Below are 72,089 nucleotides of genomic sequence, written 5' to 3'. Positions count from 1 at the left end.
GAATACGAAGACCGGACTTTCTTCTTTGATCGTCCTGACGGAGTCAGTGACTGGCTGGATACCCTTCCCAAACAGACTGACTCAACCGGGCATCCGGGTGGAGCCGAGGGCGGCGTATCGGAACAAGAGTGACATTCTGATTCCTGATTTCTGAACATTCACGTGTTATTCGGCTGGGTTCGATACTTCTTCTATTACTGTGTTCTATTGCTATATACCCGAGGGTGGCGGGGGGAGTGGGTCTCTTTCCTCCTCAGGGGTTTCTTTTTGTAGACTAGTTTAATGATAGGGAGACAGGCACACTGCAAGTTGGGGTGGCTTTTGAGTCTAACGCAGGGGTGCAGGGTGGGGGGTGTTGTAACGGGTTCTACTTGGGGGGTGGAGGGGGTTCTTGGGTGTTTGTGAGTTTCTTTCAAGGCAACGTATCGTATTTCTTTTCGATCAGGTCATTGTGTTCGTTATGGGGTGGATTCAGCACTTCTTTCTGGGATGGGGGTTAGTGGGTAGAAACTAATGTGTTGGAATGTCAATGGGTTGGGGGATAGGATAAAACGGGGTGTGGTGTTAGTTATTGCGGCGCCTCTCCCCCGATATTGTGTTGTTGCAGGAAACGCATCTGGTTGGGAACACGTGCCATGCCATGAATCGGCGAGGGTATCGTCTTGTGGCGCACTCTGGCTTCACCTCTGGTTCAAGGGGTGTGGGTATCCTCGTCAGGTCCTCCCTCCCTTTGGCAATCGATGATGTGATTCTTGATGACAGGGGGCGCTATGCTGCTCTCACTGGTAGACGGGAGGGGAGGACCATCTCATTTGTTACTGTCTCTATCCCGCCGGGTCTACAGACCTCGACTTTTGCGGATCTTGGGCGTGTAGTACTGGGGCTCCCTGAGGGCATCTTGGTGATGGGCGGAGACTTCAATTCGGTTGTCTCCGGTAACGTAGATCGCTACCCCCCCAGGGATCTTCCCAAGTCGCATTCCTGGTTGAGTGGGTTCTTGGAGACACTGGGTCTGGTAGACTGTTGGAGGTTGCTGCACCCGGATCAGGAGTAATACACCTTCCACTCTGGCGCCCATGGCAGTCTGTCCAGACTCGACTACGTTCTGGTGCCGGCGGTGCTGTCCTCCTCCATCGTGGAGGTGAGACACCTCGCCCGGGGCATATCCGACCACTCCCCAGTATGGCTTGGCATAGATACTACTATGAGTAATGAGGGACGGGTCGCCCCTATAAACCCCTGGTTTCTTCGCAATCCCAAGACCCGTGCTGAGTTGCTGAAATCCCTCGATTATTATTTTGTTGAAAATGTGGGGTCTGTGTCATCTGCTGTATCGTTGTGGGAAGCTTTTAAGACTGTGATACGTGGGCAGGCTTTATCTCTAATCGCTAATGCCAAGAAAAGTAAGCATGAAGAGGTGGTCCATTTGGAGGCGGAGATAGCCGAGCTGGAGAGTGACTTGGAGCGCGGAGTGTCCCGTGCCAAGCTTCATTCCCTCAGCCTCAAAGAATTAGATTATAGGACCCTGGTTACTGATACTGCAAAGGTCATGAGTAGGGAACAGCAGGGCAGACTGTATGATGGGGATAATGCGGGTAAATTGACTGCATGGCTGGACAAGAAAGAAAGGGCGAGTCGTGTAGTTCCTGTGATTGAGAACCTTGACAGAGTGTGCGTGACTGACCCGGCTGCAATTGTTGAATGCTTTGCGGAGCACTTCCGAACTGTGTATGCTCCGGTCTCTGACAGGCCAAAGGACGACTCTCATTCGTTGCTCCGCGATATCACTTTGCCCTGCCTGTCTGAGGCTGATAGAGACCTGATGGATGCTGTGCTTTCGGCTGATGAGGTGGCTGCCGCCATTCGTTCAGTGCGCTCTGGCAAGGCCATGGGCCCTAATGGTCTGCCCATTGAACTGTATAAATTGTGACCGGACAAAATGGCTCCGTATCTTCGTGATATGTATCTAGAGTCCCGCGACTCTGGCTCCCTTCCACGTGACTAGCGTCCTGCTAATATCGTAGTGATTCACAAGGAGGGGAAGCCACGGGATCGCTGTTCATCTTATAAACCAATCTCGCTGCTAAACGCTGAACCGAAAATTCTGGCTAAGTTATTAGCTAACCGCCTGACGAACGTTATCAGCGACCTGGTCCACCCGGATCAGTCCGGTTTTATCCCGCACCGTAACACGGCGCTCAACCTGCGGCGCTTGCATGGTGTTCTCACAAGGGCGGCGTCTTTTCGTGAGCCGGCCATCTTGGCTTCCTTGGATGCTATGATGGCCTTCGATACTCTAGAGTGGCCTTATCTCTGGGCCGCTCTTGTGAAATTCGGATTCGGCCCCGGGTTCATCGGCTGGGTGAAACTTTTGTATGCGGAGCCACTGGCGCAGGTGGTTGTGAATGGTCGAGTCTCTGTGCCTTTTGTCCTCGGGAGGGGCAAGCGGCAGGGCTGCCCGTTGTCACCACTGCTTTTCACGCGTGCCCTGGAGTCGCTGGCCGCCTGGTTGCGCTGGGAGCCCTCGCTTAAGGGGATCCAGTTGTCCCCGGACTTTGAGGATCGCGTCTCGCTCTATGCGGATGATATCCTGTTGTACCTTACGTCCCCTCGAAAATCTCGGAATGTTTTGTTCGATGTGTTTACTTCGTTTGGGAAGAATTCGGGCCTTGTAATCAACTGGGCTAAATCCTGTGTATACGTGCTCTCAGGCGGTCCCCCTCCCTTGCCTCGCAGCTGCCCCATTCGGGTCTCTCCGACAGGCTTTAAGTACTTGGGGATTTTTATATCTTTGGACCCTGTGGCTCGCTATGAACATAATCTGCTCCCTCCCCTTCAGAGATTGAGACTTGATGTTGTGCGCTGGCGCGGGTTGCCTCTTTCACCGCTCGGGCGCGCAGCCCTTTTTAAAATGATGGCCCTGCCGCGGTTCTTTTACGCGCTTCAGAATACGTTCGATATTATTCCGGCAAGCTACTTTCGAGAGCTTGAGAGCCTGCAGAGACGGTTAATCTGGGATGGACGTTCGCGTATTGCCCTCGCTAAACTCACTCTTCCCTGGTATGACGGGGGTATAGCGCTGCCGGATATTAGGCGTTACTATTGGGCCTCGCAGCTGAGTGCGATAAATCATGCGACATACGCTCCTGTTCCTAACCCGGCGTTCGAGATGGATAAGTATTTGCTTCCGGTAGGGGATTACAGAAGGGCGCTCTATTCCAAGGCGGCGGGCAAGGATTTATCTGGACCTACCAATATTGCTGTACGCGTGTGGCATGCTGCGAATGCGTCTGTGGGATGGAGAGATCGATTGACTCGTGCGACCCCGTTATATGCTTCTGAAAGGTTGGGATGTCTCTGGAAAACGAAAGGGTTTGAAAAATGGGATGTGATTGGTATTAGCTGCGTGGGCGATCTTTGGGTCAAGGGCAAAATCAAGACCTTTGCGGCATTAAAGACAGAATATGAATTGAGTGACAGGGATTCTTCCGGTATGCACAGATTCACCATGCTTTAAGTTCGGTTCTCCCTGCGGGTACCGTCATCCCCGAGTCCTCCCCCCTTGAACATAGGGTCCTTGACGGCCACGTCCCCGACAGTACCATTTCCCTGATATATAAGAAGTTGATCAATACCCGGGTGGATCTGCTGGTGCGTCTTAGGGAGGTTTGGACCGGTGATGGTTTGGAGCTGGACGACGAGGATTGGCAAGCTGCATTATCCTCGCCTAAAGAAGTTGCGATTCCTGCCCGTCTCCGTCTCGTTCAGCTCAAAATCTTACATTGTGTATATATCACTGGTCCGAACTTGATTCGTATGGGTTATTCCTCGGACGGGTTATGTAAGCGTGGTTGTGGGATGCTTGGGACTTTCCTCCATATACTTTGGGAGTGCCCAGAGGTGGTGACGTTCTGGAATAATGTGCATGCGTGATGGGTAGGGTCACGGGAGGGGCTTTGCTGCCCGAGGCCAGACGCTGCCTGTTAAATGTGTGGGAGCCGAATGATTATAGTGTGGCCCAGACGCAGTGGGCGACCCTTGGGAATATGATCGCTAAAAGAGATGTTGCGCAGTTGTGGGGTTCCCAGCGGCCGCCCATGGTATCGGTATGGAAGGAGAATATGGATTGGTGTATGTTCAGAGAGAAGACTGTATGTGGCGCGGGGCAAACCTAGGAAATGGAATAGCATCTGGAGCCAATGGAACGCATACCGTGGAAATATATGTACGCCTCCATTCGTGGAAACCCCGTGTCCCCCTGACCCGACATTCCATATATTGTGTGCTTTATGTTATTCTTGCTTTGTTTCCCCGCTGGCCCCCTCCCCACACCATCTGCCATTGATCTATTGTAAAAATCGTGCCTAGGTGTCCTCCTCTGTGAACACATGTCCATGTACACTGTTTTCGTTTTGCCTTGTATGTTGTTTTTTCTTCTTTTAATAAAAATGTATTAAAAAAAAAACAATGAGGCGTAGCTTTCGTGTAACTGTGTACCACAAAAACAGGACAAAAACATTATAGGTGGTTGCTGCAAAGGCTCTGGAAGAACTGTCGAACTCTAAACTATGTGTATTAGTGGCGCCCAGTTCGACAATCTTTGTTGGTGCCCCTTCCATAACCTTCTTTATGTGTTCCCTGACTACCACCCACCATGGTGCCCTTCATCTCTTCTTAACCCCTCTCTCACATGTATTTAATTTATAGCTAGTCATATATATATTTATATACACTATACAATGAATGGCCAACAGAAGGTCGAGCTGCGCTTAGGCTCCAGGGCTTGGGATCTCTTTTTAGTATATTTCCCTGCTTTAGCAGGTCTTCGGAAGCACTACTATGGTGGTTGTGTTGCTACTACCCCACCGCATACATAGAGAAGTCTGCTGTGCAACTGGCACCCATAACTTTTCCCCAGGACTCCTTATGGCTCTCCACCTCGACTTTCACTGTTCAAGAACGAGGTAACATCTGAGACGGATCTCGGCGTGTACTGAAGGTGGCCAGCGGCCTGTGCCTGCTTGCAACTTTAGGAATCCTTCAGTCCATTGTGACCGATTAAGGGGTTGTGTTATTGCCCGCAAGTTACTGAACTCAACCTGCCTGCTCAATTTCTGCGTTCATTGATTTCCGGAGAAGAAGCTCTCCATTTTAGATTGAGGGTGAGGGGTATGTCCATCCCATGGCCTATCCTAGAACTTGCTTTAGGAACTACAACAACGGTGAAATTCTTGATGGGCCTCTTCCGTATGCAACTCTGCAGATAAAGACTCAGCTCATAATTAATATGAAAAGTTGGGCGAGTGAATGAGGGAAGGGATGGGTGGATGGATTAGTGAAAGGGTGAATGGATGAATGAAAGGGTGAATCGATGGATAATGAGAGAAAGGATGGATGGATGAGTGAAAGGGTGGATGATGGGCGAGTGAATGGGTGGATAGATGAGTTAAAGAATGGATGAATGATAGGGTCAATGGATGGATTCATGAGTGGATGAGTAGAAGGATGGGTGGATGGATGGAAGGAAGGATGGCTAAGTGAATGGGTCAATGGAGAGAGAAAGGGAGGATGGATGGATGACTGAAAAGGTGAATGGGTGGAAGGATGAGTGACTGGGTGGATGGATGAGTAAGTGACACGAAGGCTGGATGGTTTGAAAGGGTTAATGGATGAGTGTACGAATAGTTAGGGTGAATGGATGAGTGAAAGTGTAGATGGAGGGTTGGATGGGAGGAAGGATAGATGATGGATAGGTTTGCAAATGGATGAATATGTTTGGATACAGATGGGATTACTTATATCCTATTGCGCGACTCCCTTTGATGTGTCTGTTAAATGTACCTTTTGTCCCGACGTTTTGTCCTGAATTTTGACCTCCTGTCCTGAATTTTTGTCCTGAATTTTGACCCTGAGTCCTGAATTTTTACACTCACTGTCCTGAATTTGCACCCATGCCAGTTGGTCACCCTAACCGTTGTAATGCTTTGGAACTCGTGTATCCGCATTTCTGAAACTCGAAATGGATGTAATGGCTTCCACTTGTGGAGAGTAGTACAAATGCACAGGACAGGCGTTGTTGTTTCCCTGCAGTTGCACGAGGTCTGAGTAACTGAATTTGTTTCTTGGAATCAGTTTATGCCACTGCAGCTTGAGACCTCGATTTTTCCTTTGCACCCCTCCATGTTTGCCAACTCTTGCCTTTTTTCGCTTCCTTTTTTTCTAACCAGTTTCCTTGCAAGAGCTATCTCAAATAACGCTGTATGACCATGAAAAGAATTTCCTCCCGGCAGAGACCTTATGCGCCTAGCGTTGGCCTGCAGTAGATAGGCTGCCCTCCTGTACGACTAGGCTCACTCCTTTCGGAATGCCAAATCAAGTTTGCTATAGCTTACTTAAAATGGCTTTGCTTGCCAACTTTTGCTTACGAGAGACTCGCAAAGGTGGTTGTCTCTCGGAGTCTAGACACGCAAGATCCTACATAAATATTTACGCTAGTACCAAGTTTAAATAGCGATTGTGTACCCATTTTCTGTTTATTAAAAAAAATGAGCTGTTTTAAAACCGTGCTTCCGTTTTCGATGTATTAAACTCGGCTGTTTATATACTCTATTACTTATATACTCTATTGCTGACAATGACATGCATGCATAGGTTTAAAATTAATTACGTAGTCTGACTACCGACTAAGGGGGAGGGGGTATGATACAACAATCGACTACATTATAGGTTCAAATGCTCTGGCTGATAGAGTTACGAGCTTTGACCTATTGGTTAATACATTAAGCGACCATTGCGCCCTTAGTTTAGAACTCCAGTTAACTTGTTCCCAGTTTTCTTCACAGACCATAGTCAGCACGTTGAGCCAGAATACTTTGCAGTTAGCTAAGCTCAATGGGTATTCCCTAAGGTGGGAGAAGGTTGTCCCAGGGGAAATAACGGAAAACGTGATAAGGGCCGTATACTATTCTATTGATAAATGCCTAGACCCGGTAACATCAGAGGAGGAAGTCCTAAGTAATTTTGTGCTAATTCTGGCACAAGTAAATGAATTACTAACAGTAAAGACCAAAAGTGACCGACCTAGGAAAACAGGGTGGTTCAATCATAGATGCACGGAAGCCCACAGAATCCTGATAGCTGCTCTAAATAAAGGTAATAGAGACCCACTGGAAATAAGCAACCTAAGGAAAGACTATAATCTTGCACGTAAGGAGAGAAAGGGCGAATTAAAACAAGAATTATGGGATCAACTGCAGAAAAGTTCCATAGATAAAAATAGCGAGGCATTCTGGAGAGTGGTAAAATCTCCCTTCCTAGCAGACCAGAAAAATCTTCCACATATAGAAGTGCCTATTGAGGAATCGGTCTGGGTGGCACATTTCTCGAAAGTATTCCAGAAAGACCCAGTATCAACAGGGACTGATGTAGTTTCCCCCAGTAGCTCGGCTGCTGTGTCATATCCCATTCCGCTAGAATTTGCCTTTGATGAGGTTCTTCAAGCATTAAATGCAAGTAAAAATGGGAAAGGCTGGGCCCAGATGGGGTCCCGGTAGATCTATTTAAGTATAATATGGACCTTTGGGCCCCAATATTGACCAGGGTGTTTAGGGCAGTAATGGTGAAGGGTTTATTGGACTCCTGGACCAAATCTATTATGGTCCCTATATTTAAAAAAGGAGACCGGCAGGAGGTATCCTGCTATCGCCCGATCTCACTGCCGGATTCACTGGGCAAGGTGGTAGGGAGAGTAGTGCTTGGGCGTCTCCAGCAGTGGGCGGACGATGGCGGGGTCCTCTCTGACCTTCAATTTGGGTTCTGGGAGGGCTTTGGCACGAATGAGCAAGCCCTGAATCTATCACTGTTGCTGGGCAAATATGTTTGCGCAAAGCCGGGCAAGTTATACATGGTTTCCGTTGACTTGACCGCTGCGTTTGATTGCGTTTCCCATGCCAAGCTTTGGTCTGTTTTGTCATTAATGGGGGTTGATCCCCCTTTGGTAAACTTTTTTGAGGGAATTATACTCGAATGCTCTGCGAGGGTACGGTTTGGCGTTAAGGGCGAGCTGTCTGCATCGTTTGGAGTAGAGCGCGGTGTTCGGCAAGGGTGCGTCCTGTCCCCCTTTCTGTTCTCCCTCTATACAAATGGATTGGAGGTGGCAATGCTATGGGGGGGGCCAGGACCTACCGCAAGTAAGAACTCATCCGATCCCCGCACTGCTCTATGCGGACGACGCCGTGATATTGGCTCACACCCCACGCGAACTACAGAAGGCCCTGGATAGGTATGCTGACTTCATGGGGAGTCTAGATCTACGCATAAATATAAAAAAGACCTATGTAATGGTAGCTGGAACAGGGAAAAAAGGGTTAAAAAATATTCCTTAATAAAGAAAAACTAGAAACTACTGGACAATACCCCTATTTAGGCATCATAATTGACGACAAACTGAATTGGAAAGCCGCGATTGAGGCTAGGAAACATCATCTTATGAGAGCGATTGCTGCACTCATAAACGTTTCCCAAAAACTGGGCAAAAGGCTGCCTGTAGAGATCTACAGAGCTAAATGTCAGGCAATAGCCCTTTATGGGGCAGGAGTGTGGGGGCATGACAACATTAGCGCCCTACAAGTGGCAGAGAACACTTTTTTAAGATTTTTGCTAGCTGTACCAAAATGTGTGTCTACGTTTGCTTGCCATACAGAATTGGGGATTCCGTATTTGGTGGATCTAGCAAGAATCCAACCACTTTTACTTTGGCGTCGAATCTGGACATCCCAAAAAAACCTATTCACCAAGCAAATATTGGCAGATTGCATGTCTCTTGACAGCTCACTTAAAATTAGATGGCTAACATATGTAAAACGTTTTTTGACTGATCTTGGACTAGGGGATTTTTACTCTACCCCAGACCTGATTTGTGGCATATCTAGGAAGGAACTGAAAGTAAGGGCTTTAGCCCACTTAGAAGAACTGCGAATTGCCAAGGAAGCAATGAAACCCTCTGTTCAACATTCAATGGCAGTCCAGATTACTTTTTCAACTCAGCCATATTTAGCTTACGATGTTACGCTATTTGAGCGATTCCTTCTGACGAGTTTCAGGTTAAATATATTCCATCGATTGGTGGTTTTCCCTGTGAAAAACAACTGAGATCGAATTCTTTTACCCTGTCCTTGTGATGAAATTTCAGAGCAGACAACTATACATACTGTTTTATTCTGTAAGTTTTACAACTGCCATCGCAAACTCTTGTTGTTACCATTGCTGAAAATGTTGGGTTTTAGAAGATATCGTCCAGCCGTGCTGTGCTTGCAGTTTTTAGAGACTGAATGGACTTGTAAATATATCGCCAAATTTCTAAAATGTATTTTTAAACACAGGACAAACGTATGACAAGCCCCTCCTTCTGAATTGGGATAGTTCTGGACACTGAGAATGTTGATGTATTAGAAAGTATGGTCAGGGATCCCCAATGCTGCTTAAGGGTAACATGTGTATAGTGAATTGTAATAAGTTTTTAATGATGTATAATGTTGTTTTTTATCTGTGATATTGCTTTTATGGTTTTCTACACTGTAAAACCGAATAAAGTACATATTGACTACAGACTAAGATGCCAATTTTTAACTACTTTTTCAAGGATTTTAGTCCATGATGTCAAAATATTCTTAGCCTATTGCCCGACAGCAGTATAGAAGATGGGTATGAGGTTGCTGTCTGGTTTAAATCATTGGCAACTTATATAGCTAGTGAGTAAAACACTTGTGTAACACGTTGTTTAAACTTTCTACTGAAGTTATTGGACAGTGGACTGCAGCTAAACCGGGCCTGTGTTTAAGAAACTTTTAGGCGCTGGTACAGACTACCAACAATTTTGTTTGTAGCTTGATTAGTGTTTTAGTATAGGAGATTTTCTATAATCTGTTGCCGCTAGCCTCAAATTTTCCATTGATTAGGATATGCCATGGTTGGCCGTTAATGTTTTGGTGCTAGGGGGTTAGTTACAAACGTTTGGTTATTTTCTATGTCCGGTGATACTTTCACTGAGCGTTAGCAGAAGTAGACAGGGAGGTTGAGGGATGTCCAGCGATGAAGTAGTACTGGTGCCATAGTAAGGGGCAACTCTGAAAGATGTGTATGAATCCTTTATTAGGCTTAACAATGCTGTTAACTTTTTTGCACCTTTATTTTGAATCTTAAATGGACCTTTGCTAAAAAGGGTATTTGGGCCTTAAATTTAGGCCAGTAATATACAGCTACATTAAGATGGGCAATGATCACTATGGCTAGCATAAACATTTTAGATGCAGTGTCATTCTTACAAATTACCCGGGTTCGCTGTTCTGGTGCTAGTTGGAAGCATTTTAATGCCCTATAAATTGAGATCGTGCAAGCTTATGATTTAATATCTCTGACCTAATAAGATAATTCTGCTTCAAATGGATCGACTGGTTTGACAGATCAATCTGTTTTGAAACAGAAGAAAGAAAAACCAAAGGTGGTGATGGACGGAGCGTTGACAATACAAACACTCACCCCAGTCAACTGATCTGGGTTTAATCCATCACCGTTCTTTAGCTCACTCAGCCACCCCAGTTCAGACATGGCCATATGCAAATCAGTCTGACCCTGTGCCTCATGGGAACAGTCCAGCCCGAACTGCCAAGCCATGTCTTCCCTGGACCGGAATCAAGCTTCCCAGGACTGGTTTCTGGCATTACAGCCGTCTTCAGCCAGGCTTGCTTGACTCCAGTGGCAAAGTGAGCAAGAAGTCTGAGCATACCCTGCCAACTTAGGGCAAACAAAGAAAAACCAAAGGTGGTGATGGACGGAGCGTTGACAATACAAACACTCACCCCCAGTCAACTGATCTGGGTTTAATCCATCACCGTTCTTTAGCTCACTCCGCCACCCCAGTTCAGACATGGCCATATGCAAATCAGTCTGACCCTGTGCCTCATGGGAACAGTCCAGCCCGAACTGCCAAGCCATGTCTTCCCTGGACCGGAATCAAGCTTCCCAGGACCGGTTTCTGGCATTACAGCCGTCTTCAGCCGGGCTTGCTTGACTCCAGTGGCAAAGTGAGCAAGGGACTCACGTCTGAGCATACCCTGCCAACTTAGGGCGAACAAAGAAAAACCAAAGGTCGTGATGGACGGAGCGTTGACAATACAAACACTCACCCCCAGTCAACTGATCTGGGTTTAATCCATCACCGTTCTTTAGCTCACTCCGCCACCCCAGTTCAGACATGGCCATATGCAAATCAGTCTGACCCTGTGCCTCACGTCTGAGCCTACCCTGCCAACTTAGGGCGAACAAAGAAAATCAAAGGTGCCACTGGATTCAAGCAAGTTATAATTCAAACACGTAATCAACATAAAGGCCAGACAGCATGTTTGGCCAGCATATTATTCCCAGTTCAATATCTCAAGTGCAAAGGTTCCTCTAAAGCGGATGAATCATAGCAGCCATTCCTTTCTGCATAAGGACACATGCATGTCACACATGTTAAGTAAATATACTTGAATCAACAATTTGTTACGCTGGACGACAGCAATTGTAAAATATAGGATGCCGCCACCCAGAGTGTTTGAATGGAGATTTTTTGCTTTTGTTGGAGTGGCTTTATTTAAAATGATTAAGTCTCGTATCAGTGTATGCAGTCAACTATGCTACGATCTGTTTGAGAGGAACAGTTTCAAATGTGATTAACAAGTTTGCTGAGCTTCCGTCCGGTTTTGTCAATATTTATGCACATTATTGAATTGGCATGCTTTTTAGTGCAGATCATCATGGGAAGAAGCTAGATTGCCTGTGTTATCTTATGTCCTTATAGACTTAATCACCTATACACAATTTATGACGAAACTATTTCATTTGATAACATGAACACAAATGTTTAATGTGTTCCTGGAGTTCTTAACGTGTTTGAGCTATTGTCTTTGTTTCAGCTTTTTTAGTGCTATAACTTCCTAACCAAGGATGCAGAAGGAGCTACCAATTTACAAACTGTTTAACATTTTTGCAGTCTACTAGTAAACGGTAACCATATTCGAAGTTAAAAGGATGGTGGCTTGCTGTACTTGTCTCCGCCCGCTCTTTATCTTGATGTGCTAATACCCAGATGTTACCAGTTTACTCCACTTTTTGATCATAAAAGGCCCCAAGTACTGTAAAGCATGAATTTAACAATGGACTATCTTACCGTAAACTCACAAATGCAGCAACAATTATTTATGGCATGGACATTTGGTGGACTTGGAGGTCGCACTAGATAAAATTGTGTTAATATTGTGAAAGGGATTGCTGGCAGTTCAGTCTAGTCTGGAAAGTAAACATTCAGCACTCAGAAAAAATTATGGTGCCTCAATGTTAAATCCTGTTATGATACAGATATGTACAAGGAATGTGACTTACTTGTGTCAATATGCAATGAGATGTACTGAGTCTTCTTTTGTGACATATGGCAATAAAAACAGATTTTCAAAAAAAAACATGCAGTCTTTAAATAAAGTGGTCCCTGTGGTGTTAGTGTAACCCTTTACAACAATAGTGTTACTTAAAGGAAAGAAACCTCAAATGAGTACATTTCAGTTGTGCGTTTAGTGAATTTGTTTATACAGCTCTTGTATAAATATATTTCACAAAATACGATCTAATGCTTGTACAGGGTGCTCCTAAACAGCGACAACGCAGTGAAAGTGATCAGGTGAATGAATAGTGCTTTATTGCTATGTGCAACATAAATACATGTGGCTGACGGGGATGTTGGGATGTTTGGGAGTCCACACCCGTGAAACGAGTGACATCCACCGTCAAAATTCTTAAAGCAGTCCACATTGACCCGTCAACATAAAATTATGTATAATAGATACCGAAAGATAGGGGCAGATTTTCTGACAAATGTCAGTTTGTCCTGGACCAATGTAAAAGTAGGTATTGGCAGAGCCAGATTTATGGTATTGAAAGTCCCATAACAGTAGTAATCAAGCTATTTTTAAGATCACACACAGGGTAATAAAACGCTAAAACTGGGAGCGTCAATTTACCATGGTTGCTCCTACATTTGGATGAATTCAGAAAAAGACCAGATTGCTTCAAGTAAACCAGCACAGGATGGTGCCAGGACTGACCTTTTTAGGTCTCGCCTACGCAGAGCGCTTGCGCTGCATAGGCAAAAGACCTTTAGCAATGGCTTTGGCTTTTCAGCCAAAAACGTGCATGCATTCTATTGCCTTCAATGGCAACGCATGCACGTCTGGTCCCGAAAGCGAGACCTATTGGCTATGCCAATGCTTGATTTAAGTGTTCGTATGTGTGTATTACTCTGTCTTTCTTTCTGTGTGGACATGGATAACTCATGCTGTGGGAATCGAACAGTCGTCATATTTTTGGTAAACACTAAGTCAGATACTTAGTGTGTTTATGTGTTTTTTGTACATGTACATATCTATGCAGGTTTGTGTGTGAAAGATAATGATTTAAACACCAGAAAGGGGCAAGGTACCCATTAGCTTTCAAGTATTTAATTGCAAATTGCATCTGGACATCAGGGTATTTCACCAGCAACTCTAACCCACAGTCAACAGTTTAGGTTCCTCACAGACAAGTTGAGAGAAAACTGCCTGTTATCAGTGGCTTTATCCCTACTCCCATACTGAAATAATCTGTGCTACCACAGCTCTGCTTGGGTCCCCAGAATCTGCATCATATTTCCAGAAGAGGAGAGACGGGCACAGCCAACCTGGGACGGCGTGGTGGTGATTTTACAATACATCCTTCAAAAGAATGGTTGACAATGAGAAGGTTGGAAAGACTTGGGTGATATAAGAATAGCCTTAATAATCTGTGGGCCTCAAAGGATAGAGGTAAGGAGAACAAGAAGCAACAGCATTGGCATACCCAGTCTGATTACACAGCTAAGAAGAAAGACTGGGGATATCCCACTCTTTGTGCGGCACAGGTAAAACGAAGTGCATCTATCCTAGCATCGAGTCCAGACTGTGTTACTAATTTTACCACAGACGCAACCATGGGTTCAGACCTGATATGCAGTCAGTAGTAAATGGGGAAATGTCCTATAAGGGGATTCCAGGGAGGTAGTCTGCTGATCTTGGTTAATAATTAAGTTGAGATGATCACTCTGGTCTCGGGATCCAAAAGTGTTAGGATCCCTGCCCATGCACCATCATTTACATTTTTACTGTGCTACTATGAGGGATTATAATGTAGTTAAGGGTTGCAGTTCTGTTTGTTTGAGGGAAGGTTTACAGGGTAGGTGAAGGTTTCACCGTATCCTCCCGCACAAGAACGATCACGGTCCCCCTTACTGAGCAAAGGGGGGCGCCTAGAGAAGACCTGAACAACAATAAAGGGGAAAGGAGAAGCTAACTGACCCACCCCGTTTTATAACTTAAGCCTATCAACAGGATACCCAGCACGCCGACACAGTGACACAACACCACCCTAACACCATGGAGAACCACAAAGCTGCCAAAAAGCCGTAGGAGAAGCCCACCGAGACCGCCGGAGAGGTGCAGGGCCAACCCAAATGCTAGTCAACAAAGACAATAGAGCACATCCACACTTGAAATCGCTCTGGGGGAAAGTAATCCAGGTACCCTACCCTCAGTCACACACAAGAGACACCAAAATGGCTGAAAGGGAAATGCGGACCCAACTAAAGAAGAGCAAGAACGAACCAGGGCCTGCTGACTCGCCGAGCTATGGGGGAGATTGACTTTGGGCTCCCTCCTTTGACTTTCACCTACCCAGCCAGACTTCGGGCTAACGCGCCCACATCTCTCCTGACCTTACCTTCCCCCAACCCTCCCCCCTCTCCGCTCCTACTCTTTCCAGCTTCTGTCCTCTGCCCTCACATGCCGTTGCCCTTTGTCCCCACCCTGTTTTTTTGTGAACCTCTTCCCTCGCCACTTGAGACTGATCTATTTTGTCTGATACCCGAAGGAGCTACCTGGTTTAGCTATAGGGGAGATGGGCCGTGGATTCCCTCCTTGGTCATCACCTACCCAGTCGGTCTTTAGACAGACTTCCTTTCGTCTCTACGGTTGTCTCTTCCCTTATCCTCACTCTCTCTCCTTCCCTACCCCCCACTACTTTCTCTCTCCTTTCTCTCCTCCCATAATGTATTGCTGACTGTTTGATTACATTTTTACTTGTTGTTCTTTTTCTGGTATATTGTTGAACCACATTGTTGCACTTCCTTTCGTCTCTCCTGTCGTCTCCTCCCACATCCTCCCTCTATTTATATCTCTCCTTCCCTCCTCTCTCAATGTATTGAGACCGAACTATTTTGTCTGGTGCCCGATGGAGCTACCTGGTTTAGCTATAGGGGAGATGGGCCGTGGATTCCTTCCTTGGTCGTCACATACCCAGTCGGTCTTTAGACAGACTTCCTTTCGTCTCTACGGTTGTCTCTTCCCTTATCCTCACTTTCCCCCCTCGCCCCGCCCCACTACTTTCTCTCTCCTTTCTCTCCTCCCCTAATTGTATCGCTGATTGTTTGATATAATGTTTACTTGTTGATCTTCTTCTGGTATATTGTTGAACCACATTGTTGCACTTCCTTTTGTCTCTCCTCCCTCTATTTATGTTTCTCCTTCCCTCCTCTGTCAATTTATTGAGACCGAACTATTTTGTCTGATGCCCGATGGAGCTACTTGGTTTAGCTATAGGGGAGATGGGCCGTGGATTCCCTCCTTGGTCGTCACCTACCCAGTCGGTCTTTAGGCAGACTTCTTTTCGTCTCTCCTTATTGTCTCTTCCATAGCTCCTATCCTCTCTCCCCTGAATCGCTCCCCTTGCCTGCTACTCTGCCTACCCCCCTGTCCTTTGTGCCCTTTGACTAAGCACTCCTTCTCCCCTTGTTGGGGAAAGATCCAATATTTATACTCTGGAGTCTCAGCGAAACCGCTGAGTGAGTCCACTGTGCCAAGGGAGCCACGCACACTTGAGGAATGGTATCACACAGAGGACGGTAACCGTCCTCTGTGTCTGCAGAAGCGGTCGCTCCAACACGCTGCTCCCCGCCCTGCCTACCTGGTCGCCACTTGGTATCGTAGCGCGTCGCTGCTTGCAATCAATCTAAAACTGCCTGATTATCGCAGCGCTTTGCTGCCTCTACTGCGAGTTTACTCATTTAATCAGCAATATTAGACTGCTGCCACAGAAGCGCTAGAGCGCTCTAACTGACTGCATTGAAACCCCTAGGACAACGTAGCGCTAGATTATCCAAGTGCGCTGTTAATTAAATTAGATTTACCTGCTTTGTACCTGTGCTTTGTGCCACTGTCCACGTTATCGCTTTAGGCGGCCGTCCATTTTGTTTCCTGTTGTTGTTGTTGTTGTGTGCCTCCCTGCACAGGTCTCCGCCTCGCTCCCGCCTCCCAGCTGACCCTCCCTCCCACAGATACTATCCCCCACGCCATCCCGCGCCTTCGCTGTGACCGTCCTCTGTGTCTGCAGAAGCGGTCGCTCCAACACGCTGCTCCCCGCCCTGCCTACCTGGTCGCCACTTGGTATCGTAGCGCGTCGCTGCTTGCAATCAATCTAAAACTGCCTGATTATCGCAGCGCTTTGCTGCCTCTACTGCAAGTTTACTCATTTAATCAGCAATATTAGACTGCTGCCACAGAAGCGCTAGCGCGCTCTAACTGACTGCATTGAAACCCCTAGGACAACGTAGCGCTATATTATCCAAGTGCGCTGTTAATTAAATTAGATTTACCTGCTTTGTACCTGTGCTTTGTGCCACTGTCCACGTTATCGCTTTAGGCGGCCGTCCATTTTGTTTCCTGTTGTTGTTGTTGTTGTGTGCCTCCCTGCCCAGGTCTCCGCCTCGCTCCCGCCTCCCAGCTGACCCTCCCTCGCCCCTCCCTTGCCGCTACCTACATATGACAGATACCTATGCGCGCAGCGTTCACGCGCAGCGTTCACGCGCAGCGACCGCGCCCCAGTCGCGCCGAAGGTGCGCCAAAGGTAAGCCCGTCTGCGCCCGTCCGCGCCTGGACCGCGCCCAGCGCCAGACCCCCTGTTCCCCGCCGCTCCCAACCCTCTAGAGTCACATATGATGCCGCTACTCTCCTCTCCCTCAACCCCGGACGCACCCCACTGTGCTGCGAAGCTTCCCCAGGACGTACCCACGGCCCATTCTCCTGCCTCTCCTGCAATTTCAGCTGCCTCAGGACCCTCACCAAACCCACTTCCCCCACACACAACTCCGACCTCATCAGCCTGAAATGCATCCTACTAAACACCCGCTCAGTCCACAGACATGCAACAGAACTCTGGGACCTAATCGACACTGCGTCACCTGACGTCGCCTTCCTTACTGAAACATGGATGAACGCTTCTTCTGCCCCCGACATCGCCATAGCCATACCGAACACTTACAAGATCATCCGAAAAGACCGCACCAATAAAAATACTGGAGGAGGCATCGCCATCGTCTATAGAAACACCATCAAAATCACAACCAGCTCTGACGACAATCTTGCAACCGCCGAACATCTCCACTTTCAAATCCACACCGACCCAAGGACCACCCTTAGAGGCACCCTCATTTACAGGCCTCCAGGCACCCGATCTCAATTCAGCGACAACATCACAGACTTCGTCAGCCCGCACGCTCTCGCCTCCGAAAACTACATTCTTCTAGGAGACCTCAACTACCACCTTGAAAACATGCTCGACAACAACACCACCACCCTTCTGGACAACCTGTCCAATCTCGGACTCAAACAACTTGTTGACACCCCCACTCACACAGCCGAACACACGCTCGACCCTATCTTCACCTCCAGCAAGCACATCTCCTTCGATCGCACTACAGCTCTTCACTGGACGGATCACAGCTGTGTTCACTTCAACTACAAAACCACCCTACCCCACAACCGTCCACAACCCATTCCCCGGAGAAATTGGAACAAAATCACCACCGACCAACTCCTCACATCACTCAACAAAAACCCTCCCACCCTAACAATGGACTCAAACCAAGCGGCCACCAACCTCAGGCTATGGATTACCCACAGTGCGGACGAACTAGCACCCCTGAAAAAACACCAGTTGATATCATCCAGCAAAAAGGCTCCCTGGTTCAATGATGACCTTAAAAAATCCAAAAAGACATGCCGCACCCTGGAGAAGAATTGGAGAAAAGAACCAACCCCAAACAACATGGCCTCCCTCAAGACAGCCACCCGCAAACACCACCAACTGATTCGATCCGCCAAGAAATCAGCTTTCAAGGACCGTCTCGACAACAATTCTCACAACAGCAAAGAACTCTTCAATATCGTCAAAGAATTCACCAGCCCTCCAGCAGCATCCAACGATATCACTAACTCCCAAGACCTCTGCAATGCGCTATCCTCCTTCTTCTACAACAAAATTGCCGACATCCACAACAGCTTCAAGAATACTCCTAGTGATCAACCCGCCCCACCCCCTTCAAATCCCACCCCTCCAACCAACTACCTCAGCTCCTGGAACCCAATAACCATTGAAGACACCATTCGCCTCATGAACTCCATACACTCTGGATCACCTTCTGACCCCTGTCCCCACTACATCTTCAACAAAGCTGACTCCATCATCGCTCCCCAACTCCGCGATGTCATCAACTGCTCTTTCAACTCTGCCACCTTCCCAGAAATCTGGAAACACGCCGAACTCAGCGCCCTTCTGAAAAAACCCACAGCAGACCCCTCAGAACTGAAAAACTACCGACCCATATCCCTCCTCCCTTTCCCGGCCAAAGTCATCGAGAAAGCCGTCAACAGCCAACTAACGGCCTTCTTTGTATCCAACAACTCCCTGGATCCCTCACAGAACGGCTTTCGATCCAAACACAGCACCGAAACTGCCCTCATTGCGGCGACCGACGACATCCGCGCACTCCTAGACAACGGGGAAACAGTGGCCCTCATTCTACTCGACCTCTCCGCCGCCTTCGACACTGTCTGTCACAGCACCCTCATACAACGCCTCAACAACATCGGCATACAAGGAAAAGCCTTGGACTGGATCATCTCTTTCCTAGCTGGGAGAACCCAGAGAGTCCGACTCCCCCCATTCTACTCAGAGCCCACCGAAGTCATCTGCGGCGTTCCTCAAGGTTCCTCACTCAGTCCCACCCTCTTCAACGTCTACATGAGTCCTCTCGCCTCCATCGCACGTCAACACAACCTCAACATCATCTCCTACGCCGACGACACCCAGCTAATCCTTTCTCTCACCAAAGACCCCAACACCGCCAAAACCAATCTTCACGAAGGCATGAAAGAAGTAGCCGAATGGATGAAACAGAGCCGCCTAAAACTCAACTCAGACAAAACGGAGGTGCTCATCCTAGGATCCTCCCCCTCAGCTTGGGACGACTCATGGTGGCCCTCCGCTTTGGGATCAGCACCCACACCCACAGACCATGCACGTAACCTTGGCTTCATTCTAGACTCCTCTCTCTCAATGTCCAGACAAGTCAATGCCGTATCGTCCTCCTGCTTCAACGTCCTTCGCATTCTGAAAAAGATTTTCCACTGGATCCCCCTCGAAACAAGAAAGACTGTCACTCATGCACTGGTCACGAGTCGACTAGACTACGGCAACACACTTTACGCCGGAATTACAACAAAATTGCAGAAAAAGCTCCAGCGTATCCAAAACGCATCAGCGAGACTCATACTAGACATCCCGCGCCAAGAACACATCACCGGACACCTAAATAATCTCCACTGGCTTCCCGTCAACAAGAGAATTACCTTCCGCCTTCTTACCCACGCACACAAGGCCCTTTATAATCTGGGACCCGAATGCCTCAACACCCGACTGTCCTTCTACATTCCCACCCGCCAACTTAGATCATCCAATCAAGCCCTCGCCGCAGTCCCGCGCATCCGAAAAACCACCATGGGTGGCAGATCATTCTCCTTCCTGGCTGCCAAAACCTGGAACTCTCTCCCCACCCACCTCCGCCTCACTCAGAACCACATCTCCTTCAGAAAAGAACTGAAAACCTGGCTATTCGACAAATAGTGATCCCCTCCCTCTAGCGCCTTGAGACCCTCTGGGTGAGTAGTGCGCTATATAAATGCCCGAACTTGAACTTGAACTTGAACTATGGCACCCCTTGCCAAAGCACTCCCTCTCCCCTTTTTGGGGAAGGATCCAGTATGTAGGCCTTGGAGTCTCAGAGACCCCTCTTAGAGAGTCCACTGCGTAAAGGGTGCCTCTCACAATAGAGATAGGGAAGGGATACCACTTCCCCTGGGATCACAGCTTACTGGACTTTGGACGTTGCCTTGACTCGTCTACCGGGTTGTGTCCCCGTCACCCTTCCCCTCCTCTCCCCATGCTGTGTCTCTCACCCTCCCCTCCTCTTTCCCGCCTTCATTATCTGTCTACTTCCCCTACTCCAACCCCCCTCCCCTGAATCTCTCACCTTGCCTTCTTTTCCCCTTACGTATTTGTGCTTATTGTTTATCTCGACCTTACAAGTAACTATGTTGCCATGCTCTAAGAACTGTGTAACCTTTGTAACGATGTAACCTGTAACTATGATCCGATGCTCATGTAAAGCGCTCTGATACCTCCGGGTCTAGCCAGAGCTATATAAAACTTTTAAAATAAATAAATAAACATAGTACAATGAAATCCACACACCATTTAGCTAATTGAGGGGGTTAGACATCTTAGACGACACTGATGACAAACAATTTCTCCAACACGATGAAGCTAACATATGCACTTTGAGATTCATTGTACATGATGATTACTGTACTCTCCGAGAAGTTTTAAAATCTGGCATTTTTATTTGGGGGAAGTTTGACATTGAGGCACTCCAGGAAACCCACTTGCAGAAATTAGAGTAAATAAGGCTCTGACAAATATAATATCCCTATGCCTCGGCCAGCATAAAGCATAATGAGGTAACACTGTTTATACATACATCCCTAGCTTTTACAATGATGGCCCAAAAATGAAACCAAGATTGTAGATACTTGAAAGGCAGACCCATCACTTTGATTATTTCCCAATATGTGGTGGCTGAAGTTTTTGACATCCTCAATACGTTAGTGTAATTTGCAAATGGAGACATTTTGCTATTGGGAGATTTCAGTTTATTTTGCAAAATCCGAAACCACAGAACGAGGTGGGCAGATTCATGATTGGTGCGCTTTATAAGGGCTTGAAAAGCACACCCTGTGTGTTAGGTCTGAGAGGCACCTAGAGGAAGCAACGTGAGGATGCACAAGAATACTCGTTCTTATCCCATATGCACAGAACCTGTTCTATAATAGATTATGCACTGGTGATTAGACCCTTACGCCCCTTCGCTACTCTGAAATTCCCTCAATTACAATTACAGATCATTCCTCAATAACACACAAATTAATTTAATTGGGTAGTAGAAGGCATGGGGTAGATACATACTCCATCTCGCATTTTGTGACAGTGTTGCAAAAATACATAGGCACCCAAACTGTAGAATACTTACAGCTCGCTAACACCGAAAAGACCTCCGCAGCAGAAGTGTGGGACGTGTTTAAAGCATTCCTTGAGGTACATATATTGGGTTAATGGCTAACATCAGAAGAGTAAGGCACACAGAAAAAGATCTATTGGAACTATACAAAGCTGAGTCAGAATACAATAATAAAACACCTCACATTGTCTCCTCATGGCCATTAGGAGGTCGCTTAACACTATTGCCACCAATAAGGCAGAAGTGTCCCTATTGCACTTACAACGCACTCTCTATACACAAATTAATAAGGCTGGCCTGCACTTAGTGAGGCCTCTGAAGGCTAAGAGGGATAGGGGATATATAGGAGATGTACTACTTCAAGATGGTACTACTTCCAGATGGTAGGAAAGGAGTGGAGGATGAGGAAGGCTACTCAAGACTTTGTGTAAGAGACTGATAGAGCTCTATTTCCCAGAGCGCACTGTTTACCTCATCACTTTAGAGACGTGCCCTGTTTTCCAGATAACAATATAACAACGGAAATCCCTGGAAGTCAGATCACCTCTGAGGAAGTGACAACTGCCATAAAACCCTTAAGCTAAATAAGGCCTGAAGTCTAGATTTTTTTGTTTTTTTAACAAATGTTTTTCAAAATTGCAAACTTATTCAATAACTTCACCCAAGCTGATTGAGTGACACAGACGATGGCCGAGACCTGCATCTCATTAATATTAAAACAGGGTAAGGACCCCGCATTCTGTTCCTCATACCAAGAGATCAGGCACTTTAATATTGCTATATATATATTAATGTAAAGTTTTGGCCTAAAGACTGGAGTCTGTCCTACAGGACATTATTCACTCGGACCAGTCCGGTTTCAGCAAACCGAGGCAGACACACAACAACATGTGTGATCCACCTGACTAAAAAGGCTATGATTGACACTTCCTGGTTGAAGTGTTTGAAAAGATGGGATTTGCCCAGATATTGGGTGTGATGGTAATGGCAGGATATAGAGCACCCATATCAAGCATAGCGGTCAATGTGGGACCCTCATAGCAATTTCCATTGGGGAATGGGAACTAGCACATGACATCCCTTTTCTCTTCTCCTGTTTTCACTCTTCACTCGGATGGGGAGGAAGGATGCAATGTTGTGCACAAAGATCTCACGACTCAAATTTGGTCAATCTTCCATTCCTTAGCAAAAGTATGGAAGAAATAGTTGTCAATAAACTGCAACATCAACTAGGGTCCCATGCTCTCTTTGACTACAATCAATGTCCAAAAAGGTGAAGATGTGCAACCACAAATAGCATTACAGTATTTCATGTTTATGTATGAAGCACAGGTTTACTTCTTGGTTAACAATATACATCACCAAGATGTCCAATTGAGTGGTACTCCTTTTTATATACATTGGAAGGATGAAAGGCTGAGGGGCTCTACCAGGATTCAAACTTGTGATCATGAGGTCACATAGATTCCTGGAGTGGATGCATTAGTCCTCTAAGTCAGCAGACCTGTCATAGATTTAGATAGTTTTATTTACCAATCATGTGTGTTACCTTAGTCTATCTTTAACTGAGAAGCGATCAGTCCGAAGAAATATTGCTTTTAGTAAACCATGGCAGGAACTAAGTGGTCCTTGTCAAAGTTTATATTGAGTGCCGAACTCTGACCAATACCATTGGCCCCATGCCAGTTTTCATCCAGGTCAATGTAGGAAAAACATTAAGAGGGTTTAAAAGAAGCATTTTAAATTTTAGTTCCCAAGAGGAAAATTTGCTTTCTGGTGCCGTACAGCAAAAACCGTTAAATAGATTTGCACCATACTTAGCATGAAAGTAAAGCTTTATTCAGAAACTGGCTTGGTGTAAATCAGTTCAATATTTTTTTAAATGTTAGTGTGAGAATTGCTGACACTAATATCTTATTCTGGATGCCTTTGAAGTCCTACACAGACCTGACAACACAAGCTACTCCAGATGAGGGGGCCTGGTTACCAGTACCTGGACGAAGTTGCCTTGGTGTGGCTCCACCAGGCGTATCAACAATTCCTTGGTGAACCGTTAACAGAAGAGGAGATAGTCAGAGCCATCCATGGCCTCAATGGCCTTAAGGCGCCTGTGCTGGAAGGCTTATCGGGTGGTTCTATAAGGGATTAAAACACCTGCTGGCCCCATATCTACTAGAGGCCTATCTAGAGGTGGTTGAAACAGGAGTATTGCCGCCTATACTCTGTGAAGCCATCATAATACTGATACTCAAGACGGGGAAGGACCCGCTGCTTGTGGTACTGAAAATTTTGGACCTGTGTCATAAACATATTCGTATCATGATGAATTTGATATCAGCAGGCCGAGAATGACTAGTGGACTATGCACAAGCATTTTCGTCATATTCGAGTGACGAAATCACCCTGTATTCTGAGTTTTCGCCCAGAACCCTCGGGTTCCATTTTGTGAATGGCAGTCATTTTGTGATTGCCCTCACATAAGCCGGTGACTAAGGCCATAACCGAGTCTGAAGGACACGTACACCTTCGCTGACTCCTGCACGACCTGGGCAAGCTGACTCCACTGCCCAAGGCCAAAACCTGTTCGGTCAGTTTCTCTCCCAGTGGCCAGTCGAGATAGTATCAAGGCACAACATGCCATAAACCCTTCATCGCACACAAACCCTTCCTAATCTTACACACACCTTCCTCTGTTTCATTCTTTATGACTTGCTTTACGAGGAGAAGGTGCCCGTTTTTTTGGGGGTTTCGTCGATATCTGATGAAAATACTGGGCCTTGCCGGGTAATTGATTGTGGGCTGAACAAACTGAAATATGGGCTTGTCATCATGACTCTGCTTTTTCTTTGTATTGAAAATATGTGAATGGTCAACTGTAAAATAAGGAATGTTTGCCTGAAGCATAATATTTTGTATAAAAAGAGAAGGCTGGCTTTGTAAGATTGAGCAGTCTCCTGAGAATATACACTGTGTTGTACTTCTAGGATGCCTGTTACTTGGTTGCAGCCAATAAAATCGATCTTTGACTTCACCTAGAAGACTCTGAGTTTCTGTAGTCTGAAACAGGAAGAACCCGAAGTCCTAGGGTGTGTCCCTGGCACCGCTGGGTTCTGAAAAACCCAGTACTTCAGTTGGCGCCCAACGTAGGGTGATATGAGCGGTACCGGTCCAAGCTAGAGGTTCGTGAGGAGCTTCGTGTGAAAATTCTGGAGGAAGGCCGCCACTTCATCGACCCCTGCATGTCGACGTGGTCGGAAAGTCTTTGCTGCGAGGTTCCCCGCTTCCCGACGACTACGAAGGACTGCTGCCCTGACTATCGCCCTGTTTTGGACCCTTGATGATTGGTAGAGCGAAACGATAGACGAGTCTTCTGGTGACGTCATCGATACCTCAGTTAAGTATAAGTGGAGCGTCTCCCAGTCCTTAGTTTGGTTCTTAGTTTGGGTATCCCCTTGGGATCTTTGATTTGAAACTTGCAAGTACCAAAGCAGAGGGACTCTTGTATTCACGAGACTATCGTAATTGATAATCCTTTGAAGTTTGAAGCTAGACTAGTGAGCGAAGATGCCTGGTCTTAGCAGACTTGGAAATTTGTTTTGTCTTGGTTGTAATAGGGATTCCCGATTGGAGGATTCGTGTCCGGTTCCTCCGATTGGAACTCCAACCTATGAGCTCTACGTGAAACATGGCGTAGGCCCCATCACGTATAATGAAGTATGGATCCGATACACCAGAAAGGATGGTGTTTTAAAATGGCCCCAATATGGTAGTTTTGACACAGAGATATTAGATAATCAAGAGGTTAGACTTTTTAAGAAGAAAGCCCGGCCGCCGATGTTTGACTCTTTCCGCCTATGGCGAAAGGAAGCCAAACAGAAAGAAATTAAATTAGCTAAAAAGAATAAAAGAGAAAAGGGTATTTCGATAATGCAAGCTGCTATGCAATATAAAGATGATGAGGAAGAACAAGTGAGTGAACAGTTGCACAGGCCACGTAAAATGGCGATCGATAAATGCTATCCAGTTTTGCCACCTCTCCAGCAGGATACAGCAAAAGAACTTGAGAAAGATCCTTTAATGTCTCATTTATTGAATTTGCCACCCCCCTATGCGCAGAGTGCTACTGCACCTCCGCAACCTTTAGTTGTGCAACCTCCAGTTGTTGTGCCCCAGGTTCTTCCACAACCGCCAGCTCCTCTTCAGTTGGCTCCTATTGCTACGGCTCAGCCTCCTCAAGGGCCGCTGACTTTGCTACCTGCTCCCCCTGTACTTCTTACGACTTTGCCTATTGCATCGACTACCTCTTCTGATATTCCTACTGTTACTGCGTCTACATCTGCATCTGCATCTGCCTTGCCTCACTCTGCTTTTACTCCTGTTCTTTCGTCGACTTCTCCTTCTGTTCGGCAGAGAATGACTGATACAGTTGCTAGTCTTCTGTATCCTCTTTTTGGGGCAGCAAGTATGACCCCTGCTTCAACACACAAACAGTTGCGTAGTCAAATGCCCGACTCTAGAGAGCGGGAAACATTGAATTATTTGGCACACAAATGGGTTACAGACCCCACAAGATATGAGCTAGATTCTGTTATGGATGTCTTTCATCAGTGGGAAGCACCAAAGCAGAGATACGTTTTTGAGAAAATGTGTACTTTTCTTTGTGAGGATTTAGAGGAAAATGATTTGGAGCCCAATCCGCCTGAGTTATGTCGTATACGGTTCGAGTTTGCAAAAGGCACAATTGTGGGTTCCGATGTTGAAAAAGCAGTGGCGACATTGTTATCGTTTAGGAGTGAAGGTGTTTCCTGGTCATTGTTTGAGCATGATCCCTCTGTTAGGAGGAAAGCGAGACAGTACCCCATGAGAGAGGTTCCTCCGGTATGGAAGGAAGAAGTACCTGTTGGTCCAAATAATAACCCCCCAGTTGTGCCAGCAAACTTTCAGCGTGTTTTTGTACATGTTCCATGGAAGCGAGCTGAAGTATTGGCCCTTAAACAGACTTTGCCTGATCCCCGTAAAAATCCTGCAGGGTATTACAAGGAATTGTCACTGACTGCAGGCTCTTGCATTATGAATTTAGCGGATATAGACATGTTGTTTGGAAATGTTGTTCCACAGCCTTTATGGGGAAAGATTCGTCATGCGGATCATGATCAGGAGTTAGGTGATACATGGGTTAATAATGCTGCTGCTGATGGCAGACAAGTTGGTGGTGCTAAACCCGAACCTTTAGTGGCAGACCTCCATGGTAGAATAATTACTTACATGAAGACTTTGATGCCTGCGATGCGAGTGAATTGGGACAAATTGTCTGCATGTAAGCAGAAGAAAGAGGAAACCGTGTCTGATTTCTTCACTAGGTTTGAGGAGACTTTTATCAACCACAGTGGTCAAGACATGAGCACAGAAGGTGGTCAACGGTTGTTCGTTGACAAGTTTGTGCCTAATTTGCTTCCCGAGTTGTGTAAGAAATTAAAAGATTCAGAGAGTTCTTGAGCCGTTTCCTCTTCAGCACAGATATTGGCTACTGCCCAGTACTACGAAAATCGAGATAAAGGCGAGAAAGATAGAGCAGACAAGAAAACTAAAGAGTTAAAAACGAAGGTTCTTTTACAGCAAGCTTATCCGCCTCGTGGCGGCCAGCGTGATTATCAGCAACCCCAGCAATTTCAGAGAAACTCGCAAAGGTTCGAGTTTTCTCAAACCACGCTTTCCTGTAGGCCCTAATCAGTGTGCATATTGTAAAGAAGAAGGTCATTTTAAAAGTAGCTGCCCTGCTTTGTTACAGCGTATGAATGGTGTTTCTAGCGCACGAGGTCGAGGTACTCCACAAGCGCCTAGAGGTAGAGGACGTGGAAATTTCCCCCAGAACGCGCATTCCTTTCCGCCTCAGAATTCAATGAATAGTTTTGATCAGCAGAATAACGCGTCTGGTAGGACGCCTCAGTACTATGCTGATGACTACTATGCAGAAGATGAGAATATGGAAGGTAATGATTGCTAGGACAGCCATAGACAAAGAGAGGGAGTTGTTTCAGTTCCAGTAGATCAGAGTGGACCTTATGTTGAGGTGATTACATCAGGTGTGTCAGAGCCTTTTCTGTTGGATACTGGTGCTACAAAGAGTTCCATTATGCACTCTAAACTCCCTGGCGCACCTTTGTCTGGCGAAATGAATGTTTCAGTAGGTTTTTCTGGCGCCCCGGTTAGGAACCCGATTTCTAGCCCTATGTCCCTTTCTGTTGGACCTTGTGAATTAGAAGCACCCCTTATTCTGACGACAGGTTGTGGTGAAAACTTGTTAGGATTGGATCTGTTGAAAAGATTGTATGCAACCTTGTATTGTTCTCCTTCAGGAGTACAGTTTACACTGGGTAAGAAAGTGGCCTCCCCAATGTATTTGTCGAAGAATAAACTTCTGACAAATTGTCGCTTCTTCCTGATATTCTTTGGGCTACTGGTCCTAATGATGTGGGTCTTTTGGAAATACCGCCATATGTTGTGACATTGAAAGCCAATGTTAAAATGCCACGAATTCCCCAATATAAAATATCTAGTGAAGGTGAAAAAGCGTTGCTAACGATCATTTATGATTTGATTGAAAAAGATGTAATTGAAGAGACAAGAGGCAACGTTTGCAATAGTCCCGTTTTGCCTGTTTTGAAGCGTACTGACCCTTCTCAGCCACCCGTTTACAGATTTGTGATTGATCTTAGAGAAGTGAACAAAATCATTGTGCCACAATTTCCAGTCGTTCCTGATATCACTGCCCTATTAACTATGATTCCAGCTTCCGCGACCTGGTTCTCGGTGATTGACTTGAAGAATGCGTTCTTCAGCATCCCGATTGCCGAGGAGAGTAGGGATATTTTCGGCTTCAGTTTAGGAGGTCGAAGCTTCCGCTTCAAACGCGCTCCCCAGGGCTACTGTGAAAGCCCATCAATATATAGTCAAGCTTTAAAAACACAGCTTGATACGATTGTTTTACCGGATGGCGCTACACTTATTCAGTACGTTGATGATTCGCTTGTTGCTGCAGATACTGAGGAAAACTGTAAAGAAGCCACGTTGTCATTGTTGCGTCATTTGTCTGATTTACATCACAAAGTGTCTCTTTCCAAATTGCAATATTGTCGACAAGAAGTGACCTACTTAGGTCATCTCTTATCGAAGGAGGGAAGGAAACTGACCCCAGAAAGAATTCAGGCAATAGCGAAATTGAGTGTGCCTAGGACACAGAGAGAAGTGCGTGCTTTCTTAGGCATTACTTCTTACTGCAGACAATGGATACCGAATTTTTCTTTGTTGGCCAAACCTTTGGTGGCATTAACTTGTAAAGATACACCGAATCCCCTCCCATGGTCTGAAGAGTGTCAGAAAAGTTTTTCCGAATTGCGCAATGCATTATGTTCGGCTCCTGTGTTGGGTACCCCCGACTACAGTAAGTCCTTTACATTGTATGTCCATGAGAAAGAAGGTTGTGCATTGTCAGTGTTGACACAGTTGTTCGGAGACAAACAGCGTCCATGTGCGTATTTCTCGTCAACTTTGGACCCGGTAGCTAAAGCATTGCCAAGTTGCTTAAGAGCCACAGCGGCAGCAGCTGTTTCTATTCGGCAGTCTGCGGGTTTAGTGATGAATAATACATTGGTTGTGATGGTTCCACATGCAGTGGACACGTTGTTAAATAGGACCAAGACACAGCACTTAACTAGTGCTCGATTGTCAGGTTATGAGTTGACACTTTAGCGAGTCATGTACACATAAAGAGATGCAACACGTTGAATCCAGCTACGTTGTTGCCAATTGTAACAGAGACAGATGCTTCTGAACAGCATGATTGTTTTCTCAGAACAGGAGACGAAACGAAAGGGAGAATAGATCTCCAGGACACCCCTCTTGTGAAGTGTGATGGTACCTTATGGGTGGATGGTTCATGCTTTAAGCTTCCGAATGGTGATACAACTGCGGCATATGCTGTTACGACTTTGCATACGATTGTTGAAGCTGCACGTGTCCCACATAATTCAGCTCAAGCAGCAGAGTTGATTGCACTTACAAGAGCGTGTGTGTTATCAAAAGGAATGAAAGTGACCATATATACTGACAGCCAGTATGCATTCGGTGTGGCCCATAGTTTTGGACGATTGTGGAAAGAACGTGGGTTCCTGACTTCGCATGGAGCTAAGATACAGCATGGTCAGTTGGTAAATGAGCTTCTCGAGTCACTTACGTTGCCCCTGCAAGTTGCGATTGTAAAATGCAGTGCACACAAGAAGGTGACTGATGATGTTGGTCGTGGGAATGCATTTGCTGATGAAGTCGCAAAAGAAACAGCAAGGGATGTGATGAGTCTAATATATGTTGCAGGCCCTGCAAGGTGGGTTGGTGACGTTGGAATGTGTGAAGACACGATCGAGAGTGTGAAGTCTATTCAAGCTGAAGCTACAGAGAAAGAGTTGAATGTGTGGAGAGAGAGTACGGGTAAAATGGATGCAAATGGTTGTTGGGTTGAATTGTCAGAACATCAGCGATGGTTGTTACCCGATGCATATGTGCTTGCAGTGGTTACAATGGCCCATGGAATGGCTCACATCAGTGTGAAAGGGATTTGTAAGTTGTTGGCTCCAGTGTGGCAAAATGCTAGCATCCCAAAATGCGCAGAGAATGTAGTCAAGAATTGCACGGTGTGCTTGAAATACAATCCTGGTAGGGGAACCCCAACTCCAGCTGGTCATTTTGCGCCTCCAACGTACCCGTTTGAGGTTTTGCAGCTAGATTTCATCCACATGGAAAGGTGCAACAATTTGAAATACGTACTCGTTGTTGTTTGTGCCTTTTCGAGATGGGTAGAAGCATATCCCTTAAAAGAGAACACTGCCTTGTCCACAGCTAAAGCCCTTGTTAGAGAATTTTTCCCCAGATTTGGAATGCCGAGAATGGTCTGGAGTGACAATGGGAGTGAATTTGTAGGACGAGTGATGAAGGAAGTATGTGAAGGGCTAGGCATCCAACAAAAATTCCACGCTGCAAATCACCCCCAATCAGCTGGACTAGTAGAGTGCTACAATGGCACATTAAAACTAAAATTGGCCAAAATCCAAGCGAGCTCTGGTCTTAAATGGCCTGACGCTCTGCCTTTAGCACTCCTATCAACCAGAATGACTGGGCATTCGCGAGTGGGACTTAGTCCCTATGAAATTGTGTTCGGCCGTCCGGCCAACATATGGGGAGTGCCTAGGCCGAAAAAATTCAGTGAGATCGAACACCCTGTACTGCTTGATTATTTGTATGAATTGGCGGCTAAATTGCGTGTTTTACACCAACAGGTTCACGATACTCTACCTCAGGTTTCTGAAGATCCAGGTCACACCATAGATCCTGGCTCATGGGTTTTGGTGAAGAATTTCCAGCGGACAAAGAATGATCAACCCCGCTGGACGGGCCCCTACCTAGTCCTGTTATCAACAAGATCAGCCGTGCGAGTGGAAGGGAAAAAGAACTGGATCCACGGCGTACACTGTAAGAGGGTCCCTTTGCCTCTGCCGTACGACCGGTGGGTCCAGGAGGGTGTTGCTGACTCTGAGACTGAGACTGTGCCTCGTTTTCTACCTTTCAGTAATGCACGCATAAAAGGAACAATTTCTGAACAGGAAAGTGACAATCTTTTGCAAGAAGCTGTGCCACCGTCAATTCAATTGGACACTGCAGAGCCTGAACTGCTGTTTCAAGACCAGACATTACCTGGAAAAAGACGCTATAACCTGAGGCCGAGAGCTATGGACAAATAAACACTTCGCTATTTTTGAAAGCACAGCTCTCCCATCTGAGAAACTTTTTTATTTTTGTTCTTCGAACCCCCATCCGGGTTCAGCTGTAGGGTCGCGGTTGCCCAAGTCTTTGGAGTGCAGCTGAAGACGTTAGGTCGACAGTTCTTGTTGGTCTAAGTGAGTTGCCCTGGACTGACAGAAGCATTCCTTAGCATAGAACACCCTACCATCGCGAGCAGCAATTAAAGAGGATGGAGTTTTTCAAGATGGAGAGACCTGCCAAAGAAATGAACTTTAAAGTTAAAATATGTAGAATGATGACCAAGAAAAGCTTTTTGATATTATGCATTTTTATGTTGTTCAGTGTAATGATGTTTTTAATAGGGTATGTGTTATTTTCTTTTCGAGTGACATTTGCACCCACTACACAGTCCACACCTCCTCCTACTGTTTCCTCGCATTCTTTCCACCCTTTTCCTGAGCATGAGTCCGTTAGGAGATTCGAGTTTATTAATAACTCCTTCGTTCAGCTTTTGCACCAACACCAACTAGTAATGAACACGACTAACTGTTGGGTGTGTGGTCTTATGACTCACACAACGGATAAAGGTATCCCTTACCTGGTCCTGCCTTTCAGCCATAATGGTTCTGTATGGGCATACAGAACGATGTTCATTTATGCACATGAAGTCCACCTCCTACGTTCTGTGAAAGACAATCCAAAGAATAGTGCTCTAGTTAAGGGTATAGTAGCTATGATTAGGGAAGATACTTCCTATGAGACTATCCCTAAAGATGAGACACTAGCATATATTGGATGGAACGTGACCGGATATGGAGTTACTCTGAGTGAAAAACAGCGAGCTAAGAGATCCTCCCCGATTTGGATTGTACCCCATCAGGGTCACCTATGTCTGCAAGGTACTGGCAAGAATCCCAGAGCTCAGTTAGGGAAAAGCATCTGCACTGAGACATATGTTTTTGCGTCTCAGACTTCCCCTTCGTTCTTAGCAGCTAAGGGTACCTATTTCATCTGCCATGATAGAGCCTATACATGGTTGCCCCCTGACTTTTTGGGCACATGTTTCGTTTTGTTCCTTTTGCCTCCCACCTACACAGCTGCGGCAGACTACCACAAGACAAGGGTAGTTAGAGGTGTCTTCAGTAAAGAAGACACGGCAAGACAAGAATTTGGAGACTTCATGAAGGGTTTTCTGCCGTTTTGGGGACCCATGGTTAACAGCAGGAACATAAGGCAAATGACGAGGGTGGTTGAATCCACCGTAGATGAAACTGCTGGTGCCCTTAATAACTTGACTGCTGAGCTCCAGTCGGATCGCCTTATGACCCTTCAGAACAGGGTCGCGTTAGACGTCATACTTGCAGACCGAGGGGGGGGTATGCAGAGTGATCCAATCGAGTTGCTGTGTTTTCATTCCAGATAACGCCCCAACAGTGTACCAGGCCATCTCCAAACTACATAAGATCTCTGAATCTATTCATGTGGATAAAGGAGATTGGTCGTTGATGGGATGGGTCTGGGAACTGCTATCTGCCTGGGGATGGAAGATTCTGATGGTCATTGGGATGATCTTAGCCATTCTTTTCCTGTTCTGTCTATGCATACAGTGTGCTCCTGCTATATGTGGCCTCTGTGCTACATCGTGTGTAGGGAAACCTGTATCGAGGGACGAGCTAAGTAATAGGATGATGCTACAGCAACATCTCAATGATTTTAGGAATACAGACCTGGACTCGGATTAGCGTGAGGATAGGTTGATTGCCTATGTAAGGGCAAAAGGAAGGTCTGTGGTACTGAAAATTTTGGACCTGTGTCATAAACATATTCGTATCATGATGAATTTGATATCAGCAGGCCGAGAATGACTAGTGGACTATGCACAAGCATTTTCGTCATATTCGAATGACGAAATCACCCTGTATTCTGAGTTTTCGCCCAGAACCCTCGGGTTCCATTTTGTGAATGGCAGCCATTTTGTGATTGCCCTCACATAGGCCGGTGACTAAGGCCAAAACCGAGTCTGAAGGACACGTACACCTTCGCTGACTCCTGCACGACCTGGGCAAGCTGACTCCACTGCCCAAGGCCAAAACCTGTTCGGTCAGTTTCTCTCCCAGTGGCCGGTCGAGATAGTATCAAGGCACAACATGCCATAAACCCTTCATCGCACACAAACCCTTCCTAATCTTACACACACCTGCCTCTGTTTCATTCTTTATGACTTGCTTTACGAGGAGGAGGCGCCCATTTTTATTGGGGTTTCGTCGATATCTGATGAAAATACTGGGCCTTGCCGGGTAATTGATTGTGGGCTGAACAAACTGAAATATGGGCTTGTCATCATGACTCTGCTTTTTCTTTGTATTGAAAATATGTGAATGGTCAACTGTAAAATAAGGAATGTTTGCCTGAAGCATAATATTTTGTATAAAAAGAGAAGGCTGGCTTTGTAAGATTGAGCAGTCTCCTGAGAATATACACCGTGTTGTACTTCTAGGACGCCTGTTACTTGGTTGCAGCCAATAAAATCGATCTTTGACTTCACCTAGAAGACTCTGAGTTTCTGTAGTCTGAAACAGGAAGAACTCAAAGTCCTAGGGTGTGTCCCTGGCACCGCTGGGTTCTGAAAAACCCAGTACTTCATGCTATGCAAATCATACTGCCCGCTGTCGCTGTTAAATTTTGATATCTGATAGAGATTATTACTTATGGATTTCTTACCTTAGAATTACCCCCAGGCGTCAGACTAGATCCGTATAATTTTGTCTTCAGCAGTACCCCTGCACGTCAGTAGGAGGCGTTGGTTGACTCTGTGTTCTTCATTGGCATCGTGATCGCCGGAATGACGTTGTGGTATCTACCGGGATGCCGCCACTGTGCACTGACATCAGTTGTTTCTTTTTCTGCGCCAGCCAGTGCAAATTCCCAAGAGCGCGGTACCCTAAGTCTTTTTTGACTAGAGTTTTTTCAACTTTTGTCGACTTCTTTTTTTCAAGTCTTTCGACTCCTGGGGCAAGGGATGTCACATCGTTGGGCCGACTTCAAACCTTGAGACTCCTGTCACGAGTTGATGCCGGTCACGGACCCATATCTCGAGTGCCTCTAGTGCCTGGAGCGCGACCACGACCTTAAGTTGAGCTCCAACTGCGGGGCCATGAACCTGAAGTCTTTGTGGGAGCGGTCTTGAAAGTTGCTCGAGGCCCGACAGTCAGCTCCGCGCCGCTCAAGGTCCCGGTCAAGAGGGAGGTCGCTGGACCGTTCACGGAGCCATCACCATCACTCCTCTTCGAAGTCTTCATCTTCGGGTAAGACGAAGAACAAGAAGAAGGCGAAGAAGCAATGTCGCTCTTCGCCTTCTCCCTGTCTGTTGGTTGACGGGACACAGGATGTGGAAGGTCGTCGCCCTTCAGCTCCGCCCACAGATCCTGTTGGGTCGACTCCGAGCCTTCCTCCCTTCCCGGGAGCTGTGTTGACCCCAGCCCAACTTCGTAGCTTTTACAAAACCCTCCACTACATCTTTTGCAGCCCGACTCCGGCAACACGCCTTAGGGCCCGCAGGCTCAGCTGGGGGTTCTAGGCTCTCGATAACTGCGGCTCCGGCACCATAGGGCCCGTGGGACCCAGGCCTAGATCCAGATCGGCGCTGGTTGACCTTACAACACCTCCTCTGGTGCGGAATCCATTGGCAACACCTTCGGCCCCTCCGACGCCGGTGGTGTCCCCAGCCTGTGTCGACCCCAGCCTCCCTATCAACATGGCCACGGAGCCGGACCGGCGTCAACCGATACTTTTGTAACTCTGTTCTATCCTGGCCCTTTATCACCCTGAGTGGCAGCCAGAGAAGGGTGAGTAGGCTGGGAGGGGTCTATTGACCCTCTAGCAGAGCAGCTGGAAGAGCCGGACTGGAGAGAGGAACTTGGTGAGACCAGTGGTCTGGATGCATCCCCAGACCTTGGAATGCTTTATCCCCCTACCGTGGCTAAGGAGGAGGGAGCCTCCTACACTGTGGTGTTGCATAGGGTGGAGGAGACCTTGTGCCTTGAGCTACCTATAGTGGCAGTCTGGTCTAACCTCCTGACTGAGGTGCTTCAGCCGGCAGCAGCCTCTTCGGAGCCCCTGCTCCCGTTCAATGAGGCCCTCACAGACATCCTTCTGGGTACCTGGTCCAAGCCCAGCACATGGGCTCCAGTGGATAGGATGATTGCTCAATGCCACCACCTAGCCCCAGGTGACCCCATTTCCCTCTCCCAACACCCTACCACTGAGAGCTTGGTGGTCCAGGCCTCAACATCCAAAGTCCCGTTCTCTACTGCTCCCCCAGATAGGGAATCCAAGAAGCTGGATCATCTTGGGAAGATGTTTTCTCCCGCCAGCGGGCAGACTAGTCCACCAATGTCCCCTCTGCAGCAGCCTCTAAGCCTTCCTCGTCCGACATTTCAGGGCCACCAGTGCCAGTGGGCGGCAGGATTCGCCATTACCTCCCCCACTTGCACAACATCACGTTTGACAGGTGGGTTTTGCAGACAGTCTGAAGGGGCTACTCCCTCCCCTTCAAGATTACTACTCCCACTATGCCCACCTACACACCATCGCATGTCAGAGGATCACCTGGCCCTTTTCCGTCAGGAAGTTGCGGCTCTCTTGGCCAAAGGAGCCATCGAGCGAGTCCCTGTGCCAGAAGTAAATGTAAATGTATGTGTCTTGTAAAGCGTACTGCTGCCCTGAGGCGTCGTGGCGCTGTTGACCGCTGGGGAACCCGTCCTGGCTATCCCTGTGAGATGGTCCCTACTGGGTATCTCCAAGGTGAAACCAGGCATCCCCGGCGAATGTGGGGGGCCGTTGTAGAGATGAGGCAAGCTAATGCCCAGAGTTGCCGAGTGTGATCCCTGGTTAGAGTAGGCACCGAAGCGAGAATTATTGAGTCCGCTGACCCTGGTCCACGACCCTGCTGCGTCGGGAATTGAACCCTGGTCCCGGGCCGTTCTCTGCTTCCGGGTCTGCCACCTCTAACCAGTGAGCCACACCACTCCACAAGTAGGTTGTGGCTGCTACTCGCACTACTTTCTGGATCCCAAGATGGACAAAGGCCTGCGTACTATCTTAGACCTCGGGGACGTTAACCGCTTCCTCCGGAAGAAGTTAAAAATTTTGACATTGGCTCAGGTCCTGTCTGCCATCGACACTGGAGACTAGATGGTAGCGTTGGACTTGCAGGATGCTTATTTCCACATCCCCGTCCTGCCGGCCCACAGGTGTTACGTATGGTTCATGGTAGGCCACAAGCAGTTTCAGTTCACCATGCTCCCCCTGTGGAACCCCTGATCTGCGCAGATGAGCTGCGACCACCGCCATCACTTTCGTGAACACCCGAGGTGCGCTGGTAAGGCCAGTCTTCCCCTATCTCGATGACTGGCTGTTGAAGGCGGGCTCGCCCCAGGTTGTTGTCTCCCACCTCCAGACAATGGCCCACCTCCTGAATTCACTGGGGTTCTCCATCAACGTGCCGAAGTCAAACCTGACTCCCTCTCAGAAGCTCCTCTTCATCGGAGCAGTTCTGGACAGAGTGCAATTTCGGGCCTATCCTCCCAAACAGCAAGTCCGGGATATTCGGGCTATGATACGGATGTTCCAGCCACTATCCCGGATTTTGGTGAGAATGACTTTGAGGCTGCTGGGCCTCGAGGCCTCCTGCATCCTGCTGGTGGATCTTGCCAGGTGGCATATGCCGGCTCTGCATTGGGACCTGAAGTTCCAGTGGGCGCAGCATCAGGGGAATCTGTCCGATGTTGTCCAGATATTGGCGGGGACTGCACACCAGTTACAGTGGTGGCTCACAAACCAGGATTGGGTCAATGGCAGATCCTTCTCCCTTCCCCAACCAGAGTTCACAGTGGTGACAGATGCGTCCCTCATGGGATGGGGCGGCCACATGGGCGAGGTGGAGATCAGAGGCCTCTGGTCTCTGGCGGATTCAGGGCTGCACATCAACCTTCTGGAGCTCTGGGCAATTCGTCTAGCACTGAAGGCATTCCTTCCTTCTGTCAAAGGGAGAGTAGAGCAGGTGTGCACAGACAATACTTCTACAATGTTATTGCAACAAACAGGGTGGAGTGGGGTTGTGGACCCTCTGTCAGGAGGCCCTTTATCTTTGGAAGTGGCTGGGACATTAGGGCATGTCCCTGGTGGTTCAACACCTGGCAGGTTCTCTGAACGCCAGGGTGGACAAATTCAGCCGGCGGGTCTTGATGGATCACAAATGGCATCTTCACTCGCAGATGGTGCATGGTCTCTTTCAGCAGTGGGGAGAGCCTAGGTTAGATCTATTCGCCACCGAAGAGAATGCACAATGTCAGCTAGTCGGCGCGTTGGAATTTACAAGGTGGCGCTCGCTAGGCAGCGCTTTTCATCGCAAGTGGAGTTGCAGTCTTTCCGCCTATACCACTTCTGCCCCGAGTTCTGAAGAAGATCAAGCGTGACCGGGCCCAAGTAATTCTTGTGGCTCCGGACTGGGCACAAAGAGTCTGGTATCCCGAGCTCTTGAACATAACCATCGATCCTCCGATCGGACTGCGCCTTCGGGAGGATCTTCTGTCATAGCAGCAGGTGACGGTCATCCACCTGCACCTGTCCAGCCTCCACCTCCTTGCCTGGAGATTGAGCGACGGCAGTTGACAACATTACAGACTTCCGGAGGAGGGTTGAAGGCTATCTTGGCAGCCAGGCGTTCCTCTCCTTAAACAGTATACACCTGTAAAAGGCTATCTTTTGGCCATTTCGGCCTTTCTTTGCCTCCCTGATCAACCTTCTCTTTTCAATTCCCCTGTTGAAATTCTCTTCCTTAAGGGCATTACTCACTTGTTTCCGCCTATTCCTTTTGTAATGCCCCACTGTGTCTTGAACCTTGTTCTGACTTACCTAATGTGCGCTCCTTCTGGGCTGCTCCATAATTGTCCTCTCAGACTCTTGACTATAAAAACTGCTTTTTTGGTGGCCATCACCTCTGCTCACAGGGTGAGTGAGCTCCAGGCTCTTTCCTCAAAACCTGCTTTCCTTGCTGTTCATCCAGACAAGGTTGTCCTTCGAACTCGACCATCTTTTCTTCCCGAAGTGTTTACCTCTTTCCACATAGGACAGACCATCACTTTGCCCACATTCGTCCTACCCCCGCATCCTTCTAAAGAGGAAGAGAGGCTCCACTGTCTGGATCCACAATGTGTGCTTTCATTTTATCTGGATCGCTCAAAACAATTCCAGGTGGATGATCAGCTCTTTGTTGGCTATGTGGGCACCAAGGAAGGTCAGGCTGTGCAAAAACGAACCATCTCTTGCTGGGTCGTTCTTTGCATTAAAACTTGTTATTCCTTGGTGAAAAAGGAACCTCCAGTAGGGTTGTGTGCCCATTCCACCAGGGCTACGGCAGCCACTATTGCTCAGGGATGTGGAGTCCCCCTTCATGACATCTGCCAGGCAGCCACGTGGGTTTCATTGCACACGTTCACTAAACATAACTGCTTGGACAGCCAAGTCCAGAGAGACGGCTTCTTTGGCTGCTCCGTTCTACAGGACTTCCTGGTGTGATCTTGGTTCACAGACACACCTTTGGTGTTGGTATTACTGGGGTATCTATTCTAAGGTAAGGAATCCATAACAAACAAGTTACTTACCTTGAGTAACAATATATCTGTAATAGACATAAATTAGTTATGGATTCCTTACCGGCTGCTACCATTGGCGTGAGTCTCCCTTACAATTTTTTACTGATTGCCTCCTCTGTTTTTGATATGTTTTGCTGGTTTGTATGCTTTGGGGACTGTGCCACTGCTATTCAGTGCCACAGCGCAATTGCTCCCTATGTTAAATTGATGTATTGATTAGTGACTTCATGATTGGCTTATTTGATTTACTTGTCAGACCTTAGTATAGTGCACCATGTGTGCCCAGGGCCTGTAAATCAAATGCTGCTGGTGGGCTTGCAGCACTGATTGTGCCACCCACAGAAGCAGCTTTTAAAGTGTGTCTCAGGCCTGCCATTGCAGAGCCTGTGTACAGTCTAGTACTGCCATGTTGACTTGGTAAGGGCACCCACTTACCAGTTCCTAAACCTTCCCTTTTCCACATATCAGACACCCCTAAGATAGGCCCAAGGGCAGGGTGCATTGTAAGTAAAAGGTTGGACATACCCTGATGTGTGTGGCATGTACTGATAGTAAATTACAGCCATTTTCATTTTTCACTATTGCAAGGCTAACTGTCCCCATCGGCCCGAATGGGCAGTTTGATTATAACACCTTATAATTCTAACTGACCCAGGGAACATGGTAGATATTTGAGTTTAGTATGCCTGAACTCAGAATGATAAAAGACATCTTTTAGTAAAGTTGGTTTTAACATTCTGTGTTTGAAAATACCACTTTTAGAAAGTAGGTATTTTCTTACCCAACCATCCAGACTGCCTCTGCTAGCTTGTGTATTGCATGTCTGGTTTGTGAGTGACAGGGGCCGGGGAGGCTCCAGGAGACAGGGCAAGTCAGCACAGGGCTGAATAGATCTATCTGCATGTAGAGTGGTGGGAGGAGTAGCACCTGGGTCTGAATAGGGCTGTGCCTGCCTTCCACAATGCTGGCTTCACCTCCTGTGGTGTGTCTGAGGACCCTGGCCTACACTGACAAAGGAAGAAGTTGTACACTGGCAGAATGCACCCAGAACTGGTTTGAACTAGGTACAGGACCCTCTGTCTTCAGAGGACAAAGGATTTTGCAGTTGAATATTGGGGCCCAGACCCCAGGATTTTAGATCACTTCTGGAACAAGATAAACCTTTTCCAAGGAGAAGAACCAAGGAATCTGCTGGAGGCAAAATGGCGGCCGCAAGGAGGGCTGAGTGAGCTGGCCCCCCAGACGCTCCCTTGGCTGAACCTCCCCCTCCTCCTTACCTGGTTTCACAGCAGCAGAGTCAGCAAAGGATTACACGCTTGTGGTTCCTGGCATGTTCTGGCGCTTATGGTTACCGCACTGCCCTGCACCTTTTTGATTGACACACGCAGGTCCTTTCATCTCCACGGCGTTCAACTCTATATGCAATCGCCCGACACTCCTGTTGCCGCCGAAAACCGCGTCTAAAGGCACTTGGTCAAGGGGGCCGCTTGGAGGCTCCGGGAGTCCAGGGAAGGCAGCTACTACTATCGCTACTGATACGATGCTGGAGTAGCAGGAATACGCCAGCTGGCCGCAGGTGGGCCTAATGGATTTTCTAGAAACACGGAGCGGACCTGGAAAGGATGCACTGCTGGTTGTGGGCGGCAGATGGTCCCTGCTCTCTTCAAGATACATGCTGAAAAAAGTAAAACTTTGGTGGGTTCATCTGATGGAGGTCGCGATGTGCAAAAAATGCCAAAGGTGCCAGGGACATCCACCGCATCTCTCATTACTTCTAATCACTGTACGGTGCCTTCTCTTTTGGTGAATATTGTTGAGGAGAGCACAGAGAGTGCAGTGAGTGGGGGGACCCCTGAAGACTTAAAAGTGCTTGCTGGCTTGAATACCCCTGATGGAAAGCAAGGTACTCTGACCATCGCTACTGGTTTAGATGGGGCTGGAGTATTAGGAGAAAATCCTGGGGGACAACATGAAAGTAGAAATGTGGGAGATGTAGTTCCCCAAAATGGCATTAAAAAAAAAGAGGTGGACATTCAGGGGATGGAAGCCCCTCGAGTGGGATGGCTAAAATAGTGAAACGACTCCTCAGCAAGAGCTTCAAGGTCAAGAATGTTCAGATAAAGGGTTTGTAAGGGAGGGGGACTTGGGGGATAAGTTTTACTCCATGTCCGATCCCTCCAACTCCTCGGGGGATGATAGCCTTGGAAAATATTGGGCTGAAGATGACAGCGATGCAGGAAGTTTGCGTCTGGAAGACAGTGAGGAAGGAGATAATTCTCCATATACTCTCGGAACAATCCGTAAACAGAAGGGGCAACAGAAGGGGCAGCGTGAGGCCTTGTTAAATAGGGATACTGGCTCAACTGGATCAATGATATGGGATTATTCCTTCTCTCCTAAACTGGATGGCAACGCACCCTCTACTGAAGGGATGCCAACAGCTGTTTCATGCAAAAATCTAGCTGGCCCTGATGAAATTACACTAGCTACTATTTATCAGAGCATTATGGCTCATCAAGAAGAGACCCTGTTGGAGAGCTTACGTACCCAGGGGGCATGTGGTAAATTACAAAATTCAATCTGTAGGGTCGCAAAGACCTGCTCTGATTTTGCAGCTAGGGTCGGGGAAGCTGAAACTAGAATATCTACGCTTGAGGATAAGATGGTCGTGCAGAAAACACTTATTGACTCTCTGAAAGCCCAGAAAGAAGATGTGCTCTGGAAATTGAAGGATCTTGAAAATCGGTCAGGAAGAAATAACTAGCGGATACTGTGCATTCCCGATGGCAAGGAGGGTGGAGATGCGCAGCAATTTGTGGTGAAATTATTTGCAGATGCATTTCCTGAACTTAGGCAATGGGACTGGAAAGCAGAGGTTTCAAGGGCTCATAGGTTCGCCTTTAATCAGCGAAAAAAAGCAGGACAAGCTGTAGACAGGCCACAAGCTATTCTGCTATGCCTTAACAATTTGTTGGCCCGAGAGTCAGTATATGATTTCGCAAGACCAGACAGGAAAAGGGTTGGGAAGTGCTGTGAGCTTTTGTGAGACCCGATTTCTGTCAGGCAACGGTGGAGAAAAGATGGCAGTTGCGTTAAATGATCCCATTGTTACAGGCTAAAGGGGCGCAGGTATTCTTGCTTAACCCCTCCAAGCTGAAAGTAGTATTCAAGAGACAGGCGCAATTCTTTTCTTCCAATGTATTAGCAAAGGAATTGCTGTATTGAATTCAGGATTGACATGCAAAGGTTTGGTTTATTGATTGATGCAGGCATTTGATGCCTACCATATGCTCATGCTAGAGTTAGAAGTGGGTCTCTCACTCTTTGTTTTGTATATTTTTTTTCTTTCAAGGATGATGGGTAGAAGGAGAGGAATATCTATCTGCTCATGGAATGTTTATGGTTTGAATGACAGGAAAAAAGAGGTTTATTGGTTAAGTTTGTACAATTTATGCAAATAGATTTGCTATGTCTGCAAGAGACCCATATATCATGTAGTTAAAGTGGATGGCTGAAGGAACTAGGCCTCCAACTGCTGGCGTATACGTGTCAAGGTACTACAATGAGGGGGGTGGCTATTCTGGCAAAGCTAGTTTTAGGGATTTGGAAAAGAGTTCAGGAGGATCGATTGGGGCGGTGGGCAATTATTGAGTTTATAGTTAATGGCGTCCCTTTCTCAATCTGCTCTATATATGGATCAAATTTGGATGATCTGGAAGTTTTGAATTACTTAAGTATAGAATTTGCTGCATGGCCACATCCGCTAATTTTTTGTGGAGATTTCAATATTCATTTGAACAGTAATTTTAATCTTTCTAGTAACTCTCCATACCAAGGACGAAAAAATAGGACTGTCAAGGCTCTACGGGGATTAGTTAGAGAGCATGGGCCGGTCGATGTCTGGTACAGGTATAAGTGGGCGGACTTGGGGTTCACTTTTTATTCGGCCCCTCATAAAAAATTGGTCCTTCTCGATTACTTTTTTACATCATGTTGAATTGAGGTTCTGTAAATTACGAATTCATTCGGGCTCAGTCTCCATTTTGTAAATCGCCGCCATCTTGTGTTGCCCTCACTCAGGCAGCGCGGCAAACACGATTTCTTTTGTTGCCGTTTCTGCCTTCACGTGTCAGGTGGCTTCTTTTCTGCTTATGTTTACTAACGAGTGTCAGGGTCTGGCCGAATACACTAATTCCTGTCTGAGCTGATTAAATCCCCGTCCTGACTATTTGTTGGCTCACACCATTCTTTCCTCCAGGTTATCTTATCTGCTGTACTTCGCTACATGTCTCATGTATTCTCTTGTTTCACGACTGTTCTTCTAACACATACAGCTGTGTTTTCTCTGCTTGTAAATTGAATTGTGTGGATTCACCCGATAATTTACTCAAGGGGTCGAGTAACAAACACAACCGGGAAACTTGAGTTACTTTGGGCTTAAAGCATTGTTTGTAACATTTGTTTATGTCTCATGCTCTTGTGTGATTGCATTTTGCATTGTATTGTACCATATATAAACCTGTGCGCCACGGAGTTAAGTGGCAGTCTCTTTTGAACCTCGTTATACTGACGACTTCTAAGACCACTGTACTAGCTGCAGCTAATAAATATCATTTTCTACGCCAGACGAAGAGTCCGTGTCTCTGTATTTGACAAAGCAGGTGAATCCTGGGGATTTTAGGCATACCCTGCGCCACCAGGCCCTAAGGCTGCGGTTCGCGGTTCTTCAGAATGGCTGAGGGGGTTAGTGTTGAGATCTCCCATAGGGTTAATGTCAAATCACAACCGAATAGTCGTGGAGCTGCCACTCAGTGGCTTTGCAGAAATCCAGAAATTATTGTTGGACCAGTCATACTGTGAACATATGGCCAAGTGGATAGTAGAATTTTTTAATTTTAACAGGAACACAGCTTCAGAAATTATAGTGTGGGATTTAAGGCAGCCGTGCATGGAGAGACGCTTAACTTTTCTAGCTATCATCGGAAGGCTGCAAAGGAAAAGATGAGGGATTGGTTATAACAGCTTAGGTCGGCTGAGATAGATCTTATGAGGAAAATCAGTGGAGGTCAAAATATAGAAGAATGCCAGCAGTTAATTGCTATTATTAAATCTAGAATACATCAGCATTTTGGGGAAGAGCTTGCTATTAAGTATGTGCAATATAGAACTGAAGTGTATGAACTTGGAGAAAACACCAGTAGGGTTCTGGCGAAACGATTACAACAGAGGGAGGTGTCAAACAGAATTTGTAGAATCAAAGATCAGTCAGGTCAGATTCAGGACTGTCCCATGGGATGTATTTCAGAACTTTTACTGTCAGCTTTATACTGAGGAAGTAGCTCCTAGTGGGGAGGAATCCCCTGAGGAGTTCTTTAAATACCTGCAAACAATAGAGATTACACCTGATCAAAATAAGACTCTTGCAGCCCGACTGCATGGGAGGAGATTGAAAGTGCCAAAACTTCTTTAGCTTCTGGTAAGGCCGTGGGCCCAGATGGCATTCCTTTGGAATTTTTTAGGTCATTTCGTAACTTACTGCGGCCAGATATTACATCTTTAGTTCAGTCAGCACAAAGGGGCTGTATTCCTGATTCTTGGCGTAAGACTACTATAGTAGTATTCAAAAAGAAAAGCAGACCAGAACTCAATCCATCCTCATATAGACCTATCTCACTTATTAATTCTGATAGCAAGATCTATTCCAAAATATTAGCTTCCAGGCTAGGAAAGGTTATCAAACCTTCTGTCTCTATTCGGCAGCATGGGTTTATCCCTGGTAGGGACACGACTGATCATGTCAGACGAGTTATTACCCTTCTCGATTGGGCTCAAGCCACGGGTTCTTCGCTGGGGGTGATCCTGTTGGACGCTGAGAAAGCGTTAAACGGGGTCTCCTGGCGGTTCTTATGGTCTGTCCTGTGGTGGAAGGGGATGGGTGTCGAGTTTATTCAAGTCATTCAGGCATTGTATCAACTGCCAGAGGCCGGAATACGCATATCGGGACAGGAATCTAAAACATTCAGCATAAGTAGAGGCACTAGGTAGGGGTGCCCGTTATCACCTCTTATTTTTGTTATACATTGACCCTTTTCTTAATAAATTAGAACAAAGCAGGAATATCAAGCCAGTGAAGCTTAATGACACTGAACATAAGACATTGACATACGCTGTTGATATTGCGATATTACTTCTGACATTATCTCGGCTTACACAGCAGTGAAAGATCTGGCTGAACGATTTGGTATCTACTCAGGGTATAAACTAAACATTGATAAGATTCTTTATTCTGGCACTGAGCCTCTTGTGGATTTACCACTAGTCCCTGAAGCAACATACTTGGGGTCAAGATTACAGCAGGGGTTGATCTAATTCCGGATATAAATATAGGACCAATGATTGATACGGTTAGTAAGACACTGGAGAGGCTAGACCATCTGCATCTATGAATGTATGGGCGAAGCAATGTTATCAAAAGGGTGGTATTCCCAAAATGTTTGTATCTGTTTAGGACTATTCCTCTAGAATTCCCTGCTACTTGTTTTGAAAAGATCGAAAGGATGTGTTTTAGATTACTGTGGGGCTCTCATAGATCAAGGAGAGCGGCACCGTGGGTGACTTGGGCTATGAAGGCCAAATGGCTTCTTTTTTGCTTTACAAGAAAAGTTTTGTTTGTGTAAATGAGATTTTTTTAAGTACTTACAGATCCATAGCTTTTTAGGGAGGAGAATGCAAGGCCCAGCTTAAAATGTTGGAAAGCTTCAATTAGTGGAACTAATTCGAACTAAATCACTTATAGGGGGAATTTATCAAAATCTACTGGAGGCTCTCCCTGATGATATATCTATTTAGAATAACAAATGGTATAGGAAATTTGGGAAGGAGGGGATAAACATTGAGGATTCACTTGAATTAGCCAATTAGATCTTAAAGTGCTGGCTCCTGAGGCTTCCAGTTATTATGTCCATTTTTGATCTTTACTATACTCCGGCAAAGATAGTCAAGTGGGGAGGAACATGGGGGATATACATTAGATGCAGGATGCCCTAGTCTTGTGAAATATTTACAGAATATTGAATCTTTTCTGAATATGGTTCTGGGGATCCCGCTAGTAATCCTGGAGGTGGAGGGAAACACAAGTGGAAACGGGAAGCCACGAGCGGTCACTGTTTTGTTTTTTTGTTCAATGGCTATTGTCCGACTTTGTATCACCTCCCAGTGGATAAGCCTCGATCCCCCCACTTTCTGTAATTGGCGCTCCAGGCTGCTAGTCATATATAGTATTGAATTTTCTGTCTATCGGTTGAAAGGGCGAAGGAGGCGGGAGCTGGGGCAAACGATTTGGGCTCCTACTACAGAATGGTTACAGTAAAGTAGGATCAAATAACATTTAAATATTATGTTAGTATGCCCGTCCCGAAGGGCTATATTGCTATTACTCTTTTCATAAGCCTTGTAATCGCTTGGAATATGGAGTTATTTGTTCTTCTTTTTGCAGAATATACTTTGCTTGTCTGATATGGGTTTTGTAACTGTGTTGTATATGTCTAATACTAGTTCTCTTTTTTTCTTCTACTGCTCTTTTAGAGATGTTCAAGAAGTATTATGAATTGCTTATCTGTGAATCTGCCATGATTTGTTTATATGAAATGCTTTCTTTTTTTCCTCTTGAAAACAACAATAACAAAATGTATTCAGAAAAAAGAGAAGAACCAAGGAAGCTGCAGGAGTTTGGACTGCCTCCTTGCCAGTGTGCTGTGTTGCTGGATTCACATGCAGTGGTGTCTTCATTGCCAAGGAAAGGTGAAGGAACTTTTAAAGAACTTTCATAATCTTGCAGAATATTTCTCCAAGTTCTTGAACTTGTGCTTGCCTCCTGCTGAAGTCTCAGGGACAAAAAACTTCACCACCAGCTCCCCTCTGAATTTCCTTGCTGGGAATTCTGCCTGCAGAAGCCTGCGTGTCGCTGGGAGCTGGAAGTGCGACTCAAAGAGAAGAAGTGTGTCGCAGTGACAGCTGTTACCGTCGCATCACCGGAGAAGCGTGCCGCCGCAGAGGTCGCTGCCGCATCACCAGAGAAGCGTGCCTTCGTCGCAGCTGTTTTCCGTCGCATCACCGGAAGAGCGTGTAGCAGGACCTGTTGCAGCTCCAAAGTTACAGAGTTCGCTGCAGGGCCATCGGGCCTGCACGCATCATCTTCACGTCCTTGCATCGCATCAAGGGCGCCATCTTATCGCATTGCACCGGATTGTCGCATCGCATCGAGGCGCCATCTTGCTGCATCGTAACCAAAACACAGAACAAGAATCTACGCATCACCTCCTCTCCGGTAAGGAACAAGACGCATCCCCTACTCTGCGCAAGCATTGAGGAGTGACACATCGCCTCCCCCGAAACAAGGAACCGACGCATCACCCTCCCTCCAAACCTTTTGTTTGTTTTGCGTTACACATCCAGGTACTTTTGTGAGTAACTAGTTGCATTTATCATCAACTGAACTAAGTTACTCCTACCATCTTTAAGTCTATTTTGAGTCCAGTATTGTGGATTTTTGTTGTTTGTGGTCTTGTGTTAAGTCTACATAAAGAATACTTATTTTTATAAAACCTGTGTGGTGTCCATCTGTAGTGTTATTACTGTATGTGTTTACACATGCTTAACACACTGCTTCTGAGATAAGCCTGTCAGCTCGTACAAAGCTACGAAGGGGGTAAGCAGGGATAATACAGGAGTGTAATCCCCTTTCCCTGACTTAGAACTGGGGGTCTCTAGTTGGCAGAGGTAGGTACCTTTGACCAAATAGGGACCCTTGCTTCTAACACTGACATTGGTGGTCAGCGGTGAGGATCTGGACTTGCATTTGTGACTCATATACAGTAATTGGTGTACACTACTAGTGAGTGGAGACAAAACACAACCACATACTTTTTTGATAGAATTATTTTCCTTGCACTGTTATTTTTCCTGAGAGCTGCCAATTCGTACTGTCATGAGCAGACCAGCATCTGTTGCATCTATGGATCTAGATATTGAGGAAGAGAGGTTGGAAACCTACAATTTGAAACAGCTGAAGCACCTCTGCAGAAAATGTAAAGTTGCTACCCAAGGCATTTCCAAAAAGGAGGCGTGCCAAAAGGCACAGAGGGCCTGGATGGAAGCAAGAAATGCCCCATAGCTGCTGGTGGAGCCAGCTGGAGATGCAGATGGGCATCTGGATAGGTCAGTGTTTCCATCTAGGGAAGGGGTACCGTCCCCACCTGGCAGTAGCATCTCTTCCAAAGGCCTGTCCCCCAGAGAGCTGGAAGACACGGAGAGAAATAGGGTGAACAGAATGGAGATAGCCAAGCTCAAGATGGAGAGTCAGAGGGACCTAGATAATAGTAGATTATCCTTGGAGAGAGAGCGAATAAGATTTGAACATAAGAGAATGTTGAGGGAGTTAGAGGTCAAAGCAAAGGGCTTAGAAATCAATCCCTCTGGTGGCAGCGGACCATCTGTGCCTTCAGAAGGCAGGGTATATATCTCCAAGGATGTCATCAAAGATTTCCATAAGCATGAAGATATTGGGCAGTGGTTTGCAGCCTATGAGATAGCAATGTTGGCCCACCGGGTACCTGAGAAGGCTTGGGGAGCGGGGTTGTGGGGCCGCTTTGTGAGTGAAGGGAGGGATACATTGTGAGACCTACCCAGTGAGAATAGGATGTCTTATGCCCACATGAAGGAAGCCCTGATGACAAGGTATGGTTTGACTACAAAAAGATACCTCTAACCTGACCTATTTACTTTCAAAAAATGAATAAATCTAAACATTTCAAATTCTTTGAAATTACTGAAAGTACCCTTGTTATACTTACAAGGTATGGTTTGACCCCAGAACTCTATAGACAGAGGTTTAGGAATTCTAAGAAGCTGGAGCCAACCACTTGGGTAGAATATGTATCTTTCTTTTGCAGAGCTACAGATGGTTGGGTGAAAGGTAGCAAAGTGAATAATTTTGAAGCGCTCTATGATTTGTTTGCATGGGAGCACTTGTCTGCTAATTGTTTTCCAGAGCTACACCATCACCTTACTGATAGCAAGTTAACTAACCTTAAGAAGCTTGCTGAGGAGGCAGACCGCTGGGTCAGCACCCGGGTCCACAAGGGTCACGTGGGAGACGTCACCAAAGGTGGGCAGGGTCCCCAGCAGAAGAGTGGGGGGACAAGGGTAAACAGAGGGAGTTCCAGAAAGGGCCCCAAAGTAATTCCCAAGGGAACCAAGGGAAGATTCCCAGCCTCCGGGGGCGCTAGGTGGCGCACACGCAAGATGGCCGCACTGCTGTGAGGCTCCTGCAGCCCTGCGTGCATATCCTCTATTTATCCTGCTCAAGAGCTACTGCTGACTGCTAAAAATTGTGACAATCTAAGCTAAAAAGAGACTTGCTGGAAAAACTGGCTGTTTTGGGGCACTCCAGCTCCTGCTGTGGCACTGTGAAGATCCGGCTGGTGTGGGGGATGGGGCGGCATGGAGCCCTGACTCGGCCTGCAGCGCTGCGCAAGCTCACGGCTGACCACGATGCGTCCAGGCCTCAAGACGCAAGCAGAGGGGATAATCCAGAGCTGAAGCACCGCTCATCGCGGCTGTTGGCTGCGTCGCACATGAGGAGAGATCTGCCTGCTGAGGACTTGTGAGTTGCGGAGGCTGCGGTAAAAGCACTGGAGGAGGGAGGTGAGCGATATCGCATGCCTGATGCTGCGGAGGCACTCACCGCGTTGACGGTTCGCAGCCTGCCGCCATACCTATGCTGTGTCCCATTGCGGTGCCCGGAGGCCTCCCAGAACACCTGTGCTGCCTTGACTGCGGGAGGAAATTAAGCGACAACGCCGAATAGACAATGCCTCGTATTCCCGCCCTGGTGTGCACTCGGGCTGACGGCTCCCAGGAGCCGCGGTGTTGCCTGCGCTGCTCGCGCGGCACTGAATGATTGTGCACCCGTCCTGACCGGAGATCCCCTGGATGCTGCAGTGGAGGCGGGGGGCTGGTGTGCGGAATGGTGGCGGAGCGGACTGTGGATCTGCCGCTCCGCTTCAAAGTGAGCCGCTTGAAATAATACACGGGATATTGAGCTGGAACTGAGCCAGCCCCCCCCCCCCATCTCGACGGTTGATGTAATCAGGAGCACCCCGGAGGGTGTTTCTGCTGAGCATCATATTGTGGCTGAAACGGGGGTGTTATTCATGCGAGACTGGATTGTGGTGTGATTGAGCGCCCTGACATTATTAGTGGCACTTCTCTACAGTCTGCCAGCTATATAAATGGAGGTCGCCCTGCAAGTCTCTCCTGGCAAGGTGATGTGCTGAGGGCTGGGACATTGGCGCGCGGAGGCCCACCGCCCTCCCTCCCCTTCTAGCTTGAATCTGACCATACAAAACTGGCCTGCCTCCATATGATTTTTTTTTCACTTTCTGATGGAGGAAGTACGAAGTCAGCTTGTTGGCAGTTACCCCTGATGAAAGGCCCCAGAGGCCTGAAATGCATTGGGTTATAATAAAACTGCTTTTTAATGGATTCAGCTTCGGTCGTGTCTTTGTTAAGAGGTTCGGATGGCCCTACACAGACATGTGAAACTTGGGAAATAGCGTTTCCTGGCATGTGGATGTAAACAGTGACTAATGTTGTAGTGGAAAAAGAATTTAAAAAGGAGTAAAGTGCTAAAATAGAAATGAAGTAGAAAATGTGGCTGCAAATGCAATTGAACAATGCTGTGCCACAGGTTGGAGCCTGAAGGTGTTCCATTATGATGCTGCCTACATATGAGACCACATGCATAAACAGAGGGGAGCGACCCGCTTGATCTGACTGACTTACGGTCGGCGCACTCAGGAAAGCGCGATCCCTGATGGAACAAGAGTGCGGGTGGTAGGAACTTTGATACACCCTTTGCGTTGCCATTCCTGCCGTGGCGGGCCCCTGCTGCTAGCTGCGTGCCCCGGCTGCTGCCCTGGTGGGACTTAGTTGACAGCATTGGGGACAGGAAAGAAGACTCTACACGCAGAGCACAATGGGGAAACCGGATACCCGGCAACCGATGTTAAATTTCGAAGCTGCGAAACACAGCACACGACGCCTGCAGGAAAGCCCGGAATTAGATGGTGGAGAAAAGGCTCAGTGTAGCACGACCGCGCAGAACGCAGATGTACTGAGTATACTTCAAGAAGTACGGCAGGGGTTTGCTACCATCGTGGACAAGGTTGATAGGATGTCATTGCGCATGGATGCCATTGCGCACAAATTGGAGGGACATGAGGACTGCATAACGGAGACGTAGAGGCGCATTTCTGAGACTGAGTATGCGACAGCCTGGGTCACTGCGCAGGCTGCCCGTCTGGATAAATTACTGCAAATGGTCGCCGCAAAAAATGAGGACTTGGAAGCGAGAAGCTGACGCAATAATATTCGCATCCTAGGCATTCCGGAGTCAACCAACACAGGAAGGATGGAGGATTATGTGGAGAAAATGCTGTTGTCCTCAGTGGGGGCGGAGGCTTTCAGCAACCAGTTCATAATAGAGCACGCGCATCGTACACTGGGGCCACGTCCACCTCCTGGAGGCACGGCGCGCCCAATTATAGCGAGGCTCTTAAATTACAGGGATCGTGATGTCGCGCTATGTGTGGCGCGCAATAAACAGCAACTGACCTGCAATGGCAATACTTTTTCCTTTTCCCCGGACTTCATGCCTACGGTCCAAGAGGAGAGACGCAAGTTCACGGATGTTAAGAACAAATTGCGGGCGGCCCAAACTGATTTTGCACTACTGTACCCTGCGCGCCTTAGAGTCACGCATCAGGGTTTTTTACTAAACCACAGCAGGCGGAAGAATTCCTTAAACATTTGAAGTGAACAAATCGCACTACTGGATCCCTGCTGTCATCGCTACAATCCTCCTCAGTGGGAGTGGAAGATGACTCACAGTAACTGTTGAGATGCCTCACGTTGAGTATTCTTATTTAAAAGGCGGACTGCGAAGATTGAGATTGCTGGACGGTTGAACTTCTGAGATCCATCCTGTAATTTGTTCCGCTGACTGATCACTCTGAGCTTCCCCCTGCACACGCTGGGCACCCTTGGCTCCTTAGAGTCCAACCACCCCCCATCTACGGTGTGCTCTGGAGCGGGGTGAACCTGTGCTGTCACCTAGGGACACCCCCAATGGGCATTCCCCTACTGTTGTTCGCTGCATGGCACATGCAGTGCGAAGTTGGTATTTTGTTTTCCTTTTTTTGTTTTCAAAGGGAGAAGGTTTAGGAGGGTGGGTAACTGTTTCTGGCAAGTAGGGGCTGCTTCAGTGGGTGGGGGAGGGATTAGGGGGGAAAGTTTGACTTACACATGTTCGTCATGGCACTGAATGGCTTTCTTTCTGATTTAGCATGGTTAACATGCAATTTGATAGTTGAGCTTCTGGCACAGAGTAGAGGGCTGCTGTACGTCCACACCTATGAGCTGACACACATTCATCGGGTGGGAGTCTTGTTGTTGGTAAAAGCATGTGCTTATGGCTGTTATTAGTCCAGAAAAACTGAATGTTATCACATGGAACATCAGGGGGTTAGGAGACCCACGCAAAAAGCGACACATACTAGCTTATCTGGATAGGCATCAGGTGCACATAGCCATGCTACAAGAGACGCACTTTAACCCCCAAAGTGTCAACACTTTTGCTGGTAAATGAGCAGAGCACAGAATCTTTTCCTTGTATTCCTCTTATGCGATGGGGACGGCCATACTTCTAAAGAAACGCACACCTTTTCAGTTGGCTGGGGCTATCTGGGACACGCAGGGGAGGTACTGTTTGGCATGGGGCAGACTGGGCTACGACTCAATAACCCTGGCCTGGTACTACGGGCCAAATGTGGATGATCCAAATTTTTATATCGGGTTATGGGCTAAAATCTTTGATATAGGCTCTAAACACATAATTTGGGGAGGAGACTTTAATTTCTGCATGCAACCCAGTCATCGATAGGTCTCACCCCGCCCCCCACATTTTTATACCAAGGCACGCGCAGTCCTGCACCACACGATAACAGCTTACAGCTTGATTGATGCCTGGAGACATGCTCACCCCCAGAAGTTGGAGGGAACACACTACACTTCGCAAGCGGCATCATGGGCCCGGCTGGATTATTTCTTCTTGTCCCAGGGGCTGGGACCCGCCATTTCCCAAGTGCAACATCTGGCCCGCTTGTACTCAGACCACACTCCTGTTAAACTCACGCTGTCCTCTGCAGATTACGGCCCCCGCGCTGTAGTTGGAGATTGCATGCCCCTATCCTGCTAGATTCGGTTTTTCAGGAGGAACTAAGGGAAGAGGTGCGAGATTTTTTTTTCAAAATAAGGATTCGGTTGAGGGTGTTGAAACCATTTGGGAGGCCTTCAATGTTACGCTTAGGGGCTATTGCATAGCTAAAGGAGCCGGAGTACTAAAAGACATCACAAACACGTTGCGCAAATTAGAAATAGAACTCAAAGCGTTGGAGATGAAGATGGCGGCACACCCGGATGGTCCCACACAACTTAAATTCAGGGAGACGCTCACAGAGTACATGGACTCGGCACGGAGAGAGTCGTGCTTCAGGGGAAGGTATTGGGTGGCTCGTCGTTATGGGGAGGGGGAAAGGCCGGGCAAATCACTAGCCGGCACGATTAGGAAACCACGCTATTCCAACAATGTGTTAGAACTTGAGGACACGGTGGTGGTCTTCAGAGACACTGTGAATATACTTAATGCCTTTACTGCGCACTATGCTCAGCTGTACAACACACAAAGGGTGGACAAGTTAGACTTGGAGCAATATCTGGGGGATGTATCATCGGGGTGGCTGAGCGATGTGCAGCGAAAGTTTTTATGTGCCCGGTTTGAGCTGGATGAGTTAAGGGAAGCAATCATGCACATGCAATCGGGGAAGGCCACTGGTACAGATGGCATTCCCATAGAATTTTACAAACCTATATTGATCAGATGGCCCCCATACTGAGGGAAGTCTACGAGGATGCTCTGGACACTGGATGCCTTCCCCCTTCCATGAGAGAAGCCCTCATTGTCTTGTTTTTAAAACCAGGGAAAGTACCTCATCAGTGCGACTCCTACAGACCACTGTCTCTTCTAAACTGTGATGTAAAAATACTGGACAAGCTCATCGCCACCCGACTCAGCTTGCTGATGGAAAATCTGATACTCCCCAATCATTCTGGCTTTGTGCCTGGAAGAGCTACTTCCCACAATCTCAGAACACTATTCACTGTGTTAAACAACGTTTCTTCTGAATTGTCTTTGGCAGCTGTATGTTTAGATGCCACAAAGGCATTTGTTTCCATCGAATGGGATTATATCTTTGGGGTGATGTTGCGAATGGGCTTTCCGTCACTCTTCCTTTCCTGGATCAAACTACTGTATTGTTCACCTGTTGCTAAAATGCTTGTGAATGGCCGCATCTCCAGGGCTTTCCTGATCACGAGGGGCACCCGGCAAGGATGCCCACTCTCCCCCTTACTTTTTGCGCTCGCAGTTGAGCCGCTGGCGGCGAAACTGCGGCAACATCTTATGTATAAAGCACTGCGGTGCAATATGAGGCAGATATTAATATCCTTATTTGCGAATGATATTACTCTGTATATTCGCGATCCACGACAATCTTGACCCAATCCTCCGAGAGTTTATAGTTTTTGGGAAACTCTCCAAGGATCCAAATTAATTGGGGTAAGTCCTGTATTTTTCCCCTGTCGGCGGCAGTGACTCGCTTCCCATTGGATTACCCTTTGGAGTGGTGTGGGGAAGAACTGCGATATTTAGGCATTCATGTCACCGGGGATAAAGATGAGCTGATGCACCTTAATTACGGTACGGCCCTGACGAGCATCACTGATAACATCTCTCGCTGGATCACCCTCCTACTCTCAATGGCGGGACGGGCATCCCTAATTAAGATGGTGATTCTGCCCCAACTGCTTTATCTGTTTTTGAATATACCGTTTCATCCAGGAAACTACTTTTTTAAAGCACTCAAATCTGAACTGATTCGCTTGGTGTGGGGGGCAAGCACCCGAGACTGCAATGGAGTGTGCTCACTAGGCCTTACTCACAGGGTGGATTTGGGATACCCAACTTTGAATTGTATTATACCAGCGCACAAGCCCACTATGCATACTTTTGGGTACACCAACCGAGATATATGCCACAAGTGGCGGCAGAGCACTGGCTCGTGCATCTGGTTCTGCTTGAGAGCACGCTATATGACGTTTCGGCTGGCAAGGAAAATATACCAACTACTGTTACATGCACTATCCTAGCATGGACACGCATTGGACAGATGTTAGATACACCTATGCTCTATTCTCCACTACTACCTCGTATGCCCCTTCTCTGAGAAGCAGTCTTTCGTAAATTCATGGAGCGTACACACATTAAAACATGGGGGCACATGTATCAGGATGGTCAGCTTCCAAAGGCTGAGCATATCTTTCAGGGCTTGCAGCAGACGCCGCTTGATGTATTTTTATATATACGTCTCCGACAGGGCTTCAGCCCTGTCAGAATGTTTGGTTCATGGCCCCTGTAGAGCCCTGTGTGATCCAGGGCAGGTAGACTGGACCATTTGAGGTGGTGGAGCCCAAGAGTGATGTCACCTACCTGATGAATTTGGACCTCCTAGGAACCCTTTGTAGGTCCTGCATGTTAACTGCCTGAAGCCCCACTTAGAAAGTTCTGCAGTGGGCATGCCCCTAGCGACAGATGATGGAATAGAGGAGGAGACCAAGCCTCTTCCTGACCACCTGTCTGCGACAGAGCAAGATGGATCAGTGGATGGTGTCATCCTCTCTGCCACCCTGAGCAGCAGCAAGATTGTCGCCAACTGTTGGGAAAATTCTCTGATTTGTTCTCCCTGGTTCCTGGTGTCACTGAGTGGTGCGTCCATGATGTGGACACTGGGGACAGTCCTCATTTGAAGCACAAGGCTTACAGAGTGACTGACAGGGTCAGAGCTCACATCAAGGAGGAGGTCTCCAAGATGTTTGCCTTAGGGGTGCTTGAGTCCTCTAATAGTCCTTGGGCCAGCCCAGTGGTCTTGGTCCCAAAGGCTGCAGCGCCTGGTGCAACACCCGAACTCTGGTTCTGTGTGGACTACCGAGGACTCAATTCAGTCACCAGGACTGACGGTCACCCCATTCCCAGAGCTGATTAGCTCATTGATCGGTTAGGGGCTGCACGGTACCTCAGCACGTTTGATTTGACGTCTGGGTACTGGCAGCAGATCGCCTTGACTGATGGGGCCAAAGAGAGGTCAGCATTCTTGAGGTTCTGAAAACCTGGATCCGTGTAATAGTTCTGGACTCGAGAACCAAAACTTCGTCGGAACATGACGAATTTGGTATCAAAAGACCGAGAATGACGAGTACATCATGTACATATATTTTCAGCACATTCGAGTGACGATTTCACCCCGAAATCGTCATTTGAGTTCTAAACCCTCGGCTTCTATTAATGTGTTGCCCTTTACATAGGCCTTAATCCAGTTGAATTCAACTCCACAAGGACACATACTCCTTAATCGACTTTTCCATGACCTGTACAAGTTGGAACCATTGCCCCAGGCCGAACTCGTTAGGTCAGTTCCCCTCCCAGTGGCCGAGCAAGATAGCATCTAGGCTCAACAAACCATAAAACCATTTCAGCGCGCACACCTGCCATATCTCGCTCACATCTATCTCCACTCTTTTGCTTCACTTACTTTATGGTGGGGAGGTGCCCGTTTTTATTAGGGGTCCAGTGATATCTGATGAAATGTTGGGCCTTGCCAAATGATTTGTTGTAGGCAGCACGAAGTGAAATATGGACATGTCATCATGACTCTGCTTTCTCTTTATACTAGAAATATGTTAACGATTTACTTTACAACCAAGAATGTTTTGCCTGGAGCCCAAAATTGTGTATAAGAAGAGAAGCCTGACTTTGTAAAGGTGTGCAGTCTCCTGAGAATATACCCGTATTGTACTTCTAGGACACTTGTTACCTTGGTTGCAACCAATAAACTAATCTTTGACTTCACCTAGAAGACTCTGAGTTTCTGTGGTCTGGATCAGGAAGAACCCGAGGTCTCTGGGTGTTGATTCCCTGGCACCGCTGGGTTACCGGTTCTGTGCCGGTTCTTAAAAACCCAGTACCTCAGTTGGCGCCCAACGTTTGGGGCGATTCCAGTGGTACCAGTCAGCCTGAAGATCCTGAGGAGCTTCGTGTGGAAATTCCGGAGGACGGCCAACCACCTCATCGACCCCTGCATGTCGACGTGGTCCGAAGGTCTTTGCTGCGAGGTTCCCCGCTTCCCGACGGCTACAAGGACTGCTGCCCTGGCTATCGCCCTGATTTGGACCCTTGAAGTTTGGTAGAGCGAAACACTAAGACGAGTCTTCTGGTGACGTCATCGATATTTCAGTTAAGTATAAGTGGAGCGTCTCCCAGTCCTTAGTTGGACTTAGTTTTGGGTATCTTTGGGATACAACGTTTTGTATTGGTACTTGCAAGCACCAAAACCGAAGGACTCGTGTATTCACGAGAAATATCGTAATCGATAATCCTTTGAAGTTTGGAACTAGACTAGAGAGCAAAGATGCCTAGTCTTAGACTTGGGAATTTGTTTTGTCTTGGTGGTAATAATAGGGACTCCCGATTGGAGGACTCATGTCCGGTTCCTCCAGTTGGAACTCCGACTTACGAGCTATATGTAAAACGTGGGGTAGGCCCCATCACCTACAACGAAGTATGGATTAAATACACCAGGAAAGATGGTGTTCTAAAATGGCCCCAATATGGTAGCTTTGATTCTGAAATCTTAGACAACCTCGAAGTTAAACTCTTTAAAAAGAAAGCCCGGCCGGCGATTTTTGACTCTTTCCGCTTATGGCGTAAAGAAGCCAAACAGAAAGAAAATAAATTAGCTAAGAAAAATAAGAGAGAAGGGGGACTTTCAGTAATGCAAGCTGCTGTGCAGTTTAAAGATAATGAAGAAGAGCAGATGAATGAGCAGTTGCATAGGCAACGTAAAATGGCAATAGATAAGTGTTATCCAGTTTTGCCGTCTCTTCAGAAAGAGGCAGAAAAAGAGCGTGAGAAAGACCCATTAATGTCGCATTTACTAAATTCACCACCCCCCTATGCGCAGAATGCCACAGCACCCCCGCAACCTTTAGTTGCGCAAACTACGCCTCCTGCTCCTCCACAGCACCCACCAGCTGTTCTTCAGCTGGCTCCTACTTCTTCGGTGCAGCCTCCTTCAGGCCCACCGACCACCTCTGTTTCACCTGTGTTTTCTACGATTTTGCCTACTGTACTTTTTACATCTCCTAATGCTCCCTCTACGATTTTGCCTAGTGCCCCCTCTATTTCCCCTGATACCTCTTCTGCTATCTCTACCCCTGCCTTATCTCACCCCGTTTTTCCATCTGTTTGTCCTTCAGTTTCACCTTCCATTCGGCAGAAAATGGCCAGCACTGTTACTAACCTTCTTTTACCTCTTTTCGGGTCGCCTACTACGACCCCTAACATGGGAAGAAGACAGTTGCGAAGTCAACTACCCGATTATCAAGAGAGAGATTCACTGAATAGTTTAGCACGGAAATGGGTCATGGACACTGTAAAATATGATGTACAGTCTGTCATGGAAGTCTTCCATCAATGGGAAGCAGCGACACAGAGATATGTTTTCGAACAGATGTGTGTTTTCCTTTGCGAGGATTTAGAAGACAATGATCAGGAATGCATCCCACGAGAAATGTGTCGTGTACGGTTTAAGTTCGGAGAGGGTATGATTGTAGGTCCAGATGTGGAGAAAGCAGTTGAAATGTTGTTATCATATCGGAGTAAGGGAAGCAGTTCTGGGTCACCATCTGACTCTAATACATCCAGTAGGAAAAAGGCGCGACAATACCCTATGAGGGAAGTTCCCCCACAATGGAGAGAGGGTGACACGACTGCTGTCCCACCTATTCTGCCACACTTTCAGCGTGTATGGGTACATGTCCCATGGAAGCGAGCTGAAGTTTTAGCACTCAAACAAACATTACCAGATCCGCGTAAAAATCCTGCAGGGTACTATAAAGAGTTGTCACAAACTGCTGGGTCATGTATAATGAATTTAGCCGATATCGATATGTTATTTGGGAATGTTGTTCCACAGCCTTTATGGGGTAAAATTCGTCATATAGATCATGACCAGGAATTAGGTGACACATGGGCTAATATTACTGCTGCAGATGCCCGACAAGTTGGTGGTGCCAAGCCTGAGCCTTTGATAGCAGAACTCCCTGGTAAAATAGTAGATTACATGAAAACGATAATGCTTGCAATACGCGTAAATTGGGATAAGTTGTCTGCATGCAAACAGAAGAAAGAAGAAACAGTCTCAGATTTCTTCACCAGATTTGAAGAAACATTTGTTGACCACAGCGGTCAAGATATGACCACAGAAGGTGGTCAGAGATTATTTGTCGATAAATTCGTGCACAATCTGCTTCCAGAATTGTGTAAAAAATTAAAAGATTCAGAAAGTTCTTGGGAAGTCTCATCTTCAGCCCAGATATTGGCTACCGCACAATATTACGAGAATAGGGACAAAGATGAGAAAGATAGAGTGGAAAAGAAAACTAGAGAACTGAAAACGAAGGTTTTGCTACAGCAAGCCTATCCGCCACGTGGTGGTGGTAATCAAAATAATAATGGCCAAAATCACTACCAAAATACTTTTCAGCAGCCTCAACAGTATCAGAGAAACTCGCAAAGATTCGAGTATACTCAACTCCGTGTACCTGTAGGCCCCAACCAGTGTTTATATTGCAAACAAGAGGGTCATTACAAGTATAATTGTCCTATTCTATTACAACGTGCAAATGGAGTTTCTGGTGTTAGAGGTCGTGGCAGTCAGCAAGCACCTAGAGGTAGATGGCGTGGAAACGCCCCTCAGGACACACGTCCCCTTCCACCACAAAACTCTATGAACAGGTTTGATCAGCAAAATAACGTATCTGACAGGACGGCTCAATACTATGTTGATGATTATTACACAGAGAATGAGCAGTGGGAGAATAATGATTGCTAGGACAGCCATAGACAAAGAGAGGGAGTTGTTTCAGTTCCAGTAGATCAGAATGGACCTTACGTTGAGGTGATTACATCAGGTGTGTCAGAACCTTTTCTGTTGGATACTGGTGCTACAAAGAGTTCTATTATGCACTCCAAACTCCCTGGCGCACCTTTGTCTGGCGAAATGAACGTTTCCGTAGGTTTTTCCGGCGCCCCAGTTAGAAATCCGATTTCTGACCCTTTATCTCTTTCTGTTGGTCCTTGTGAATTTGAAGTACCCCTTATTCTGACGACAGGTTGTGGTGAAAATTTGCTAGGATTAGATTTGCTAAAAAGATTGTATGCGACTTTGTACTATTCACCTTCAGGAGTACAACTTACTTTAGGTAAGAAAGTGGTTTCTCCCATGTATTTGTCGAGAGATGCACTTCCAGCAGAATTGTCACTTCTCCCAGATATTCTTTGGGCTACTGGTCCTAATGATGTCGGTCTTTTAGAAATTCCACCATATGTTGTAAGATTGAAGGCCAATGTCAAAATGCCACGAATTCCCCAATACAAAATATCTAATGAGGGTGAAAAAGCTTTGCTAGCGATTGTTTACGAATTGATTGAAAAGGATGTGATTGAAGAAACACGAGGCAACGTTTGCAATAGTCCTGTTCTACCTGTTTTAAAACTAACTGACCCTTCTCAGCCACCTGTGTACAGATTCGTGATTGATCTTCGAGAAGTAAATAAGATAGTTGTGTCACAATTTCCAGTTGTCCCCGACATTACCACATTATTGACTATGATTCCAGCTTCTGCTTCGTGGTTTTCGGTGATTGACCTAAAGAATGCTTTTTTCAGCATCCCAATTGCTGAGGAGAGCAGGGATATTTTTTCCTTCAGTTTAGGAGGTCGAAGCTTCCGCTTTAAACGCGCTCCTCAAGGCTACTGTGAAAGCCCCTCAATATACAGTCAAGCTCTGAAAACACAGCTTGACACGATTGTTTTGCCTAAAGGTGCCACTCTTGTACAGTATGTGGACGATTTGCTCATTGCTGCAGACACTGAGAAAATTTGTAAAAAGGCCACATTGACATTATTGCATCATCTGTGTGATCTACATCACAAGGTGTCACTTTCCAAGCTTCAATATTGCCGACAAGAAGTGACCTACTTAGGTCACCTCTTATCGAAGGAGGGAAGGAAACTGACCCCAGAAAGAATTCAGGCAATAGCGAAATTGAATGTGCCAAGAACACAGAGAGAAGTGCGTGCTTTCTTGGGCATTACATCGTACTGTAGACAGTGGATTCCAAACTTTTCGTTATTGGCCAAACCCTTGGTGGCATTAACGTGTAAAAATACACCCAATCCCATTCCTTGGTCTGAAGAGTGTCAGAAAAGTTTTCTCGAATTACGCACAGCATTATGTTCGGCTCCTGTGTTAGGTACCCCCAACTACAGTAAGCCTTTCACATTGTATGTCCACGAGAAGGAAGGCTGTGCATTGTCTGTGTTGACGCAGTTATTTGGAGGTAGACAGCGGCCATGCGCCTATTTTTCGTCAACTTTGGATCCGGTAGCACAAGCATTGCCAAGTTGTTTAAGGGCCACAGCAGCAGCAGCTGTTTCTATTCGACAGTCTGCTGGTCTAGTAATGAATAATACACTAATCGTGATGGTCCCACATGCAGTAGACACATTGTTAAATAGGACCAAGACACAGCACTTAACTAGTGCTCGACTGTCCAGTTACGAATTGACGCTGCTAGCGAGCCATGTGCACATAAAAAGGTGCAGTACCTTAAATCTAGCCACGTTGTTACCAATTGCAGAGGAATCAGATGCTTTAGAACAGCACGATTGTTTCCTCACAACAGAGGAAGAGACAAAAGGGAGAGTGGATTTATTTGACACTCCTCTTGCTGAATGTGATGGTACATTATGGGTGGATGGTTCATGCTTTAAGCTCCCAAACGGGAACGTGACTGCAGCATATGCTGTCACGACTTTGCACACAGTTGTTGAAACTGCACGAATACCACATGGTTCAGCTCAAGCCGCAGAATTAGTTGCACTAACGAGAGCATGTATATTGTCTAAATGAATGAGAGTGACTGTCTACACTGATAGTCAGTATGCGTTTGGAGTGGCTCACAGCTTTGGACGATTGTGGAGAGAACGTGGATTCCTGACTTCGCATGGAGCTAAGATTCAGCATGGTCAGTTGGTGAATGAGCTTCTTGAATCACTGACCTTGCCTCTGCAGATGGCGATTGTGAATGTAGTGCTCACAAGAAGGTGACTGATGATGTTGGTCGTGGAAATGCATTTGCTGATGAGACCGCTAAAGAAACGGCAAAGAATGTGATGAGCCGAATGTATGTTGCAGGCCCTGAAAGATGGACTGGCGATGTTGGAATATGTGAGGACACGATAGAGAGTGTGAAGTCCATCCAAGCTGAGGCCACAGAGAAAGAGTTGAGCACGTGGAGAGAAAGTACAGGTAGAATGGATGCAAATGGTTGTTGGGTTGAATTGACAGAGCATCAGAGATGGTTGTTACCCGATGCATATGTGCTTGCAGTGGTTACAATGGCTCATGGAATGGCTCATATCAGCGTGAAAGGGATTTGCGAGTTGTTGGCCCCAGTATGGAAGAATGCAGGGATTCCCAAGTGTGCAGAGAATGTTGTCAAGAATTGCATGGTATGTCTGAAGCACAATCCTGGTAGGGGAACCCCAACTCCAGCTGGTCATTTTGCACCTCCTACGTATCCGTTCCATGTTTTGCAGCTAGATTTCATACACATGGAGAGGTGCAACAACTTAAAATACGTGCTCGTTGTTGTTTGTGCCTTCTCAAGATGGGTAGAAGCCTATCCCCTAAAAGACAATACTGCCTTGTCCACAGCAAAAGCCCTTGTAAAAGAGTACTTCCCCAGGTTTGGAATGCCTAGAATGGTCTGGTCTGACAACGGAAGTGAATTTGTGGGTCGTGTAATGAAAAGAGTGTGTGAAGGGCTAGGCATTAGGCAGAAGTTCCACGCTGCAAATCACCCCCAATCAGCTGGATTAGTAGAATGTTACAATGGCACTTTAAAACTTAAATTGGCCAAAATCCTAGCGAGCACAGGTCTTAAATGGCCTGACGCTCTACCCTTAGCACTCCTATCCACCATAATGACTGTGCATTCGCGAGTGAAACTCAGCCCTTACGAAATTGTCTTTGGCCGGCCAGCCAACATATGGGGAGTGCCTAGACCCACAAAGTTCAGCGAGCTAGAACACCCTATTTTGCTTGATTACTTGTAAGAATTGACGGCTAAATTGCGTGTTTTGCATCAACTGGTCCACAACACCCTGCCTCCGGTCTCTGAGACTCCGGGTCACTCCATTGTCCCTGGATCCTGGATTCTCGTGAAAAACTTCCAGAGAACAAAGAACGACCAGCCCAGGTGGACCGGGCCACATCTCGTCCTTCTTTCCACGAGGTCAGCCGTTCGAGTGGAGGGGAAGGCCAACTGGATCCACGGGGTCCACTGCAAAAGAATCCCTTCACCTCCGCCACATGACCAGTGGGTCCAGAAGGGTGTCACTGACTCAGACCTCACAACTGTGCCACGTGCCATACCTGTCAGCGATGACCGTGTAAAAGAAACTAACCCTGAATGTGAAAGCGAGGACATTTTTCAAGAGACTGTGCCACCATCAGAACAATTGAACTTTTTGGAGCCTGAACTGCTGTTTCAGGACCAGACAGTACCAGGGAAAAGACGCTACAATTTGCGACCTAGAAAAACGAACTAACAAAAGTGATTCCTTTTTATGATTTGAGACCAAGACCTATGGACAAATAAATATACCTTTTTTTCCTCCCAAGTACTCTTTTTGAAAGTGCAGATCTCCCATCTAGGTAACTTGCTTATTTTTGTTTTTTTCGAACCGCCATCCGGGTTCCGCTGCTAGGGCCGCGGTTGATTAAAGTCTTTTTGGTGCAGCTGACGACGTTAGGTCGGTAGTTCTGGTCAGTCCAAGGGAGTTGGCCTAAACTGACGGAAGCATCCTTTAGCAGAAGCAACCTCCCACCGCGGGCAGCACTTTAGAGAGGATGGAGTTTCCTGATGTGGAGAGACCTGCCAAACAAATGAACTTTAAGCAGAGACTGTGTAACACGATGACAAAGAAAAGTTTTATAATATTGTGTATTTTTATGCTATCCAGCGTAATGATCTTTTTGATAAGTTATGTTTTATTCTCTTTCCATGTAGCATTTGCGCCCACTGCATCACCCATACCTCCTCCTACTGTTTCCTCTCATTCTTTCCACCCTCTGCCTGACCACGAATCAAATAGGAGATTAGAGTTCATTAATAACTCCTTTGTTCAGTTATTACACCAACACCAACTTGTAATGAACACAACTAACTGTTGGGTGTGCGGTCTCATGCCTCACACAACGGATAAAGGTATCCCCTATTTGGTCCTGCCATTTAGTCACAATGGTTCAGTATGGGCATATAGGACAATGTTCATATATGCACGAGAAGTCCAACCCCTACGTTCTGTAAAAGGCAACCTCAAGACTAGCGCCTTAGTCAAAGGTATAGTTGACATGATCAAGGAAGTAACTTCCTATGAAGATACTCCGGATGATGAGATACTTGCATATGTAGGTTGGAACGTGACCGGATATGGCACTACTTTAAGTGAGAAACAGCAAGCCAAAAGATCGTCCCCTATCTGGATCGTACCCCATCAAGGTCACCTGTGACTGCAAGGTGTTGGCAAGAATCCCAGAGCTCAGCTAGGGAAGAGTATCTGTACAGAAACGTATGTTTTTGGATCCCAGACTTCCCCTGCGTTTTTAGCCGCTAAGGGTACTTATTTCATCTGCCATGATAGAGCCTATACATGGTTGCCCCCTGACTTCTCGGGCTCATGTTTTGTTTCATTCCTGTTACCTCCCACCTACACAGCAGCGGCGGATTACCACCGGACAAGGGTAGTTAGAGGTGTCTTGAGTAAAGAGGACACTGCAGGTCAAGAATTTGGAGACTTTGCAAAGGGTTTTCTGCCGTTCTGGGGATCCATGGCTAACAGTAGAAACATAAGGCAATTAACAAGGGTAGTTGAATCCACCGTGACTGAAACTGCCGGTGCCCTTAGTAACTTGACTGCTGAGCTCCAGTCGGATCGACTTATGACCCTTCAGAACCGGGTCGCTTTGGATGTTATACTTGCAGACCGAGGTGGAGTATGCAAATTGATCCAGTCTAGTTGTTGCATTTTCATCCCAGATAATGCTCCAACAGTGTACAGGGCCATCTCCAAACTGCATAAGATTTCCGAATACATTCATGTGGATAAAGGAGATTGGTCGTTAATGGGATGGTTCTGGGAACTGATATCTGCCTGGGGATGGAAAATTCTGATGGTCATTGGGATGGTCTTAGCCATTCTTTTCCTGTTCTGTCTGTGCATACAGTGTTCTCCTGCAATATGTGGCCTCTGTGTTACATCATGTGTAAGGAAGCCTGTGTCAAGAGATGAACTAAGTACTAGAATGATGTTACAGCAACATCTCAATGACTTTAGGAATATAGATCTGGACTCAGACTAACATGAGGATAGATTAATTGCCTATGTAAGGGCAAAAGGAGGGATTGAGGTTCTGAAAACCTGGATCCGTGTAATAGTTCTGGACTCGAGAACCAAAACTTTGTCGGAACATGACGAATTTGGTATCAAAAGACCGAGAATGACGAGTACATCATGTACATATATTTTCAGCACATTCGAGTGACGATTTCACCCCGAAATCGTCATTTGAGTTCTAAACCCTCGGCTTCCATTAATGTGTTGCCCTTTACATAGGCCTTAATCCAGTTGAATTCAACTCCACAAGGACACATACTCCTTAATCGACTTTTCCATGACCTGTACAAGTTGGAACCATTGCCCCAGGCCGAACTCGTTAGGTCAGTTCCCCTCCCAGTGGCCGAGCAAGATAGCATCTAGGCTCAACAAACCATAAAACCATTTCAGCGCGCACACCTGCCATATCTCGCTCACATCTATCTCCACTCTTTTGCTTCACTTACTTTATGGTGGGGAGGTGCCCGTTTTTATTAGGGGTCCAGTGATATCTGATGAAATGTTGGGCCTTGCCAAATGATTTGTTGTAGGCAGCACGACGTGAAATATGGACATGTCATCATGACTCTGCTTTCTCTTTATACTAGAAATATGTTAACGATTTACTTTACAACCAAGAATGTTTTGCCTGGAGCCCAAAATTGTGTATAAGAAGAGAAGCCTGACTTTGTAAAGGTGTGCAGTCTCCTGAGAATATACCCGTATTGTACTTCTAGGACACTTGTTACCTTGGTTGCAACCAATAAACTAATCTTTGACTTCACCTAGAAGACTCTGAGTTTCTGTGGTCTGGATCAGGAAGAACCCGAGGTCTCTGGGTATTGATTCCCTGGCACCGCTGGGTTACCGGTTCTGTGCCGGTTCTTAAAAACCCAGTACCTCATTTTCCACACCAGATGGGCACTACCAATTCCGGGTTATGCCCTTTGGGATGAAGAATGCCCCTGCCACCTTTCAAAGGTTGGTCAGCCAGGTGTTGGCTGGACTGGAGGATTTCAGTGCTGCCTACCTGGATGGCATTGCGGTGTTCAGCGCCAGTTGGGAAGAACATGTGCGCCACCTCTGGGAAGTGTTGATGGCACTGCGAAAGGTGGTCTTCACGATCAAGGCGAGTACGTGCCAGATCGGGCGGGGTTCGGTGGTTTACTTGGGGAACCAGGTAGGGAGCGGCCAGGTGGTACCCCTCCAACTCAAGATTGATGCCATCCTGGCATGGGAACCCCCCAAAGACTTTGACACAGGTGAGAGCCTTTTTAGGACTCACAGGGTACTACAGGAGGTTTGTCAAGGGGTATGGCAACATTGTTGTACCCTTGACTGAGCAGACTTCCAGGAAGCAGCCCAAGAAAGTGATCTGGACTGACACCTGTCAGGCTTTTGACACCCTGGAGATTGCCATGTGCACATCACCTGTGCTTCAGGCGCCCAACTTCTCAAAGGAATTTATTGTCCAAACAGACGCTTCATAGCATGGTGTGGGGCTGTTATTTTACAGATTAATGAGGAGGGCCTAGACCAACCTGTAGCCTTCATCAGTAGGAGGTTACTCCCACAGGAACAGAGGTGGAGTGCAATTGAGCATGAGGCATTCGCTGTGATCTGGGCACTGAAGAAGTTGAGACCATACCTTTTTGGGACTCACTTCCGGGTTCAGACAGACCACAGGCCCCTCAGATGGTTGATGCAGATGAGGGGTGAGAACCCAAAGTTGTTGAGGTGGTCCATTTCCCTGCAGGGGATGAATTTTACGGTGGAATTTCGCCCTGGTACAGAACACGCCAGTACCGATGGTCTGTCCAGATTTTTCCCCCCTAGTGAAGAGAACTCCCAAGGGGAAGGGTAATTCTCCCCACATTTCTGCTGGAGGGGACATGTGTTAGACCTGGTACCATTGGCGTGAGTCTCCCTTCCATTTTGTTACTGATTGCCTCCTCTGTTTTTTATATGTTTTGCTGGTTTAGATGCTTTAGGCATTGTGCCACTGCTATTCAGTGCCACAGTGCAAGTTTTCCCTATGTTAAATTGATGTATTGATTATTGACTCCATGATTGGCCCATTTGATTTACTTGTCAGACCTTAGTATAGTGCACCATGTGTGCCCAGGGCCTGTAAATCAAATGCTGCTGGTGGGCTTGCAGCACTGATTGTGCCACCCATAGAAGCAGCTTGTAAAGTGTGTCTCAGGCCTGCCATTTCAGAGAATGTCTGTAGTCTAGTACTGCCATGTTGACTCTGTGTAGTGCAGCCACTTACCAGTCTCTAAACCTTCCCTTTTCTACATATCAGACACCCCTAAGGTAGGCCCAAGGGCAGGGTGCATTGTTTGTAAAAGGTAAGACATGCCCTGATGTGTGTGGCATGTCCGGATAGTGAATTACAGCCATTTTCGTTTTTCACTTTTGCAAGGCTCCCTGTCCCCATAGGCCAGAAGGGGCAGTTTGATTATAACACCTTATAATCCTAACTGATCCAGGGAACATGGTAGAAATTAGAGTTTAGTATGCCTGAACTCAGAATGATAAAACGAATATTTTAGTAAAGTTGGTTTTAACATTCTGTGGCTGAAAATACCACTTTTCGTACCTAACCATCTAGCCTGCCTCTGCTAGCTTGTGTATTACATGTCTGGTTTGTGAGTGACAGGGGCTGGGGAGGCTCCAGGAGACAGGGTGGGTCAGCACAGGGCTTATTAGACCTATCTGCATGGATAGTGGTGGGAGGAGAAGCACCTGGGTCTGAATAGAGCTTTGCCTGCCTTCCACAATGCTGGCTCCACCTTCTGTGGTGTTTCTGAGGACCCTGGCCTACACTTACTTTTTTTTAAAATTATTTTTATTGAGAGTTCATAAAAACAAGATCAGCATTACAGAATACATTTGTAAAAAGCTTTAGTACAGTACATGGCATATGGATATAAATAAGTAATCAGCGATCAGGTGTCCACGACATGATTATAAAGTGCAAAAAGTAATTGTAAAGTGCAAAAGTGCTTAAAAGTGCATGTAGGCAGACTGGTGATTATGAAGGTATCTTTTACAATTCAAAAACACTCCAAAACTTTTCATATTTTTTGAGCGTCCCTGATCTAAGCGCATATTTTCTTTCCCTGCCCTGGGTTCGTAATAATTTAGCCTTCCATGCCTGAAAGGTCGGTACTTGGTTAGTTTTCCAGGACTGCAATATAAGTGATTTGGATATTAGAGAAGCTATGAAAAGAAATTCGTCATGATGGGTGTTGGTCGCTGAGCAGCCTAGAACAGGGGCTAAATCATCGAATATTATATGAGCTTTAAGCTCAAAGGAGAGATATTTTTCAATTTCCCTCCAGAGTGGTTGGATTTTAGGACATTCCCAGACAATGTGTTTCCAAGTCCCTTTTTCCTCACATCGGAAACATTTATCGACAACTAGGGGAAAGATATTGTGGAGGTAAGAGGGGGTTCTGTAAATCAACCATTTATTATAAAATTGCATGCGTTTAAAATTAGCGCCGCGGAAGATTGTTTTATTAAATTTATTTATTTCATCCCAAATTTGTTGATTGATTTCAATATCCTCCCTTTTTTTTCACCTCTCGATAATCTTACTAGAGGATTCCTGCTTCTTGTCCTCTTTTAGTATTTTAATCCAAATACTCATCTTTTTTTGAGTTTTATTATTCAGTGCTGTAGAGATAGATTCCTTAAAATAAAGATTTCCTATATCCAGCTCCCAGAGTATTGGATTCAACATAAAAAAAGACCATTTCAGAATGGAATGAGAATGGCTCACCTGGCTGGCAATTTGATCCCATGTCTTCCACCTGTTACCGGCCAGGAATTCATCGATTTTATCAAAACCATTTTCTTTCCAGAGGTTTATTATTTTTCTGTCCATACATCCCTCTTCCCCTAGGTTGATGTTGTTTAAATCCGTTGTGCTACTTATCCTAGGAATAGAATGGGATTTCAGGAACAGGGTTTTCTGTCTAAAAATCCATTGAAGGGACTTGTAGCGGATTTTCTTTGGATCTTTAGTGACTCTAATCGGATCGATTATTTTTACCTCTGGTAACATCTTCTTCATAAAAAAATTGTCTTCCTCGTTCGTGTCTAGAAAGTGGGGGCCAGATGTAGGAGCCCTAATACCGGTCGGAAACGGACGATTTCAGCCGTTTCCGACCGGTATTAGGGTTTTCAGATGTAGGGGGCTGAAAATTACAGAATCGGTATATTTACCGATTCGGTAAAATTACCGAATCGGTAAATATACCGATTCTGTAATTCCAAATGTAGGTGGCACAGTGCACAGTGCCACAGGCCCTTAAGAGTCGGTATTTTACCACACAATCCTATTGTGTGGTAAAATACTGAATTCAGGTGTGCATGCACATCTGTGCATGCACACCTGTGCAATGTGACACACAGACACATGCCCTTAGGGCATGTATGTGTGCCACATGTCACACAAGCCTGTACTTGGGGTGCTAGAGGGTGTCAAAGTGACACCCCCTGCACCCTTGCAGGATTCGGTATTTACTGATTTGGTAAATACCGAATCGGTATTGCCCATTGGTTCCTATGGGCCTCAAGGCCCATAGGAATTAATGGGCAATACCGATTCGGTATTTACCGAATCGGTAAATACCGAATCTTACAGATTCGGTATTCCTGAATTCGGAATTACCTACATCTGCCCCCTTCCCATTTACAGACTCTTAAATACCGAATCGGTAAAATTCGGTATTTAAGAGTCCTTAAATGGGAATTACCTACATCTAGCCAAAAACCTAGAACTATGATGTGCAAACATTGCAAAATAATATTCTCTTATATTTGGGAGGGATAATCCTCCTTGTTCAAATGGAAGGTATATAGTGCTAAGTGCGAGTCTAGGAGACTTTTTCGCCCAAAGAAATGAAGATATTAGGGAATCCATTTTTTTTTAAAAGGAGACCTGAATAACGCAGGGTGCTGCATTAAATAAAAAATTAAAAAGAGGTAAGATCGACATGCGTATCAATGCTGCTCGGCCCATTATAGACAGGGGTAATAAATTCCAGCGTTCTAAAAGGGACTCAACCTTTTTTAGCAGTGGTGAATAATTAAGTGAGAACAAGTCGTCTAAATTGTCCGATATAAATATTCTCAGATATCTCTTCGGCGTTGGGTTATAAATTTGCCTAAATTCTGGTATTAAAGTGTCTACAGTGCAGTTTAATAAAATAATTTCCGTCTTGTTAACATTAATTTTATGACCCCCTAGTTTTTGAGAGTCAGAAAATATTTTAAAATTTTTCGCATGACTTAGGGGGTTAGAATCTAAAAACAGGGCAATATCATCGGCGTATAATTTTATATTAGTCATACCAGCTACCCGGACTGTATTAGTTCATATATTTCTAATCGCGATCGCTAGAGGTTCAATAAATAATGCGAATAATATTGGCGATAGGGGACAGGGCCTACACTTACGAAGGAAGAAGATGTACACTGGCAGAATGCACCCAGAACTAGTTTGAACTAGGTACAGGACCCTCTGCCTTCAGAGGAGAAAGGATTTTGCAGTATAAATATTGGTGCCCAGATCCCAGGATTTTAGATCACTTCTGGAACAACAAGATGAACATTTGCCAAGGAGAAGAACCAAGGAAGCTGCAGGAGTTTGGACTGCCCCCCTGCCAGTGTGCTGGGTTGGCCTGCAGTGGTGTCTTCATTGCCAAGGAAAGGAGAAGGAACTTTTAAAGAACTTTCATCATCTTGCAGAATATTTCTCCAAGAGCTTGAACTTGTGCTTGCCTCATGCTGATGTCTCCGGGCCAAAAGACTTCACCACCAGCTCCCCTCTGAATTACCATGCTGGGAATTCTGTCTGCAGAAGCCTGTGTGTCGCTAGGAGCTGGAAGTGCGACTCAACGAGAAGAAGCGTGTCGCAGGCACAGCTGTTGCCATCGCATCGCCGGAGAAGCATGTTTCCGCCGCAGAGGTCGCCACCGCATCACCAGAGAAGCGTGCCTTTATCGCAGTTGTTTACCGACGCATCACCAGAGTAGTGTGTCGCCACCACGAGGGTCGCTGTCGCTTCACCGGAGAAGCGTGTCGCAGGGCCTGTCGCGGCTCCAAAGTTATAGAGTTCGCTGCACGGTCATCGGGTGTGCATGCATCGTCTTGAAGGCGTCGCATCGCATCAAGGACGCTATCTTATCGCATTGCACCAGATTGTGGCATTGCATCGAGGCGCCATCTTGCCGCATCATAACCGGAATGCAGTACGAAAATCAACGCATCACCTCCTCTCCGGTAAGGAACAAGACGCATCCCCTAATCTGCGCAAGAATTGAGGAGCGACGCATCGCCTCCCCCAAAGCAAGGAACCGATGCATCACCTTCCCTGGTA

This window comes from Lissotriton helveticus, chromosome 6 (genome assembly GCF_964261635.1).
Source record: "Lissotriton helveticus chromosome 6, aLisHel1.1, whole genome shotgun sequence".
In the NCBI taxonomy this organism is placed as follows: domain Eukaryota; kingdom Metazoa; phylum Chordata; class Amphibia; order Caudata; family Salamandridae; genus Lissotriton; species Lissotriton helveticus.
This window is presented reverse-complemented; position numbering follows the sequence as displayed.